The 59,329-nt window shown below is 34.7% G+C and overlaps 4 protein-coding genes and 2 long non-coding RNA genes across 12 annotated transcripts; 2 read left to right on the top strand and 4 right to left on the bottom strand.

Annotated features, from left to right (window-relative positions):
- Positions 1-4,264: 4,264 nt before the first annotated feature.
- Positions 4,265-6,369, top strand: LOC131010626 (uncharacterized). Of its 2 annotated transcripts, none has more exons than XR_009096628.1 (2): positions 4,265-5,048; positions 5,298-6,369. It is a non-coding gene; the product is annotated as an uncharacterized LOC131010626 (long non-coding RNA). The 2 variants fall into 2 exon arrangements; XR_009096627.1 differs by having other exon boundaries at positions 4,272-5,207.
- A 9,396-nt stretch (positions 6,370-15,765) lies between these two features.
- LOC131010625 (phosphoglycerate mutase-like protein 1) lies at positions 15,766-20,699 on the top strand. 4 transcript variants are annotated; one of them, XM_057938239.1, is made up of 10 exons: positions 15,927-16,062; positions 16,363-16,533; positions 17,318-17,379; positions 17,477-17,584; positions 17,861-17,940; positions 18,380-18,542; positions 19,316-19,390; positions 19,512-19,600; positions 19,683-19,802; positions 20,297-20,699. In XM_057938239.1, exons 2-10 carry the CDS (start codon positions 16,518-16,520, stop codon positions 20,433-20,435), a joined length of 852 nt encoding a protein of 283 aa, XP_057794222.1. In that variant the 5' UTR covers positions 15,927-16,062; positions 16,363-16,517; the 3' UTR covers positions 20,436-20,699. The 4 variants fall into 4 exon arrangements, with proteins under 4 accessions (XP_057794221.1, XP_057794222.1, XP_057794225.1 ...); XM_057938242.1 differs by having other exon boundaries at positions 16,363-16,575; XM_057938241.1 differs by having other exon boundaries at positions 15,940-16,062; positions 16,368-16,533.
- A 226-nt stretch (positions 20,700-20,925) lies between these two features.
- Positions 20,926-28,901, bottom strand: LOC131010624 (uncharacterized). The gene is made up of 11 exons (XM_057938237.1): positions 28,637-28,901; positions 28,286-28,510; positions 26,654-26,749; positions 25,822-25,910; positions 25,582-25,710; positions 24,528-24,648; positions 23,902-23,986; positions 23,700-23,809; positions 23,131-23,279; positions 22,585-22,681; positions 20,926-21,455 (listed from the first exon to the last, which is right to left on the bottom strand). Exons 1-11 carry the CDS (start codon positions 28,715-28,717, stop codon positions 21,168-21,170), a joined length of 1,470 nt encoding a protein of 489 aa, XP_057794220.1. The 5' UTR covers positions 28,718-28,901; the 3' UTR covers positions 20,926-21,167.
- A 2,437-nt stretch (positions 28,902-31,338) lies between these two features.
- Positions 31,339-33,914, bottom strand: LOC131010622 (pentatricopeptide repeat-containing protein At3g24000, mitochondrial-like). The gene is made up of 2 exons (XM_057938236.1): positions 33,635-33,914; positions 31,339-33,550 (listed from the first exon to the last, which is right to left on the bottom strand). The coding sequence occupies exons 1-2, from the start codon at positions 33,725-33,727 to the stop codon at positions 31,385-31,387; spliced, it is 2,259 nt and encodes a 752-aa protein (XP_057794219.1). The 5' UTR covers positions 33,728-33,914; the 3' UTR covers positions 31,339-31,384.
- A 1,892-nt stretch (positions 33,915-35,806) lies between these two features.
- Positions 35,807-42,988, bottom strand: LOC131010621 (serine hydroxymethyltransferase 2, mitochondrial). Of its 3 annotated transcripts, none has more exons than XM_057938233.1 (16): positions 42,780-42,988; positions 42,636-42,686; positions 42,424-42,510; positions 42,167-42,288; positions 41,606-41,682; positions 41,080-41,204; positions 40,895-40,987; positions 39,218-39,310; positions 38,910-39,107; positions 38,553-38,657; positions 38,401-38,466; positions 38,202-38,279; positions 37,188-37,299; positions 36,993-37,103; positions 36,696-36,871; positions 35,807-36,219 (listed from the first exon to the last, which is right to left on the bottom strand). In XM_057938233.1, exons 1-15 carry the CDS (start codon positions 42,831-42,833, stop codon positions 36,726-36,728), a joined length of 1,518 nt encoding a protein of 505 aa, XP_057794216.1. In that variant the 5' UTR covers positions 42,834-42,988; the 3' UTR covers positions 35,807-36,219; positions 36,696-36,725. The 3 variants fall into 3 exon arrangements, with proteins under 3 accessions (XP_057794216.1, XP_057794217.1, XP_057794218.1); XM_057938234.1 differs by having other exon boundaries at positions 35,807-35,968; XM_057938235.1 differs by lacking the exon at positions 42,780-42,988 and having other exon boundaries at positions 42,424-42,551; positions 42,636-42,665.
- A 6,426-nt stretch (positions 42,989-49,414) lies between these two features.
- Positions 49,415-50,165, bottom strand: LOC131010620 (uncharacterized). Its single transcript, XR_009096626.1, has 2 exons — positions 49,759-50,165; positions 49,415-49,640 (listed from the first exon to the last, which is right to left on the bottom strand). It is a non-coding gene; the product is annotated as an uncharacterized LOC131010620 (long non-coding RNA).
- Positions 50,166-59,329: the final 9,164 nt, after the last annotated feature.

Raw genomic sequence — 59,329 nt, 5'->3', positions numbered from 1 at the left:
GAACTTGATTTGATTTGAGAAGAACGTCCTTAGAATTTTGTAAGAACGCCTTGAAGCTTTCGAACTTGATTTGATTTGATTTGAAGAACGTCCTTAGAATTTGTAAGAACGCCTTGAAGCTTTGGGACTTGGTTGATTTGATTTGAAGAAGATCGTTCTTGGAATTTGTAAGAACGCCTTGATCACTTGAAGATTTGAAGGTTTGATCACTTGAAGATACTTGAAGAATACTTGAAGACTTGATAGAATTCTTGAAGACACTTGAAGATTTGAACGCTCAAATACTTGAAGATTCAAAGGATACTTGAAGATTTGAATGCTCAAATACTTGAATATTCGAAGGATACTTGAATGTTGCCTTGAAGATCTTGAAGATTTGAAGGATACTTGATGAATACTTGATACTTGATAGAATTCTTGAACTCCTCAATCTTCCACTTCAACTTGTGATACTAGAGAGAATTCCTTATGCTCTTCGATCTTCCGCTCCTTCACGTTGTTGATAATGAGCACCCCAACACCTCTATTTATAGATTTTAGAGATGGGCTTCGTGGGCTTTATGGGCTTTGGGCCTCCATGCATGGGCCTTTGGGCCTCCATGCATGGGCCTTTGGGCCTTAAGTGGCCAATAAGCCCATTAATTCATTATATTAAATATTAATCATATATATCTATTTAATTTAGGAATAAAATCCCATTTAATAAAATAGAAAATATAATTGAATATTTAATTCATGAATTTACACGTGGCATGATTTAATTCGACGACAAATTTAATTGTCTACAAATTGCCCCATCGAGACTTGTTTATGGACGAAATGCCTTTGGTAATAGACGAGTCTCGAAATATATTTTGATAGTTTAAACTCTTATCGCGGAGTTCTTGATTTTGAATTTTGTAAATAGTTTATACTCGTATTTAGGAGTTCTTCATTTTCTTTGATTTTGAAATTTTAAATAGTTTATACTCGTATTTAGGAGTTCTTGATTTTGAATTTTGTAAATAGTTTATACTCGTATTTAGGAGTTCTTCATTTTCTTTGATTTTGAAATTTTAAATAGTTTATACTCGTATTTAGGAGTTCTTGAATTGAACTTTGGAATTTTAAATAGTTTATACTCGTATTTAGGAGTGCTTCATTTTGAACTTGAATTTTAAATAGTTTATACTCGTATTTAGGAGTTCTTCAATTTTCTTTGAATTTATAAATAGTTTATACTCGTATTTAGGAGTTCTTCAATTTTCTTTGAATTTATAAACACCGGGCGTGCCAAAATTTGTAAACACAAATTTTTGTATTTCAATTTGATAAAATACAAAATGCGTTACAAAGATAATTTGATAGATTTGAAGATAGATTTATGCGGGTTGCAATCTCTAGTTAATCCTCTGATTCTTTTCTTCTATTTGATTCTTGAACAAGTTCGAAGGTTCTTGAAATACTTGTTTTGATGACGCCAATCCAAAGGACTCAAGTCATGATTTTGAATTGAACGTTGAACTAGATTTGATTTGAGAACATTCTTAGAATTTGTAAGAATGCCTTGAAGCTTTGGGATTTGGTTGATTTGATTTGAGGAAGATCGTTCTTGGAATTTGTAAGAACGCCTTGATCACTTGAACTTGATTTCTTTGGATACTTGAAGATCACTTCAAAGATTTGCAGGAATACTTGAAGAGTTTGAAGGATACTTGAAGATTTGAACGTTCAAATACTTGAAGATTCGAAGGATACTTGAAGATTTGAATGCTCAAATACTTGAAGATTCGAAGGATACTTGAATATTGCCTTGAAGATCTTGAAGATTTGAAGGATACTTGATGAATACTTGAAGACTTGATAGAATTCTTTGAACTCCTCAATCTTCCACTTCAACTTGTGATACTAGAGAGAATTCTTTATGCTCTTCGATCTTCCGCTCCTTCGAGTTGTTGATAATGAGCACCCCAACACCTCTATTTATAGATTTTAGAGATGGGCTTCGTGGGCTTTATGGGCTTTGGGCCTCCATGCATGGGCCTTTGGGCCTCCATGCATGGGCCTTTGGGCCTTAAGTGGCCAATAAGCCCATTAATTCATTATATTAAATATTAATCATATATATCTATTTAATTTAGGAATAAAATCCCATTTAAAAATAGAAAATATAATTGAATATTTAATTCATGAATTTACACGTGGCATGATTTAATTCGACGATAATTTAATTGTCTACAAATTGCCCCATCGAGACTTGTTTATGGACGAAATGCCTTTGGTAATAGACGAGTCTCGAAATATATTTTGATAGTTTAAACTCTTATCGCGGAGTTCTTGATTTTGAATTTTGTAAATAGTTTATACTCGTATTTAGGAGTTCTTGAATTTCTTTGGATTTATAAATAGTTTATACTCGTATTTAGGAGTTCTTGAATTTCTTTGAATTTTGTAAATAGTTTATACTCGTATTTAGGAGTTCTTGAATTTCTTTGGATTTATAAATAGTTTATACTCGTATTTAGGAGTTCTTGAATTTCTTTGAATTTTGTAAATAGTTTATACTCGTATTTAGGAGTTCTTGAATTTCTTTGGATTTATAAATAGTTTATACTCGTATTTAGGAGTTCTTGAATTTCTTTGAATTTTGTAAATAGTTTATACTCGTATTTAGGAGTTCTTGAATTGATTTTGGAATTTTAAATAGTTTATACTCGTATTTAGGAGTTCTTGAATTGATTTTGGAATTTTAAATAGTTTATACTCGTATTTAGGAGTTCTTTGCTTGAATTTGAATTTGTAAATAGTTTATACTCGTATTTAGGAGTTCTTGAATTTCTTTTTTTTTTTTTTTTAATCTTAACAATTTGGGTCATATAGTATCCTAGCCCATTAATTAAAAGTCTGGTCTTCAAACTCGAATCATGGCTTTCAAGTGCAATTCTTGGTTATATCATATGGAACTTATCAAAGCCAAATAAGACATCTCCAAAGCATGACATATTGGGCTTAATAAATCAACATGGCCCAATTTTGCATGAGTTTTGTTCCAATTTTTTTTAAAAGAAGGGCAGCCCATGCGATTTGCTATCCAGAAACGCAGCTCTACTTCCTAACTTACGTACCTTCTTTCACCATTTAATAAACTTTGAATATATATGCCAAAGGTACTGTCGCCCCTCAACTCAAACTTTCTCAGTTGCTTTGCTCAACTCAAAATATTTTCCTCCATCTTCGTCGTTCATGATGAGCTTCAATCACAAACGTCCACTTCTATGTTCTACTTTTGGCTATTTTAAATATAGTCCCTTTTAAGCTTTAACAGCTTGTTTTGAAGGGCCGTTCATAGCTGGAAGAATAGCTGGAACTCCACTCTTCGTACACTGACAGCTATGTTTAGAGATTTGGTAGCTAGGATTTTTGGTGAGAAGTTTGCCTATAAATAGAGACAATGTTGCCACTCTTCCTCATTCACCAATTCGTTTGTATCTTACTTCTTCCTTCATTGAGTGCAGCGGAGCTCCGGCCAAGATTTTTTTTGCAGAAAATTGGAGCAAATTTTGGCGGCTGTGGCGGCGTCGAAATGCTCCATTCTCCTATGAGCCGAGAGGAATGCCGAAGGGAGTCGAGGGCAGCCGGAAGTGCGGCAAAGAGCTTGGCAGCGTCGGTCTTCTTGGAGTAGTCGGCGGGGTGGCGGTGCAGTTGGTTGCGGTTCTGGTCGTAGAGCGCGGAGGCGGTGTTGTCGAAGGCCGGCGGCATGCTCATGCCCCTTGGGTTGTCCCAGTTCCAGTAGGGCAGGGCGAAGGTGTTGTCGACGACGACGGTGACGCGCTTATCGTGCGCCATCCCTGGAGCATATCCCATCTCAAAATAGTAAGAACTTCTTTCCTTATTGTTCTCGAACCAGTTAGTTTTTATGCATGGCACAATGTGAGCATGATATTGAACGAGACCCTTCGACTCTACCCTCCAGCAGTCGCGCTAAATAGGCAAGCATCGGAAGATGTTAAACTGGGAAGCCTCGACATTCCTGGTGGCACAGAGATGTACATTGCCATGACTGCTGTCCATCATGATACTGAGATATGGGGAGACGATGCGGCGGATGTTCAGCGGCGAGCTGGGCCCCGAGCGCGACTTCTTTATCTACAGCCGCCACTTCAAACCCCACCGTGCTCAACCTGGGGCGCCTCGATTGACATGTTCACGCCGCCGTGCTCGCCGAACTCGTGCCGGGCGGTCGCCAGCGCCGCCGCGGGGTCCTCCGCGTGCGCCGACTGGTGCTTCTTGGCGGCTGAGAAGCATAGATCTTGCTCTAAGAAGGGGGGGGAGGATTCTGAATGGTGATGATGCCTTGCAAGAAACGAGCACGCCACTGGATATCGCGCCTTCCCCTCAGAACTCAGTGAGATCGTCTGCTGTATCTATTTCTCCGGTGATGACTCAACCGTATTGGCATTTTCTTGCGTGAGATCGTCTGCCATATCATGTCGACAGCATCATTTGGTTGAGATGGATACTGGTATTCATAGTGACCACCTATTTCCTTTTTTTTTTTTCAACAACATGCACCACTATGGACTCCAGATCATTTAAGGTTGAAGCTAAGGCTGCGACTTTCTCTTGGCATTTGGTGCATCTCAAATCAGCAGCCAATTCTGACACCTTGTTTACTGAAGTGTTTAAGGTGGTGGTCTGCTGAGGAGGAGGCAGCAGCCGCTTGGAGCTTTGAACTTTAAGTTTTGCCAGCTCCTTCTTTGCCCAGGAAACCAAAGTCATGCTTTATTTGCTCCTCTCTTCTGCGTGTGTGTGTGTGAGGTGGATGGCGTGAAGGAGACGGCGCCGGGCATAGCTCCTTGTTGCTTCCCTATTTTGCCGGAGCTATGTGCGCAGCGGCAGTCTCCGGAAGCGGTGGCGGGTCTATTGAGTTGTCTCGCGAAAGTTCAGATGGCGAGGAGAGGCGACCGGAACGAGGCCGGATGGCAGGCGGTTGCCGGAGAAGAGAGAGTATGAGAAGAGATGCGCCGCCTAGGAGTGTTGGCTGCGGTCTCATCCGAGGAAAAGAGAGAGTATGCAATTTAGCCCTTGGTTGAATTTATGTTGGGCCATCTTTTGGTGGGGCTTTGGGCTTCATTGCTGGGCTTCTTTAATTTGTAGAGAGGCCATCTTAAATTACACCAAGCCCATTTCTATAAATCAAATAAATCGGGCCCAATTTTGGAAACAAAGTATGGGCCCAAGTTTTGAATTGATTTTTTTTTTTTTTTTTTATCAAACCATTTATTGTTATTAAATATATTTTTTTTTTTTGTGTGCAGCTGGCAGCAGCGAAAGCTTGGTGATGATGATTTTGGAGGGTTATGTTCAAGATTGGCGCAGTCTTATCAACCAATTTCATGGCGGATTTTGCCCCAAACGAGATGCTTTGAGTATTTGCAAAGTTTGGAATCTATTGTTATTTTTTTTCGGTCTTGACATTTCCATCAGCCTGACTAAAGATCATCCTCAGAGAGTTCATCAAAATATGTCAGCAGCCCATCTAAGACCTTATTTGAGTGATGTTTACTTTGCACTTCAGGTGGCTCAATTGGCTTTTAATCAGATTTCGGGTGCGCTCGGGTCTGGGCCATTGTGAGTCCAACCTTTGAAGATTGCTGGTTACATTTTCTCTTTGCGCGCATTCGAGCAGGCTAGATGACTCAATGGTGTTCTATTATGTTTGGCGAACATGTGTTTCAACTCCACGAGCGCATTCAACTTTAGCTTGGAAAGAAGTGAATTTGTCGATGCATAGCCGACCTCGATGCCAGATAACTCAATTCTTTGACAGGTCTTGGGTGCGCTCAGGCCTGGGATTGTTTGAATCTGGTTAGAGTGAGGTTGTTGTTATGTTTGGCATCTCACGAAGTTGGGAGAATTCTGCACAACGGCTCGAGAAGATTGAGTATTTTCTTCTTGATGCTTAAGCCAAGGAGAATGAAGCCATTGTCCGAATTGCTTTGATCAAGGAAGTGCTTGCTATGATAGAGAGGTGGAAGACAGAGATGACGTTGTCCTTCAAGCAAGATAGTGCCTCCTTTCATATTGTCCGAGGTGCAATCCCAGAATTCAAAAGAGATTTTGACAAACATAAAGTTGCACATGTTGATGAGGAAATGCTGCGGAATTTTGAAGACTTCAGAGTCATTTTTGATCTCTGCTCAGAGAACTTTGGAGGATCAAGACCCATTTGCTTAGTATTGGTGCAAACCGCAATTTCTATCATTTCTCTCTTGATGATTCTTATTTGGTTTGTGATGGATATTTTGACATCTTCTCCAAATGCTTGTGCTTCTTTTGATGGCTTGATTTTCTTCCCAATTTGAGACATATTCGGCTTCACATAATCAACTTAAATCATAACTTTGATGATATAAATTGAAAAGAGCCAAACACAATTCATGACTGAACCTAGAAATTATCTAAGCTGCCTACGTACCCTTTTTGAAAGGGATCAAGTCAAAACGTAGTTCATAGGATCAACAAGTGTTTGAGATTGAGTGCCGTGCACAGTTTATACTCATGCGGGCCAGGAGTAACATGCAGTTTAGGCTCGTGCGTCAAGGAGCTGTCTTCATATGCTCCATTTTGTTGTTTTTCTTCATTGTTTTGTGGCTTTTCATCTGACTCATCTTTTTGGCTTTTCTGATTTTCTATTTTTTTTTTGGCTTTTTTTTTTTGGCTTTTTTTTTTTTTTTTTTTTTTGCTTTTCTATTTTTTTTTTTGAACTATATACATATGCACATGCTTCAACTTCTACCACCCTTCAAGGATAGTAGTACTTCAAGAACTTTCCGTTGAGAGTGATAACAATTGGCCTCCTTGCAGCGAGGGTCATGTCTCCAATTTGAAAAGAGGGCGCTCGCACTGCTTTGTTGAAGGATCTTGAAGGAAGAGCTTGATAGTATTCCAATTTTTGCTGGACTTCTAGTCTCTCTTCATCCAGAGTTTCCAGTTCTTTGGGGCTCAAGTGCGAATTCTCTTCTCCAACGACCATTTTCTCGCAGGAGGTGATATGGTTTGCTGTGACATCGTCTTCATCTTTTCGGCGAGGATCTTTGCAATCAAAACACGTCATTATGCTTTCATTTCTCTGGCGTATGAAGGCTATATTCTCTGCAACGCTTGTTGTGATAACGCCACTTCTAACGAGACTTGCAATTTCACGACGCACTTGACTTCGAGTAGTATGAGGAAGAGGAACTGGATTACTAGCACTATTAGTAGTGTAGTAAGAGGAAGCCACACTTTCTCTATCTTCTTGATCTATGGCATCTCGTGTGAAGATGGTGGTCTTCATTTGAGCTTTCATTTCTTTCCCACATGACATAAGCAAAGTGGTGTATCTTTTCATTCGAGGAGGGATCAAACTTCTCCATTTCTCTGTTATGTGCAGTTCATCACTCCCTTTTGTCTTGCTTCGTTTCCATGATTTGCCTTTGCCAAGTCTTTTAAAGACAGATACTTGTTGAGCTTCTCTTCTACCCATCCTATTGAAAATAGAAACCCTTTGGGTTCTCCGATTGCTTGAAGATTCCAGGATTTGCTTGGTGCTAGCATAGTTAGCAGTGGCTCTCTTGATGGCAATTCGAATGGGGCTTTGCACTGTATATCCCAAACCTGCTTTGGAGTTTTGGCTTGCGTTATCAGTCTTTTCCAAATGAGACCTTGACATAGAGCTTTCTTGAGGATTGTATCCAGCATTCACGAGGAGTTTATATGCCTTCGGACCAAAGTGCTTTGAGAGTTCTTTGTTTGAGAGATCTTCATGCTCTGTGACGCCACTTTGCTTTGGTCGGACAAACCCTTCAAATGGTTGGAGAATTGGCTTCTTGGCATCAATCTTCGTTAAAGGCATGGTGAATCCTTCCATCTTTAGAAAAGATTCTTCCTTCTTTTTCTCCTGGCAAGATCTCAACTCGTCATGTGATGTATCATCTTTCACCATTGAGACTTTGGTTCTTTCCAAATAGAACTTAGCATCAGCAAAATGTGATTCTGCTTCCGTAAACGGCTTTTGATCACCAACCACTTTTCTTACGGCGCCATTTTGATAGTACTTGAAGCATTGGTGCAATGTAGAAGGAACAACACCATTTTCATGAAGCCATGGTCGACCCAGAAGCATATTGTAGGACGTCTTGGCATCGATAACATGAAGCAACGCCGTCGAATCCATGTCCTGCATCAGCAATCGCAACCTTATAGTTCCAAGAGCTCTTTGCCCTTCATGATTGAAACCTTGGATCATCAATCGACTTTTTGACAGCTCATCTACTTGGATTCCCAATTGCTTCAAAGTCCTTAGTGGCAAAATATTGACCGCTGAGCCTCCATCGATGAGAATTCGATTGACTTTCTGCTCCTGTGTACAACAACTCACGAACAATGGCTTGTTATGAGGTTCAGATCCAAGCTGCAAGTCTTCATTGGAGAATGTGATTGCCAATGCATTATCATCTTCATCCAAATTTAGCTCAGGTTCTTCATCTACTTGATTGGATGTATCATACCGAGCTCCAATACCTTCTATTATGTCATTCAAGTCGGTGGAGACCATATTTACAGCAGTATCATCTTCTTCAAGAGATATTTTCCCTTCTCGAGCTAAACGCATGACCCTGTCTTTAAAGATGAAGCAATCATGTATGGGGTGCCCAACCAGACGATGGTATTTGCAGTAACTTGGATCATCTGTCCTCCCTGCTTCATTTGGTCGCTTCATTTCTGGCAACTCGATAAGTTTTTCTTTGAGCAGGTCATCAAAAATTCCTGAAACATCAGAGTCTAAGAAAGGGTATTGCTTTTGTTGCATTTCTTTCAAGGTAGATCTTCTTTGCCCCATGTCTCGGGAAGAGTTCTGATTGTCTCGTGGAATATTCTGGTTGCCTTCTTGACCAGCTTCTCTCTTTAAGAATTTCACCGAAGTTGCCTTAATCGCCATGGATTCTCTCTTTGGTGTTTCGTCATATGGTTTTCCTCCTTTCTTGAATTCTGGCTTGAATTTGCTAGACTCCTGGATTGGTGGTCCTTCGATCCCGCTTGTCATCATGCTCAACTCCATATCATGAGCTCTAGTGGCTAGTTCCTCGAATGTTCTTGGCTGGATTCCTCGCAAGATGTATTGCAAGCCCCAATGCATCCCTTGAATACACATTTCGATGGCAGATGATTCAGACAATCGGTCCTTGCAGTTGAGACAAAGGTTTCTCCATCGGTTGATGTAGTCAATGACTGGCTCTTCTTTGAATTGACGTGAACTTGTGAGCTCCACCATGCTAACAGTTCTTCTAGTGCTGTAGAAACGGTTGAGAAATTCATGCTCCAATTGCTCCCAGCTGTCAATTGAGTTTGGCTCCAAGTCGGTGTACCAATCAAAAGCATTTCCCTTCAATGAGCGAACGAACTGCTTAGCTAGGTGATCTCCATAAGTACCAGCATTGTTGCACGTCTCAATGAAGTGAGCCACATGTTGTCTTGGATTTCCTTTGCCATCAAACTGTTGAAATTTTGGTGGTTGATAGCCAAGAGGCATCCTCATACTGTCAATTTGCCGAGTATATGGCTTGGAGTAAGTCAACGATGATTTGGAGCTTCCACCGGAGTTATTCTTCATTGTTGTTTCGATGAACTCTTTGAGTTGGTCGATGGGAATGAGGCCACCAGACGAGAAGAGAGTATCATTTCCTGAAGCCCTTTTTCCATCACTCTTTGGCTTGTCTTTGGAGATTTCTTCATCGTTATTGTCTCCATCTTCTTCGCTTTCTTCGCCTTCCTTATCGTTGTTGGCGTGGCTTGAATCTCCTTTTTCTCCTTTGAGCTTTGCAATCTGGGCATCTTGCTCTTGGATGTGCTTGGTTAGAGATTCAACCATCTTTGTCAAGTTCAAGAGTTGTTCCTCCATGGTGGAAGTGTTTGTCATCATGACACTTGCATGGAGTTGATAATTTTCAGTGGGGAATGTGAAGCTTCTTTCAAAGTTGTCATCTTCTTCATGGATAGATGGAAGATGAAAGATCGGCTTGGACACTCCTTGCAATGATTTCGATTTGCTTCGCGTGATCATACCAACGTTTGCCGAAGAAGCTTTGGATGAAGCTGGAGCAGCTGCATTTGATTGAGTAGACATAGTTCAAGATTTTTGGTGAAGAGTAGAGATGAGAGGTAGAGATGTCCCACCGGGCGTGCCAAAATTTGTAAACACAAATTTTTGTATTTCAATTTGATAAAATACAAAACGCGTTACAAAGATAATTTGATAGATTTGAAGATAGATTTATGCGGGTTGTAATCTCTAGTTAATCCTCTGATTCTTTTCTTCCATTTGATTCTTGAACAAACTCGAAGGTTCTTGAAATACTTGTTTTGATGACGCCAATCCAAAGGACTTAAGTCATGATTTTGGATTGAACGTTGAACTTGATTTGATTTGAGAAGAACGTCCTTAGAATTTTGTAAGAACGCCTTGAAGCTTTCGAACTTGATTTGATTTGATTTGAAGAACGTCCTTAGAATTTGTAAGAACGCCTTGAAGCTTTGGGACTTGGTTGATTTGATTTGAAGAAGATCGTTCTTGGAATTTGTAAGAACGCCTTGATCACTTGAAGATTTGAAGGTTTGATCACTTGAAGATACTTGAAGAATACTTGAAGACTTGATAGAATTCTTGAAGACACTTGAAGATTTGAACGCTCAAATACTTGAAGATTCAAAGGATACTTGAAGATTTGAATGCTCAAATACTTGAATATTCGAAGGATACTTGAATGTTGCCTTGAAGATCTTGAAGATTTGAAGGATACTTGATGAATACTTGATACTTGATAGAATTCTTGAACTCCTCAATCTTCCACTTCAACTTGTGATACTAGAGAGAATTCCTTATGCTCTTCGATCTTCCGCTCCTTCACGTTGTTGATAATGAGCACCCCAACACCTCTATTTATAGATTTTAGAGATGGGCTTCGTGGGCTTTATGGGCTTTGGGCCTCCATGCATGGGCCTTTGGGCCTCCATGCATGGGCCTTTGGGCCTTAAGTGGCCAATAAGCCCATTAATTCATTATATTAAATATTAATCATATATATCTATTTAATTTAGGAATAAAATCCCATTTAATAAAATAGAAAATATAATTGAATATTTAATTCATGAATTTACACGTGGCATGATTTAATTCGACGACAAATTTAATTGTCTACATAGACATATTTAAAAAGATGCATTGCTTTTAATTTTGTAAGTAGTCATTTCAAGTATATATAAATAATTATATATGTAGGGACTTTTAAATCTGATTCAAAGAAAATAAAACATAGTATAGTAGCATTTTACTAGTAAACAAATATTACATTACTAATTAATATTTTATATTCTTGATTAAAGCTTTTTATAAATTTAATAGTATATTCTATTTTATATATAAAAAATACATATAATTTGACATATATAAAACATTTGTTTTATTTATTTAGTATTGAATATAACAAGTAGGAAAGATGGCAATGAGTTATGTTAATATTTCATAGGTCTTTAGGATCAACCCCTTTTAGAAGCATTACTTTTTTTTTCATATTTTTTTTATTTCTATTTCCTTGTTTTGTATCTTTAATTTAGTTTATATTCTTATAATACTTATTTATTTTTATTAATTTTATTTTATATATCCGATGTGTGACGCTCTTCATTTATATTATTTATATCTATTCATATTGAAATTTGAGTGTTATAATCGAATTTTTAGTAATATGGTGTTGTTCTACTACATTATAGTTTATGTAATAATTAAATAATGTGGTTAATGATGATTTATTTTTGAAACAAATCAATGCTAAGCTTTCATTTGTATTTAAGTATAAAATTGTAATTTGTAATATAAATTTGTATACTTTCATATTAATTAGTTTTATAAATGTAAATGGTGATCTATTTTTTAAAAGACCGTAGCACGCATTGCATGACGACGTAACTTTTAATATAAACACTAACATTCTACATTCTACACATATAATCAATGTAAATATAGCTTTTAGTCATATTAGCACTCAACACAAATACACTCTATATGTAACTTAAAAAAAACACTATCTATACATAACTTTAAGTATTTAGTGGAACAATAATATTCGTAATATATACTTCATCTATCTCTGAAATAAGTTCATCTTTTTTCTTTTCGGGACGTCCCTCAAATAAGTTCCTCTTTTTTTCTTTCCATTTTTGGACAACTATCCCACTACTAATAATACTTTATTTATTCTTACTTTTCACTTTTTCCACTCCCAATATTAATTATAACATTTTTTTACATTTTCACCACTCTCAATACTAATTATAACACATTTTTCTCTACTATCAATACACATTACCAATTTTTCTTAAAAACCGTGCCGTCCCCAAAGATGAACTTATTTCAGGGACCCCAAAGATGAACTTATTTCAGGGACGGAGGGAGTATATACAATTCGTAATATTGTAAGTCAAAACACATACACTTCAAATTATTTAAACAAATTTAATGTCCTACTAGTAAATATATTAAGTAAACTCAAAATTAATTGAATTGTAATCAAATCAAGAAAACGCCCATTTTAAATAATGAAATTAGCAAAATAGACGTTAACATTTCATATTGCCCTGATTAAAGTCTATTTTAAAAATGGACAAACTCACGGTCACGACAAAGTCGATTAAGAGAAATTGTCATACCCATTATATAATGAAAGGGTTCATATCGATTGAATCATGATTATCGAAGGAAGCTTCTTCTCATGTTCTGGACCAAATATGTTGTATATAACGGTATCTACATGATCTCTCATATTGACATCAGGTTCATGTGAATGATTAGAACCAGAACTCATTTTTGATGAAATATTGAGTGTAGCTCTTTGTTTTTTTTTTAAAAAGAACTAGTATATGTTGTCACGTATGATTCATATATTTTGTATAAATGACTACTTTTCTACAGTGCAATTGAAATCCAAAAATAATAAAGAAAAAAAGGAAATGAGTGGAATATGAATTGGGCAATTGATTTAAGATGGAATTGATCTGCCATTAATTACAATTTGATACCATTTATATGTCTTGCATGTTCCATTTCGTTAAATAAATTTAGAAAAAAAAATAGATTAAATACAAATACTTGCATCCATTATTAAAAAAAATTAAATATTCAATATTTTCGTTTTTAATAAAAAGAATATCATAGATCAATATTAGTAAATTATTTTTTATAAAATAACATTTAAAAATTCATTATTTTTATTTTTATAAATAAATATATAATGAATCATTAACTTTTTATATTTGGAATAAATATGAAAATATATACATACATAATTAAGAATTAATAAAAATGGAATAAATATTTATTCTATAAAAAATTGGATTTTATACCTATTAGGAACAATTGGGAGAGAGATAAACAATTGCAACTTTAATTGAAAATTCATGAGATATTTTGTTTAATTTGAAAACCGAATAATAATTGAAACAAATCTTTAAGTTTGTATTATAGAAGGAAATAATTTTACACACACAATTAATAATGTCAATCTATAATCTATAAGTGAAAATTGAATCATATCCGGTAGGGGTAATTTAGGTTCAGAAAAAACATTGAACTTTCCTATTTAAATTATAAGGGTACATACTATATATGAATAGCACTACCCAATTTTTTAATCAATTATCTCATCAGATCATTTACTAATCAAGTTGGAGGTTAATTAAAATCTTGTAAAATATAAGCACGAATTTAACCCAAGATTTTATCATAAAGTTCAAGCAAGAAAACTGCCAACTATAATACTGCATAAACAAATATGGAAAACTGCCAGCTATAATAATACTGCATAAACAAATATGAAAAACTGCCAGCTATAATACTGCACAAACAAATATGTATAAGAGCAGGCAGAACCGATCACCTACCCACCGTGGGCATGCATAACGTGCCCACCATTGATGTTGCAATTTTAATTAGGAAAGATAACTAATAAATCTTACTCTAATTAAAATTATCTTACTATAATTACAATTGCCACATCATTGTGGGCACGTTATGCATGCCTACGGTGGGTAGGTGATCGGTTCTGTAAGAGCAGGTACTAATATGTCACAACGTGTACAACAAATAAGTTTATATAATAACAAATCATGGTAGATTATAAACTATATTATGACAAGAGGAACGCTTCTAGCCAAAAGCACATAGAAATAGAAAATTATGGCCATATTCATAAAAATATTGAAATACACGATTTATATGAATTTTGTGTGTAGTTAAAATTCGTGTAATATTTATTTTACATTGTTACACATATTTTGGTTACACAAAGTGTCTAAAAATAACTATACACAAATTTTATGAAAGTCGTGTAAATATATAAGGATATAATAGTCCAAAAGAATTACTATTATTTTATATTAGAGCACTCCCAGCAAATCACCTAAATGCATCACTAACTCTAAATTTAGGCTAAAACAATTGAAAATGAGATAAAAAATGTATCCAACAGATTCCCTAAATTGGATGGGGCCCACAAATTTTTTTTCACCTACCTAAATTCAACCTTAAATTTACACCCACCCTAAATTTATTTTAATCTTATAATTAGTAGGGCTCACATAATTATTGTTTTTATGTAGAAAATAGGAGATCTGGTGTATGCATTTATAAAATCAAGATCCTAAAATTAAATAGAGAAACTTTAGAGAGAAATATAGGAGCATAATTTTGGGATTTTGCTAGGAGTGCTCTTATAGTTTTCTTTTGCTATATGAAATTGAAAAGGCTAACATAGAATATTATCTCTTCAAACAATATATACACATATTTGAGGCACTATTTTCTTAGACGGTATGACGGTTAGATGGTCTCCATACTAAGGAATTATAAATATATCACCATTTTTTAAGTTCATATTTATAATTTACAATGTAAAATAATTTTACATCATATCGAAACTCAATAATCATAAAAAAAAATTAAAAAATTACTCCATATATTTGATTGAAGATTCATTTCCTAAAGAATGTTATTTATAGGGCTGCGTCCTTTGCAATGGTTGGATAGATGAAGCAGTTAATTTTTTATTCTTTTTTATTTTTATTTTATTTTTATCTGCTTTGAGTATCTTGTGCTCTGATCTGACGACTATTTTGTTATTATTCCGAGTCCGACGATTTACCTCCTAGAATAAACACTAGTCAATGCTATTAGGTCTTCTGACTTAAGCTTGTCGTCGCATCGATTTGTTAATTATGTATATAATTCCTAAATAAAATCATATACTCCCTCCGTCCACCAATTAAAGGCCTATATGAAAAAACACGGATTTTAAGAAAAAAAGTGTATTTTTATTAGTTGAGTGGAGAAATGGTCCCACTTTTTTAAAAAAAGTGTATTTTTATTAGTTAAGTGGAGAAAGGGTCTCACTTTTTTGTAAAGAATATTTGACTTTTTTGATTAAATAATGAATAAAAATTTACCAAAAATAGGTAGACCTTGTTTTTATGGACGGACCAAAAAAATAAGTAGGCCTTGAATTGGTGGACGGAGGGAGTATTTACTATAGTAAAAATAAATCATTCGCAATATTTGACACCAGAAAATATCTACTTAATTAGAAGAAAAAAAAGATGAGAAAATATCTAGACAGCAGGAGGAGAGCCCCAAAGAAGCACACACGTGGTGTGTACGTTGGCAAAAGCAAAAGACTACTTTATTAGGCTCGTGACAGAGAAGAGAAGAGAGAGAAAGCAAGTAACCGACGTCGAAGTAACTAACGTCTGATTTAATAAAAAAACAAACAAGTCGAAACTCGGAGCAGACATTAATGACTACCTCCGCCTCCGCAGCTACAATTGGATACCCTTTTCCTTCTTATTCTCCCACAAATATAAATACTACCCTCAATTTCACCATTTCTCCCTTTCCTTCCCACTACACAAACACAATACCAAACAAACATCGCTACCGACGTTGCTCCTCATCATCCTTCGTCTTTACACTTCTCGCTTCATCCTCTCTCTCCGGTACCCCTCTCTCTCTCTCACGCACACATTCTGTGCGTCCATGCTTGCCAACTTCGATGACGTTATTGCGTTATTTATTTATTTTTTTAAATAAAATTGGTGATCCCATTATAATTTCTGAGTGCATGCCAGTTTTTCGCGGGATTCAGTTTTATTTTGTTAAAGGAATTTTTTTGTGGTTCGTTGACAGATTTGAAGCATCTTAGAAACTTAGAACTTGTTTATGGATCGAGATGGCTAATCTGATATATACGTGTTTTTTTTTTTATCGGAAATGTTCCGCATCTGTTTTGAGGCTAGAGCAGGAAGAAGCATGGTCGTGATTAGCATTATTTGAGTTGACGATGAAATTATGAGATTCGTATATTATTCTTCTATCGCCAAAAGTATCGAGAGATTCGTAGATAAGAACATTAGGAAAAATATGTCCCAAGGAGAGTAGATGGCATGGCATCATGTGGGAATATGTTGGTATGCAGGGGATAAACCTTGAATTATTAAGGGAATAAGACGGTATTCTCGATCAATTTTTCGTATTGCAAATCTCCATTTCGCTTGGTGCTTATTTTATTTGATGTTTGTAAATTAACTTACCTAGTACCAAAATCAGGATCTAGTGTTGCTTGGAGCCTTAATTGTACTCCCTCCGTCCATGAAAGAACTTCCTAGGAGGGAGTGGCACGTGTTTTAAGAAAAAATATTGTTGAGTATATTGAGAGTGGATAAAAGGTAGTAGAGTGTATTGAGAGTGGTGAAAAAGTGTTATAATTAATATTGGGAATTGTGAAAAGTGAAAAGTAAGAGGATTATAAGTGGTGGGGTATAGTCCAAAAATAGGTAGGAAGTTCTTTTGTGGACATCCCAAAAAGGAAAGATAGGAAGTTCTTTCGTGGACGGAGGGAGTATTATCTACTCTTCAGTTTGACACATCACTACTATCAAATAACGTCTCTGGAAGGATCTCTTGATTCTCAATGCAAATAGATTCTGAAAAAGATACTCCCTCCTCCCACCATTAGTGGCTCACTAATTTTGGGCACGAGAATTAAAAAGGTGTAAATTGGTTAAAAATGATAAGGCTCATACCTTTTTAAGGGTTAATTTTTTCCATTTATGGAATGAGCCACTTATAATGGGGCGGCCCAAAGTGGAAAGTGAGCCACTAATAATGGGACAGAGGGAGTACTAAATTTTGTCTTTTTTTTAGGTCTACTTTATTTGGTCTTTTATTTATACAATTTCTTAATCATTGTAGATATGGATGCTGTAAAAGGCCAAGGCTTGTACCCTTTGCACCGTTGCAAGACTATTCACTTGGTTGGTGATTCCTTCCTCTTGTTGTTCTCATTAAGATAAATTTTCAACTTTAGAGAAAGACATCTAATTTGGATGTATTTCATATTCTTACATGTAGGTGAGACATGCCCAGGGATTCCACAATGTTGCTGGAGAAAAGGACCACAGTGCATACATGTCACCAGAGCTTTTTGATGCAGCACTAACCCCTCTTGGCTGGCAACAGGTCATACTTGATGGCATATTATGTTATTGCGTGTTATCTGGGTTTGGATTCTATTTTCTTCGATGCAACTTCCATACTTGTTTAGTAGGAAAACTGGAAAGGATGTTTTTGAAATGAGAAACTATGTATGTGTGGGTTTGAGCTTATGAACCATCTGGGGAGATTTTCATACTTATATACGTGGATAGGTCTTGGCAATGTTTGTTGATGTGATGTGTTTTCTTTTCTTACCAAAAGAAAAGCAACCAAAATGACTTTTTCATGCACACTGTACAGGTAGACAATCTGCGGAAGCATGTTCATTCCTTAGGTCTTTCAAAGAGGATTGAATTAGTAGTTGTATCTCCGTTATTAAGGTGAGTGTGCTGAGTTACTGTTTTTTCTTCAATCTCTTCTACTTTATGGTTATGTGAAATTCTCATCATAGAACTGTATTAACTCAAGCGAGTTGGCATTTCTGACTAGTTTCTTTTGTCAATGATCTTCAAGAATATTTGAACAGATGAAAATTTGAAAGTAAAAAAATGTATCTGTGGATAAAGTGGTTTGTTCCAGAAGTAACTAATTACTTGTCCTTTATCTTGATCATACATTTTCTCAGTGTAACACCATAAAAGACATTTTTCTTCTAAAAATAAATAAAAAAAACCTTTCTTTGGGTGATTAAGAATCATTGGTGCAGGAAGTATTGATCTTTATTGACATATGGACAGGTGACAAACAAATTCTGATAATTCTGTTGGCAATTTTATTTAAAACATCTGGATTATTATTGATACTTCAAGTTGATTGCAGGACTATGCAGACTGCTGTTGGGGTTTTTGGTGGAGGAGGTTTTGATGATGGCATCAATGTAGCTCCTCTAATGACAGAACATGCTGGGAAGAGTGGTCGTCCAGCAATTTCAAGTCTAAATGCCCCACCATTTATGGCAATGGAACTTTGTCGTGAGCATTTGGTATGCATAACTAACTACAGTATTTGAAGTCTCGGAGATATTTAATGATATTCTGGCCTTATATTTTTCTTTTTCTTGCAATAGTGTGATATTTGGTTACTGCAGCTCCTGTCAGTACTAGTATTGTTTTGTCATTTAAGAGTGTGTTCACTTTGATGTATGGGAAAAGGAGGGATAACAAAAATTTATGCCTTTAATTGGTGGGATAATATTATCCCTCCTTGAAGTGAAAATAAGGAAGGAAAAATGGTGAACTTCTCTTTTGTGTAAAATGTGGAAAAAGAAAGGAGACATTTAAAGGCATAAATTTTTGTTATCCCTCCTTTTCCCATCCATCCAAGTGAACGCACCCTAAATATATTTAGTATCTCATTGCATACTGTCACATAATTTAAGTGCAGAATACTTAAAATTGAGAAAGAAAAAAAAACAACAACAATCTTTGACACTGTCTTCCACTTGTATTCATACTTTTTCTGACTGGCAACTCTGATCATTTGAAGAAGTAATTTTCTTTTAGTAACCCAAGATTCTGGAAGTAAAACTATGTAGAACTGGACTTTAATGGCTGGGTTCTGGTTAAAAATTATTGATAATGATATTTAATTATGTAGTCTTTATGCACAAATTTTATCATTTGTAAACTGGTGGTGATGAAGTCTGGTTGCTTGGTCAGGCACGTGTTTTGGAATGCAAATGATAGAAATCTAGCTATTCTCTGGTTTAGAAAGAATACATCACAATTAATCTTTCTAATTTTGTAAATGATGCAGGGAGTTCATTGGTGTGATAAGAGAAGGAGTGTAACGGAGTACAAACCTCTTTTTCCCGCTATTGATTTTTCACTGGCAAGTACATGGTCCTTGTTTTGTTTCTTCTTCATGAAAAGAGCCGGAAAAAATTGATTATCCCATGTTTTCTTATAATATATCATGTCACTCATCATTTAGATCTTCTGCTTATCCTCAGATAGAAACTGATGAGGACACTCTCTGGACTCTAGATGTTAGAGAAGCTAATGAAGCACTGGCTGAGAGGGGCCAGAAATTCTTGAATTGGTGAACTTTTTGATTCTCAATCTAGTTGTCAGGACTAATTTGTTAAGTTTGACTATAATCTTAATTCTCAAATGTGGTGCAGGTTGTGGACGAGGGAGGAATCTGAGATAGCTATTGTTACTCACAGTGGATTCTTAATTCATACCCTTTCTGCATTTGGAGATGATTGCCAACCTCTTGTGAAGGAAGAGATCTGCAAACCGTAAGTCTTTCTTCATTATTTTAAGCCACACCAGTAATTACACAATTGATTGGTAATTGCACAAAGGTGTTCCAGCAATAGTTCAAGTGTTCCGATTCCTCGTCCCGTGTTAAAGGGAGATCTATTGCTTGGGTGTCTGCAAAGTGATAAAAGTAATTCTATTGTACTCCATATAAGTTCCCTTGATGAAAATAAATATCCATATATATCCCAATTATATGGTCCAGTATTCAATTTTGGGGTGTCCACATAGGAAGTTCGGTTGGATTATGTTTTCTAGAACGATTCTTACTCTACGTGAGAAATGTACATGGTTTCAATGCTTGATATGGAATTTTTTCCCTTTAAGCAGTGATTAGAGATTACAACGTCATTTTAAGTAAACCGTACATCTTAGTCTGTGGTTTGACCGCTTTTGTTTGTTGATTGAATTATGCATATGCATTATGATTTGAAGTTTGATATGAAATTGAGCAACGGATTTACATGTGCAGATTCAACAATTGCGAACTTCGATCGATGGTCTTTGTGGACAGAAGTATGGTCGCTTCAAGTTCCTCAAAGACTAATTTCCCTGGAAAAATTCCAGATGGGACCGACGCTCCTAGCGAAGATGCCATTGAGAAGAAGTGATTTTTCCTCAAGACAAGACAAGATGGTTAAAGTGATTGATTCATCCCCTTTTCCTATCAGGGGAAGTATAATTGTGGTTCATTTTGAAGACATTTAAACTCATACCATAACATAGTTTTATGGTTAGTACCAACTTTAGCACAAAATCATTATGTTGCACGGAAAGTGCTCATCACATGTATTCTTGGACTGGTTGCTCATAAAACCAGAAGATCAGCTTCGACTGTTTGACCTTATCAAATTCCAAAACTTCTGTTATCATCATTTAACAAAATTAATGTCGAGGAGTATGGAGCAATGCCGCGTGGAGGTAGAAGGCCCACGGGTCATGAACTTCTTTTCCCGGATAAGAAGCAATGACGGTATCTGGGGAATAGGCATCGGCTAACTCTGTGCCAGCAGCCGCGGTAAGACAGAGGAAGTATACAGCCAGAAGTTGGCAAACAAATGGAAATACAGCAAGCTCCCGAGAAAATTGTTGAGCTATGAAAAAAAAAACATTTTCACTTAAATTCCCCAAAACATTTCATCTGAGAAAAGTATATAAGCAAATGACAGAACATATGATACTAGTCTCCTTCAACAGAGAAAATTGTTGAGCTATGAAGAAACATTTTCTCCGAAATACCCTCCAAAAAATTCACCTGACTAAAGGATAAAAACAGATTCCAAAACGTATGATATTAGTCTCCTTTCACAATTCACTGTCCAAAGTTTGATCTGGTGACTAAACTACATCTTCCCCATGAAATTAAATACTACCATAGCGATTAGCAGAACAAAAATAGCAAACAATACAACGAAGTCAGCTGTCTTGGCAGGTCTACCATTTCCAGTTTTCTTCGCCTTTGAGACTGAAGTATCCAGGTTGGCTGCTGATGAATGGTTAGTCGCGACGTTCCAAAAGGTTTTGGCAGTGGAAGCTATTACAACGGGGGCTTCCGATTCAGGCTCCAGAATTTCAGAAGAGTCAGTTGGAAATTCTACTGACATCAACTCGACACAATGGTCTTTGAGAACCTGAAAGTTAAAAGATATTGAAACTAAAATATGTTGCTTCAAATCTACAACATTATTCTCCCAGGAATTGAGGTGAGAAACGAACAACAAAAATGCATCCCAGTCAGGGGTTCTTACTTCACAAGCTCAAACTGTCATGCACCTTCCCTAGAAATTTCTTGAGAGCAGAAATTACTGCAGACTGGAACATGCACATGGTTTTCATATTAATTGATTTGATTTTGCTTTATCTTTCTTCTCTCTTCTCTTTCTTTTTCCATTCTTTCATCACTCACATTTCTCCTTTTCTTTTTCTCTTTGCTTTCCACTTAACTCACTCAACTATTTTCCTCCATCATTAGGAGTCATCGACTTCATAGCAAACATCTTATGAAGATTCTTTGCACCATCTTTATGACAGTTTCTGTTACTACAGGGATGGTTTAATGACCTAAGTTAAGGAGGCACTCTGAAGGACAAGGACAAAGGGGGTAGCTAATAGTTGGATGAAAAAAAAAATAGTGTTGCTAGTTGGTTTGAGAAGAGTAAAATGAGGTCGATTAGAGTTGAAAGGGATGCTGGCAGGACGGGGACAACGGACACACAGCGCGAATATGAGCAAGAGGTAAGAAAGAAGGAAACAATATCAACCACTTCCACCGTCATCCTTTCTTCCTTCCACTGGCAGCATGCTCCTTTTTAGCTTCCCTCCTTTTCATTCCATGACCACCTCCTACCTCCTATATGCTCTTCTTTCTCCCACGCCTGTCCCCCTCTTCTCCCAGAGACTTTTCTAGACATACAAAGCAAGGGAAAATGGTACCTATTCCACTATTGTGAACCATGAGTTTTACAAAGCATGCACTAGAGACACATTGCCGTCTCTTTTCCTACTCAGCCCTGTTACCCAAGCATAAACTTAATAATGAAGATCGACAACCAAACAGAATCAAGTAATCATGCAAAATGATAAAAAATAAAAACTAATAGTATGAAAAATAACTAAGAGTTTGAAGTATATCACTATCTTTATACAGTGTAATTTACTCCAAGTCCAAGCCTGTATGCCAAACGAATATGCTCACTGTCATCTGTTCATGTAAGGCAAGCAACAAGATCATATTATATATGCATGAGATAAGTAGCATACCTCCAATGTCTCCTTTGACTGAATATAATCACATATGTATGCGCCCTCCAGCCATGGAACAAATACTCTTCGAGGAAACGATAGGTTGCACTGTTTTCTGAAAGACAGATAATCCAAAAGTTCCAGTCAGTTGAAAGAATTCAGATGTTGCTTGCCAACACCAGATACAAGGCGAATATCATTCCATATCTAGCGCTGGTGGGAGTCTATACTATACCCTGAATTGTCAAAAAGCTGAAACTGCTAAGGTATTTAGCTCAAAAATATGGAATTAAGTAATGCACCAAAGTTTCACAAGTACACAGAAACCGTAAATATTTTTGCATATTCAATTATTTAGTATAAAACCAACCACCCAAAATAAAATAACATGGTAGTTTCTTTTCAAGTTTAATTTCTTTGCAGTATTGATCTAGGAAAGTGCGAATCATAAAAAGAAGTTTCTAGTTAGAAACATATCATGGAAACTTGTGTAGGGTAAAAGGCTTCATCCATGGGAGCAAAAAAACAAGAGAAAACCTCTTTAACGAGGTTGAATTCATATACCTTTGAGCTTGAAGGTCAAAGTTTGCGATGGGTTCCTCATATGACAGGCTGTTTGTTCCTTGATCACCACCAGTCACTGATTCAATGTCTCTTTCAGCCTCATCACACATTATATCAAGTCTACTTTGCAAGCTCCTTATGATGTCTTCCTAATCATAAGAAGATAGAAGATAATAAAGACTGAAGAGACATGAAAAGAATTGGTTAATAAAAAAGCAGCTAGACATAAAATGATCTACATAAATTTGTAAAATTAAGTAGTGTTCTACAAATTTAACAGAAGAAATTACCCTAAATTTCACTTTTTTGTTCAAAATACACTTTTAAATCATTGGCATCATCACTTGAAAAAAGAAAAACCATCAGTTTAATAGCAGTGATGGCTGGGAATGAAACTTAAGGAGATAGATAAGTGTGATGGAAAGTTTATGGAAACTTCAAGAAAATGACATGCATAATCCATTATTAATGTTGGTGGGGGTGCACATAAATAATACGTGAATAAAAAAAATAATGTGGCCGAACCAGAACATATCTTTCCTGAAGTACAAAGAGATGAATGAACTCACCTTTATATCAACCAAAGCTTGTGAAACAGGCTCCTTTGAATTCAAGTAGGCTAGAGAACACACAGAGCCTCTAAGTAGAAGAACACCAAGAACCTCTTTTTGGCTACAAGCTTCACAGGGAAAGAAGATTTATTGACAAGAAAGAAAATCATTATGAAGACAGATGCAAAATTCGACACATAGGTAGAGAGCTAAATCACACCTTCTAAGTATTTATCTTGCATGAAAGGGAGAAGAAATTCAACTTCATGAAAATCATCTGTTAAACTTAGATCATCACCGGCCACCTAGGTAATAACACAGGCAGGAAGAAAGAATTTTGACATCTATTTTCTGGATAGAGCCTTATTTCCAAACAGTAAAAAAAACATCATAAGCAGAACCATTTTAGTGGCAAATAAAAAATATTAAAAAACCCAAAGGATAATAAGGCTGTATATAAAAGTATGAATGCGCATCCCATCAAAAACTAGTTGTTCAAGCAAACCCTAAAGAGAGAGAGAGAGAGAGAGAGAGAGAGAGAGAGAGAGAGAGCAAAGGATAGTAACCTAATCTCATTCTCAAGGAAACTGCTAAGAGATGGCACTTGATAAAATACTATATCAACAATGAATGTACTATTCATGATTTAACAGATTCTATATCTTACCTAAAATCTTCAGATTAAGAATTGGCTAAAACAACCAAGACTTAGATATGATACTACCAAGTTCAATTTCCTAAGACTTTATATCAAACCTGTGACATAATAGCTGATTTTGCATCACAATCACAACATAGCTATCTGTAATCATCACTATGTAAATTGACAAGTTTCAATGGTCTTACCAATTTTCCATCAATCAAAGCCTTCACACCTTTAAGTTCCTTAGCGCAAACCATTACTTCATTACGAAGGGCGTCAGAAAATATTTTAATATCTGATCCATCGTCATGAGGTATAGGCAACCTATGAGGAACAAGCGGAATACAGGTAAATAAATAGTACATAAACCAAAAATATTAAGCATGTTAACAGTTAACCACATCAGCCAATAGGTAAACTTACTTCAATATTTCAGAGAACATGTTATATGGCAAGGAAGCAGAACAATGGACCAACTTTTTTTCAAGTAGGAGAAACAGCAGAGACAGAACCAGTTTCCAAATGTAACATTAAACATGATCTTGGAAGATTGTTGATATACTGCAACTAGAGTTCAAATTACAGCAACAGTCATATTTTAATGCTTTTCTATTTTTCTTTTTCACTATATCACTTTCCTTTTCTATTAATTCCTGTATAGTTCCCCAAAAAGTTTGTTTAAGTCTGATGACAACTTTTCAGAACTAGATTATTCAAAGTTGAAAATATACCAACAGGATTACAGAATAAATGCTCCAAAGTCAGGATTAAAGAATAAATGCTCTCAAGCTCAGTGGCATGATAATGGCCGATACATTAGGGAACCTTATGGTCAGATCACTGTTTGCATGTCATTGTACAAGTGTCAGAGAAATACTCACGGAGGCTATAGCCTCATGTAACTAAGGCTCGTAGAAGTAATAGTGCATGTGCAGTCAAATCAGTAAGAGTCTATATATGAGTGTGTTTTAAATATTGAATCTCTTCCGTATTTCGAATACAATCAGCATTGGGTGGAAAAGCTGAATAAAAGATATGAAGCGGTGGCGGGGTGTTGGCAATTTCCTTCTGTCCCACAAAACCACACTATTAGCCAGATAAGATAAGACTTAAAAAAGTCCCTGGCTTCAGTATCCATTATGGTATAATAGGAGAAAGAGGCTCGGTGACTCTAAAAGGAGAGAATGATAATAGGAAAGTAATTCAGAAGTCAAATACGAAAGGTTTAGAAAAAGGTGAAAACAAACAAGTGATCACCTTAAATCAAAATTGTACATGCATCTGAATGTTTGGAGGGAACCTAATATTTTTCCTGTTTTGAAATCACAAGGCCAAAGACTGCTTGAGGAAATATTTGCTGCCAGTGAGCAATTTCGGCATGTCCACCTGAAATTTTAAGTGTCACATATTTAATATGTATTGAGAGTCTAGAGCTTTACATGTGTGTGTGTGTGTGTGAGAGAGAGAGAGAGAGAGAGAGATTGCTCATGGGAGTACCTCAGAGGGCTGTAACTAATATGAAGTAGCAGTCTCTCATTTAAATCATCCATCATTGTAGAGGCTGCTTGTGCAACTCCTATTACACTCTGTAGAAAACATTAATGAATTGGAGATGTACACAGTTTTGTATTGCTAGAAGATGAATATTGACACCAAGTTGTCTGAAGCGAACTGTACATTCCTCGAAGTGACTCTAGATTAGTACTCCCTCCGTCCCATTACAAATGTCCCACTTTCTATAATGAAATGTCCCATTACAAATGTCTCATTCTTTTTTTGTCAATATATTCTCTCTCTATATCTAATATTTCAATAATTTCCACCAACCCACTTTATCTACTTTCTACACATTTCTTAATCTCCGTGCCCAAAAGTAATGGGACATTTGTAATGGGACGGAAGGAGTATTTAATACCTCAAAAAAACATTAATGAATTGGAGATGTACACAGTTTTTTATTGCTAGAAACCTAGAAGATGAATATTGACACCAAGTTGTCTAAAGCAAACTGTACATTCCTTGAAGTGCCTCTAGATTAGTATTTAATACCTCAACCATGCCCTGCTAGACAACATGCTCAATAGTTTTTGCATATATTATGGTGGGTGCTCCCTCCTTGCCACCCCATCAAAATAAAAGGAAAGGCTACTAGTTAAAATTTTGAAAATTGTTTGCACTATGAAACATAGTTATATCCCAAATCAGAAAATGAAAAGTGATGAACTCATGATCATTATTAGTCACATTTAATACAAAAACCCACTGAGAACAGTTAACAGAATTGGAGACTCACTATGCTAATAAATATCAAATAAGAAGATGAGGAAACCTGGCATAGTGTGATTGTTGAGTTCTTGAATAGGCTTTCACTGACCCATATGTAAACGCCTACCACCCTCATGCCACCCAATAGCATTCTTGAGACCTAAAAGGGAAACAAAACTGCATGAGGAAGCAAGTGGAAGTAAAGTAAAGCAATACTGAAGCATGAAAGAATCCATACGACACATGCAAAAAGTATAAACTGTGAGATAGTTACTATAGCATTGCCATTTGCCAACATAGTTCAGTTGTTCAAAGAAAGAGACACGCAGCAATTTGCAGCTAAAGAAGAAACAAAGAATGTGAGAGAAGCAATAATTTTTCTAGTGGGGAAATGAGGCACATTAAAGAATCAGAACAACATGTACTTTACAAAATTCTAGTATACTTCATAGATTTTCACACAGAGAAGTCTTATTGACCTGTCAGTATGTCTATCTCTCTCTCACACACATGCAAACACACACACATCCTTTTTTTTCTGATAAAAACACACACACATCCTTGCTTACCAAGTTATCATGAACTATGCAGTTTGATTGATGACACACAAACTGTTGTTATAGAACCCTAGTGATACATAACTTAAATTCATAAATTTATAGCTAGCAGTGACTGATAAGTATCATGGCCCATAGGACCTACATCAGGAAATTGTCAAACTGCTGTAATAAACAGGTATCTTTGAGGAGGCTGTGAAACATTATTGTTAGGTATGTTATCTTTCTTTCTTCTACAGCTACAAGTACTTAAGGACAGTCTGGAAAAGAAGAATCATTGCAAACAAAGCTTGCCCCTTTCTAGGAAAGTAGCAATGAGCAGAAGACAAACAAGACCAGATCAGATCAGAGTCTTAAATCATGATAATACTGTTAGTCATAACTTCTACAAGGTCATGTCTCCATGTCGTGATTATCTGTATACGCTATTAAACATAGAAGCAGAACTAAGCAAAGCTTCTTATAGCACAGATTCAGGGAAAAAAAAAACAGTCAGGAGGTGCTTTTTCCACAGAAACAAGTATTCCAGGGATATCCGTGTGATAAGGCATGCTTCAATTGGTGTAAAGGATATCACATATATCGCCCATACAGTAATACTCCTCTCACTGAATAAGATCCATCTGAAATGATACTCATGGATTTGATTTCAATTGGTGTAAAGGATATCACATATATGATATATCTTGTAGTCTTACTACAAGATAATATTAACTCTTTGCCTTACAACTTACAAGTAAACCTTAATTGTATCTAGACTCCAAGCAGAGAGTATCAGCCAATTAGTTATCAGGCTCATTTCTTCAGCATTTAAGAAAATGTTGAAGTGAGTGTGCGAATGAAGAAAAGGTAGGAAATGCCTATCGGGTAAGGGAATTATGGGTTTCAAATTGTCAACACAACAGAATGTTTTTAACTCCCTTAATTCCTGTCCCTCTGAGCAGTTTGAGATAAACCATTACTGAGTTCGGTAGCAGGACTAGTCCAAAGTCAATTAATCATATACCAACAGAGATGTCAATTATGATGCACAATCAAATTCTAACTTAAAATTCACCAATTTCATGAACACTGAGACAGACAAACTTGAGCAGCAGAAGAATAACTCAATTAAATGATTTCAAATCACAAATTGGAACCTGGCGCGCGTGCTCGAAAATCCAGTCGTGATCAATAAAGAGAGCTGAAGACTCAGACTGAGACTTGGCTTTGGACGAACCCTTCTTTTTACTTTTGCTTCTATCTCCCGCGCCGTCAATAACCCAACATGGCTGCTCTCCGGCATCATTAGGTGGCGTGGGCACCAAATCGTACACGAATCCTCTGTCCAGCTTCGAATTTAGTTTCCCAATCACAAGCCCAATCTGGAGAATTAAATGGAAACGCGAATGTATTATGGAAATCATAAAGGGCTGAAAGCAAGCTTCAATTCAGTAATAAGTTAGAGGTATATTCATGATCTGGTTGACATAAAATGAAGAGATGGGGACCTGAGACGGGACGGCGGAGCGAGCGAGGCGATCTTCGATCAATTTGAGTTGATTTTCATCTCCGATGACGGATTTCACCATGATTTGTGAACTAAAACGCTGAGCGTGATCTGTGAAGGGAAGGTTTGTCAGATTTGAGTTGAAACGCTCCCTCTAACTATTATTCACTGTCTGAGCCGTACTAACTAATTCTTCTTCTTCCTCCTCTTTTTTCATTCTTTTTTCACTTTATTATTGGAGCATTTTTCATTTTTTTTTCTTTATTGTATTTCATTTTTTTTTTTGTATTTTTTCTTTATTGTAATTTTTTTTGGGCGTAATTTGGAGTCCTACCACTCACTCATCCTTTCAAGGAGAGGAATATTAATAAGCTACAATATTTGAATTACTTTTCTTTTTCATTCAAAAAACATTAAGTACTTTTTTCTTTGTAATATTTTAATGTTAGTCTAGACAACTTACATATTATTTCGTGATGTTTACTTGGTTCGATGGGTTAAGTTTGATAAGATTGCTAGAATTTTTTTAGAGTTAATTGTTAATTAATTTATAAATTTTAAATTGTTTTGTAATTTTGGCATATTTTTTAAAATTATAAAATAGTGTAATCATTTCTTAAATTTGTTGTAAAATGAATACTTCAGGTTTTTCTTCCATCGTATATAATTGATGTTGCATATGTTACCCAAGATGGTTACGCTAAAGATCAATTGTACATTCTTTTTTTTTTTTTGAGAGAGAGAAGATCAATTGTACATTTAATTTATATAATATTATGTTTATTCAAAAAATATTAAATAATATTATGCTCGACATTTCAATTATCTAATGATCGAAAAGAGTTGGAATATAAATTTTATAGCAATTAAAAAATGATGGATTATCAGTGTTTCAAATATGATGATTAAATTAGAAAATAGATGAAACTTTGTGCATCAAGCCAACCCAACTAACCCGTCAGTCTGAATTGGCTGGCCCCATTTTGCATTCGAATTATGATTTTATAGCTCTAACCTTCTAATTTTATCGAATTATTCGGACAAGTCCGAATGGGTTGGCCTGATTTTGTTTCAAGTTTATAATTTTACAATCCTAATCCTCTAATTTTATCGTATTATTTTGATAAGCCCACGAGATTGTGGCTAAATTGACATCTCTGTCCTTCTCATTCTATTGACTACTGATGATGCATCTTTTAATGAAAATATGCATGTATGGTTCTTGGTCTTGATAATATTCAAGATAGATGGTCCACTTCTAAGTGATTTCAATACATATAGTTTTTTTAGAGAGAACAATACATATAGTATTAGAGCATGAGTAACGCATTACTCGATGCCTTACTCGAACTCGAGTATTGCACTCGAGTAGGCGTTGCAAGTGAGTGTTACTCGAGTGCTACTCGAGTTATCGAGTATGCACGAATAATTTTTTTTTTTTTAATTCTCTTTTCCTTTTTAAAAATTTCTCTCTCCTCTTTAAAAACTAAAAAAATCAAGTAGGCTATCAAGTAACCCCAATGCAGCACTACCTACTCAATAATACAACCACTATCAAGTAGGCTATCAAGGAACCCCATTGCAGATGCTCTTATGCTCGATATGTCTAACTTTTGTATGATATTTAAAAGTTGGAATGTTAATTTTATAACAAATTGAAAGGTGATGACGTTAGGGATGGTAAAACAAGTCCGGTTATTCGGTTATAACCGTAGTCGAACCGAACACCGGTTAATCGGTTAATCGATAACCGAAATTAGTCGGTTTGGTTCAGTTATCGTTTAGTAAATTTTAGGTATACCGGTTATTCGAATTAACCGGTAATCGATCGGTCAAACCGAATTAACCGGTTTAACAATAATTAAATAATATATTTTATTAATTATATTTGTATAATTTCAATTTTCATACTTTCAGTTTAGGGATGCGCTTCCACTCTTGCTTTCATTATATACAAATTGGCTACTTACACTCAGAATCTATGGCGGATGTTTGGTTTTATTCATAGTTTTAATATTTTCAATGCTATCGTTTCCTCAGAAACAAATGATTTTTGGTGTTGCTGAATGATTTGATATTTTGGAGTTGTAAGTTTGTAAAATGAAAATATGTTGGTTCAAGTTTAATTTTTGGTTAATATCAAAAGATAGAATATTATCGTGGTTACGATGAAGAGTATATATAAGTGGCGAGTCCTAATGTAATAATTTATAATGAATGAGATGTAATTGTAAAAAGTGCAAGTCGAAAATGCAAATGTGATTTCGAGTTTCGATGTTTTGCATATTAGAGAATTGGAAAGACTAAAGAGGAGTTAGAAATGATACTATCAGACATACTCATAGTAATGTTAAATGTAAACCGATTAACCGAATCGAAAATCATCGGTTAATCATTTCATGCAATCGGGTCCAATTATAATCGAATCGAACCGATTACCACCTCTAGATGGCGTTATCAACGTTTCAAATGTTATGGTTAAATTAGAAAATGGATGAGACTTTGTGCATTAGTTGACAATTAACCCCTATTTTAAATGTTCTGGTTAAATTATAAAATGAGTGAAAATTTGTGTATTAGTTGACAATTAACCTCATTGTGTGTATGAAGTTGATGGATTTTTAAAAAAAAGCTTATCAAAGGTCTGTATTACTACAGAGCAAAAAATTAATTATATGTGCATGGATGGATGAGGATTGAAAATTGCATAAAAAAGTCATCAACTGAGAATCAATATGTGGAGGAGTCTTCAAACAAGACCCCCAAAATCCTTACAAGAACACTCTCCATTGTGAAATTTGTGCAGCCTCTTACTATCTCGAATAATTATAGTTCTGGAAGTCAATAAAGAGACGAGTTTAATAAAACAATGGCAGTCCCTACACATACCCATATTCTTGGTGACTCTGATCTGTACCTCACCTGATGTGTTGAGCAATCCAAAGGCAACTGCCATCTTTTCACTGTGATGAGCAGCTGAGGTTGTAGCCTCCTCCTTCCCTAGCTCGTCGTCTATCTCCAAACCCGCCTCAGCCTTATATCCAAGAGGCTTCGCTCTATCAATCAAGTCGTCCAAGAGCTCAGTAACCCCGTCTTGATGATGTCTCTTGCTGCTGAACTTGAACGAATAGACCTTGTCTCGGATGGTAATCCAACTCCAGTCCACTATTCTATCGACCTTTGCATCTCTCATCATCTTTCTCACCCTCGAGACATCCTTCCATCTCCCTGCAGACACATACATATTCAGCAGTAAGAGATACGTCTCAGAGTCTTTGAGCTCGAGTTCAAGCAGTTGCTCTGCAGCATGAAAGGCTAGCTCTAGTTTCCCTTGACTTCGACAGCCAGCAATCAAGATCGACCATATGAATTCATTTGGAGCCAAATTTGCCTTCTCGATGAAGTCAAAGGCTTCATCTATCCGATCCAATCTCACAAACATATCTATCAGGCACGAGTAGTGGTCCATCACAGGGCTGATTCTGTACTCATTTTTCATCATATCGTAGTATGCAAATGCTTGGTCCACCATTCCTGCTTGACTGCAGGCTGAGAGCACGCCAACGAAGGTTATCTTGTTTGGTTTAACCCCTACACGTCTCATATCCTCGAACACCTGCAAGGCCTGCTCTGAGCGCCCATGCTGTGCAAACGCGGTTATCATGGAAGTCCACGAGATTAGGGTTCTTGTGGACATCTCTAGAAAAGCTTTGCTGGCTCGATTGATGCTTCCACATTTGTTGTACATGTTCACTAGAGCAGTAGCCACAATCACATCGGATAAAAACCCAGTTTTTATCGTTTGAGCATGAACTTGCTCCCCCTGCTCCAAAGCCACTAAACTACTGCACACACTGAACAAACTCGAGAAGGTATACAGATCGGGTCTCAGCCCCGACCTGTTCATCTGCTGGAATATTTGAAGCGCCTCGATTCCACATAAGTAAGCCGAGAGGGCATCCTCTGCAAGGCTTATCATCTCTGCATAGCCTGCAATCATAGCATTCCATGTAACTAAGCTGACAGAGCTCATACCAACAAACAACTTCTTCGCCTCAGCGATGCAACCACTTTTCAAGTACAAATACATGATTGAATTCGTCAAGCGCAAATCCGAGCCATATCCAAGTTTTATAATCAACGAGTGAACCTGAGATCCTGCATCGAGAGCCTGCATCGTGCAACACAAGCTCAACACACTAGTCAGAGTGATCTCATTCGGCTCAGCACCCACAACGAGCATCTTCACAAACATATCCAATCCCTTGGCAGAATTCCCATTATCCCCACATGCGGATACCACAGCAGTCCATGATATCACATCCTTCTCCGCGATCCTCTCAAACGCCCTGATCGCCATAGCCAGATTGCGGCATTTGGAATACAAGCTACAGAGCGCATTCCCAATGCTCGAATCGTGCTCGAGATCATACTTCACAATGTATCCATGAATCTGTCTCGCAAGATTGATATCACACAATGAAGTGCAAGCATTCAAGACAACTCCCAAGGTGTAATTCGTGGGGTACGCCCCTGCTTCCAACATCTCCTTGAAAATGCTGATAGCTAATTCAGGCCGCGAGTTATAAATGTAACCGGACATCAACGAAGTCCACGCGACAGCATTTCTCTTTGGCAAATTGTCGAACACCTTCCGCGCGCTCCCCATATCCCAACATTTCGCGTAAACATTGACTAGAAAAGTCATGAGGAAGAGGTCCTCAACAAACCCGCTTTTGATGATTTGGGAATGAATCGACTCAACTCCAGAAACTGAATTCTGCAGTATACATTCTTGCAAAATGGGGAAGTAATTAGACGATTCGAGTTTTCTGTTGTTACCTTGGCCCGCCGTTGAAACTGCTTCTTTCAATTCCGAACTCAGGGAGTTGGGCTCTTTCGTGCTGTAATTTTTCTGCAACCCGGAGAAGTGAGAATTATATAGAATATATGTGCGGTTTTGATGGAATTGGAGTTGAGTAAATGTGAAATTAGATACCTTATCGAAAGGAAGAGGAGGAGCGGAGAGTTTCCTGAATTCTGGGTCGAGCTTGACTGTGTTGGCGGCCAAAAGTGGAGGCAGAGATGCCATGGGAAAGTGAATTGTAAGCAGGAATTCTACTTCTACATAGTGTGATCAAATGTTATCTAGTGTGTTTGGATGAAATTTAGGTGTAGATTGTTTTTCGGAAGCAGGCTCAGGCAGAAGTAGAGGCAGAGGCAGAGGCAGGTAATAAACGATAGTCGTTTGGATGTGGCGGGCCTAGTCTACACCATTTATTTTACATTATTTATCTCTGTGTAAATGCATGTAAATACTATGTAAATGAAAAGTAGTGTCCTTGTCATTTTAACAAAAATCATATATTGGTGATGAGAAGAAGACCCGTTCTTAATTAGAGAGGTTAATCCGGTTCCAAATTTGTGGGTTATTCGATAATTCGAGAAAATTAGGATTACATTTTTTTAGTTCGATAAAATTCTAGCTCGTAAGCAAATAATTCAACAATCTAATGACAATTCTATTTGGTTGTCGATCCGAAATAGCTCGAGCCTTATAGGATTGATCCGAGAACAATGTGTTCGTCTGATTATATGAAATTTTATGTGTCATTTGATTTTCCAACTTCTGCTTCTGAAAGTTTGTATAATAAGATATTTTTTTCGAAGGTTTATGAAACGTATTTTGATTCAATATTCTAATGTTATACTCATCATTTCACTTTTCAGTGTTTTTAATCTACTACTTAATATGTCCCCAAGGGGACACCAAGCGGTGCGAACTCCTGTCTACGAACAGTGAGGTCTAGGGTTCAAACCCCACCGCGCTCCCTTTCCCCCAAGTAAAAATAAAATAAAAAAATCTACTACTTAATATAAAACGTTTAGATGTAAAAATTAAAAAATGATGATAAGAAACATGTGTGCATCCTTATCTCTCTAAGAGTTGCATATTAGTTATTATGTAAGTCGATGTTGAAATATCACTTATTTATAAATGCATTTTGTTTGTTACAAATATAAAATCGTCAAGAGATCTTAAAGTTTAGGATTAAGATCGAGAAATTTTTTTTCAACCCATATAACTTGCAATCTGATAGGAGCCCGAAACTTGATAAGTTGGCCCGATTAACATCCATATTTTTAATGTTGGTTCTAGGTGGCTGAACTCTAACTTCATTATTTTAATTCCATTTCATGCATGATGACTAAACCCCAATTAAGTATAAATTATTTTTAAAATTTCTATTTATAAATTATTCTTTCCGTCCCATTTATCTTAAGACAAAATTTGTTAGCACGAAATTTAAGAAACTATTCTCTGTCCCATTACAAATGTTCCATTAATTTTAGGCACGAAGATTAAGAAATGTGTAATTAGTAGAATAAATGGGTTGATGAAAATTATTTAAATATTGAGTATAGAGAGAGAATATATTGCCAAAAAAAGAATGATACATTTGTAATGAGACATTCCATAATGAAAAGTGGGACATATGTAATGAGGCGAATGAAGTAATATTTACTGTATTAAGTGTGGTAAGTGAAAAAGTGAAAAAAATAAATAAAAGGTAAATTTTTTGTCAAATAAGAAAATGCCTCAAGATAAGTGGGATGACACAAAAAGAAAAACGTCAAGTAGGTGAAAGGGAGGGAGTATAATATAAAATAATTTTTCAAAACTCAATTAAATACAACTATCCAAACGCATGGCTCTAATATAAAAGTCATTTGCTTTATTATGAGTCTATGATAAACAAGAGACAAGACAAGCCTCTTTCAAACGTATGACTATATTTACCAAAATCGATGTTAAACCATAATCAATTGTACGTTGCAATCTCACAAGCTACTTGTAAAAAAGATGACTCAAAAATGTAATCTTTGGTGAGGATAGTCAAATATATAATAAAACAACTAACATGGTGTACTATGAAATTAGATTGATTGTGAGGTAATTGTAAAGTTAATTTTTGGTATTTTAGAAAAAAAAAATAATTTAAATTAGAGTCACTTCTACATTTATAGAAATATTTTATATTAGCTTTTTAGTCATATTTCATTTAGTTTATAGATATTTCTTGAAGATAATTAGATAAAGATTGTGTCACTTGATATGTCCGCTAGAGGAGGGCGGGTCAGTCCTCTTTGATATAAGTAGATTTGAGGAGAGTTGAAACAATATACTGTATTAATATCATGAATGAATATCGTAGCAATAATAGAAATGAATCAAAGCGGAAAATGGTAAATCATTGTTCAAAGTGTAAGAAATGGCCAGGGTGAAAACTGAAGGGATTATCGAGAAGCTGCTCATGGTAGAATTGTATGTCTGCATCAGCAAAATAATACACCATAGAAAAGTTCAGGTATGAACACTGCCACGTTAAAAAAGCATCTATAGTAGTTATGAAACTTGATTAAATAGAGCATGCTACAGTAACGAACAAACATTCGCCGCATCCACGTATGAAAATATGGCGTGCCCAACTTATTTGCTGGTCTTCAATCTATACAATCTGGCCTCTAAATTAGACACACTGGGACTGGGGTATGTGACCAGATTTCTGACGCGAAATTAACCTACACAGAATAGATTATCAAATTCCTCTATGAATCTAATCTAATACAGTATAGCTCTGAGAACAATATCCAGAATTACGAGTCATTATGAGAGAATATCAGAAAGGAGTGGGAACTATAATGCAGTACCATTGATTACATCACCAGAATAATCGGTACACAACTTTTGACAATAGAGCAGCAGGTTCTTAAGACTTTCAGTTTGACGTATCCTGATACTTCGTGTTTCTTCCAGTTATTTCCAATTCCAAAGAATAATATGATTGATCAATGGGAACTCACAAATCCTCATATGTGCTTGTTATACAATAAGAGTAAAATATAATTCATAAATATGCTTGGGTGCCGAAATTTAGGTGACTCGACCTTAATGAAAAATGAGGCACTTAATTTTGATCCAAAAAAAAAAAAAAAATACTGATCTCCACAATAACATTTAGAATCTACGATGTTTTCCAAAGAAGACCCATGTTTACCTTTTAGGAGTTCGAGCTTGGCTTCAGTTCTTACTTCTTATATTTCATCGTCTCTTTCTGAAAACCAATTGTAGGAAATTGTTTTGCATAATCCTCAACCTCAAGACATAGCTTTGATAGTGCAGATTGATGAGTGTCTGACATCATAGATGACACAAAGTCCTTCAACTTGGTTCCTAATGATTGCAGAAAATGACTTTGTTATTAAGATAAAAATATGGTTAGCAAAATTGGGAGAGATGGGCATGTCAAGCAAGAGAGTAAAGGTAAAATGCAAGAAATGATAGAATTAAGAACCATTTGCGTCAGCCTTTATCTTTAGGGCCAATTTTACAGCTGCATCAAAGAACTCAGCTACTTTAACAAAATCTTCTTCAATGAATCCCCTTGATGTGAGAGCCGGAGTACCTAATAGATATTAAGGATCTCATCATCATGAATTAAGTGGTGGAAAATCAAAAGTAGTCATATAATTCCAAGAGAAAAGCTTACCCATACGAATGCCTCCAGGTACCATGGCAGACACATCCCCAGGAACCGTATTTTTGTTCGCTGCAATATGCACAGCCTCCAAAACCTTTTCAACTCTAGATCCATCAATACCCTGCAGATCATGAACATGTAGTTTGCATTTATGAATTTATTCGTGCTCTAGGGTTCAAGATATTGTGGAGTTCTTAAATTAAAAAGTGGAGTTGGAAAGTACTTCTATTGCAACATTTTGTTTTCTAATTTATAAAGTGAATGATGTAGTTTAGTTGAATTGTGAAAATAATGGAAAGCCATAAAACTCAGATTTTGCCTCCAGTTAAATTCGTGTAGAGGCATTTCACTTGTGCTCTCCTTAAACATGAAGATCAAGACTTTAGGACTAACAATACAAGATGACGACACTAGGGACAGAACAAGATTTAGAATTTATAAGTTGTAAAAAGTAATGATGGTGCATTATGGATTCCATATTTTCCGCTAATTTGATTTCATTTCCTCTTATTTTGCCCTCGTTTAACATAGTATCTGAAAAGTAAATTTACTGATCAGTCTTCGCAGACAAATCTATATAGGAATTACTTGCATGAACTTCAGATGGAACTTACAGAGACCAAAACTGACAGGTTGAAGCAAAGTACCAAATGTATCAAAAGATCAAAGTATCCTGTTATAAACTAATAACAGGCTTACATAGAAGATATGACACAGCCTATGCATTTGCAAAAGCATCCACAGAAACAATGACTTCATATGGTGTCCAGTAGGAAATGTATCAGTCAAATATTAACCTTGATAATACTTATTTTTCTGAAGATGCATGCTAAGAAAACTACAGAAGGCTATTTACATGTGAAACAATTGATTAGAAAATGTGTGATAGGATTAGAAAGAAATCCAGTAATGATTCTTATAAAGGATGAATAACTCAAGAAATTAGAAAGTGCCCTTACTTAACATTTATATCGATGTTTAAAGCAAGAAGATAATGAAGTGCTAATGCAAATGTGAGTATACCTTGTCTCGTAAGTTCACCAAGACGAGATGGTTCTCAGTTCCACCTGATACAAGATTGTAGCCTTTCTCTAACAAAGCCTGCATAGAGGATATTGTTAATATGATAAGATACCATACAGCTAGCTCAGAACTCAGAAAAATATGTTGACAGGTTCGGTTCTGTTGCATCCAACAAACTTTTCTTGATCAGAGGTATTACCTCAGCAAACTTTGAGCAGTTACTTAGAACTTGCTCTTGATATGCTTTATATTCTGGTGTCATGGCCTGCAACTCAGAATGATAAGATCAGGAAGGAAAAATAATTAAAAAAAAAAAAAGAGCAAACAATCACACGAATGACGAATACTTACCTGTTTTAGGGCAACTGCTAAGCCAGATATAGTATGATTGTGTGGTCCACCTTGAAGCCCAGGAAATACAGCTTGATTAATTTTGTCCTCATAATCGTACTTCACCTGTTAGATGGAACTCAATTTTAGAAAACTGGATTGTCTACAATATGGCACTTCCAATAATAAACTAGTGCAGAATCTGCTTTATTCATTATGCACATTTTGGCACTTGCATGGCCAGCAGCCCACTCACATGGACAAAGAATTGGGGAGAGAGTAGAGTTTAATGGCGTTAAAAAGATACTAATGAGTAATGTCAAGAACACAGCAGAAGAAGCAAGAACAGTAAAATGACTCTTATATATAAAAACTCACTTCTTGCCCTTGTTTATTAATCTCTTTGACACCCTTCCTAAAGAAGATCATTGCTCCACGTGGCCCACGTAATGATTTGTGTGTTGTAGTTGTAACTACATCTGCATATTCAAATGGGGACGGAATGACACCAGCTGCAACCAACCCACTAATATGTGCCATATCAGCCAACATAATGGCCTTTTGCTTGTCACAGACCTGTAATAAGACCCAAAAAAAAAAAATGCAACATCAAGATAATATGCAACTTGAAAAGAATATATGAAATTCTACTATGAAACTCAAGAAAAAACAGTAGTCAAATTTACCTTGCGAATCCGTGCATAATCATATAAACGAGCATAAGCACTTGCACCAGCAACAATCAGTTTCGGCCTGAAAAGTACAGCACTCTTTTCCAGCTGAAACAACAAGATTTCAAACTTCACAGATGCTGGATGGATCCAAGAAAACCGGCTTGTAGAAGGAAATATAACTTTCTTTTTTCCCAACAGCTCACAACATGAAATACTTAATGGAACTAGAAGAGTGTGCGTGCGTTGGCCTAACGGTAGAGTGGTTAATGCCCAAGGCTAAAGGTCTTGGGTTCGAGTCCATCGTGGCGTGGTCTTTAAATTTCTTTGTTTAATTGTTAATTTATCAAAAAAAAAAAAGGAACTAGAAGAACCACAAAGGTGAAAACCAAAAGTGTTGACATCAAGGACATACTATATAGATAATGACAGACTAAACTTTTAAAACTTCGGCGTAGTTTTTAATATGGCTTAGCGGTAACACATGAAGGATTCTGTAGAACTTCCATATTTGGTTTATAATGCACGGACAGGAGGATGTAACAACGCTTTATGCTTATTGTGCTGACTAATACTTCTGAGAAACTTAAAAGAAGCTAAAGATTTTGCACCAAATATAAGTTTCAGCCATGAGCAAGGGAACTTGAGAAAATGATTGGTACCAGACTGCCAGCACAAGTGCAATATAAAGAAATCAAGGATATCACTATTCACTGGGTTCTGGGCGTTAGATAATTGCATGTCTACTGACTCACCTTTCATGGAAAGTCAATGCTTATTGACTATTGTACCTAAAATGATAGCATAGCGGCGGGTGGGCCTTCTTGGAAGGTCTATACCCGTCACAATCATGGAGTTGGAGCTGAAGTTGGGCTTTTGGAATTAGTTAATTAGTTATGCTTTTATTATTTAGTTAGTTCCGGGCCTTGTGCATGGGCCTCGGGTATGAGTTTATATATTAATATTCCTTCCAGTACGTAGAATTAGGTTATGTTTTCTGAACCTCAGTTTTGAGGTGTTCTTCTTGCGTTATTTCATATTTCCTCTTATACTCTGTCTTCACTCTATCATAAAAATATCTAAGGTGTATCTTCTTGACGTCTACTAGTTTGGGATAATATTCTGCCATATGAATTGGGCTAAGCCACATTGCTTTCCTACATCAAGTTAAACATAAATTGGTGTTGTAATATATTGAAATGGTAACTGGAAGGATTCACACAAATCAAAGCATTACATATTGGATGAGAAAGCTGTCGAGCATTCTGTTTCATATATACCAATTACAATCTGAAATAATACATTGATTGATCTAAGGAAAGCATTCTCCAGAAACATAGGATGCTAAATCCTTACTTTCCTTTTCTTTTTTATTTTATGTAAGGACATAACTTATCCGCTTTTTACTCAAGTCGGGCAAAACATTTTCTTTCCTAATAGAAATTTGTATTTGTGGTCTATTAAGCTCTATCATTTAAGGGCCTTTTTAGAAAGAAAAAAAATGGCACATGATTGCCTGACTCTAGCCTCTAGGTGCCATTCAAATTAGACAATCCTAGCTTCAGGGGTTCATACATTTTTAGGCTTTATAAAGCAATATAGCATAAGCACAAGTTGTGATTGAATGATGGTAACATTGGCAAGGTATTTCACAAAACTTAGACGAGAGTTATAGAAGTTGACATGAAGTACCTGGTCATAGTCAACATAGCCAGTGCTTTCATCCAGTCTGTAGGGCATTGTCTCAAAAAATATGGACACAGCACTAATCTTCTTAGTGTCAGTCTGTAATCCAACAAGCAAAGGAACATTAATAGCCAGCTAAAAGATGTGCAACTAAAGAGAAAGTATGATAGAATCCACAAACTTGGAAATACCTGATAACCATGTGACAAATGACCACCGTGAGGAAGATCAAGTGCCATTATCCTCTCATGAGGTTTCAATAAAGCAGTATAAACTTGAAAATTAGCAGGGGAACCGGAAAGGGACTGTACATTCACTGCAAGCACAAAGTATAGTACTCTTGATATCAAGTTTATAATGTTAAAAACTGAAAGGTAGGAAATATTTTTTGGCTTCATACAACATCCAAAACACAAAGGACAATTGTGAAGGTCACTAAACGTTGACATCACAATAGTAATATATAATTGAAATTATAATCATCATAGTCACGAAAATAATGAAATCCAGGAGCTAAGATAGAACATTATTTTCCCTCCCATTACGGAAAGACCTTTCATACATATGCTATTCATTGAAAGTAGTTTTCAGACTAATCACATGCTTGTGCATTGGGCATTTATCATGTTAACAATCTTTTCCTTGATGGTAGGAGAATTCTTATGTGACCAGATGTAAACTATCCAGATAGTACAATAAAAATGGAAAACTGCTTACCTCCCCATTTTTCGGGATCCAATTGAAAGGTTTCTAAGGCACGCTTCTGACACAGTCTCTCTGCCATGTCAATGTACCTTAACACATGAACATTAAGACCATAAATGTTTAAAAGGTAAAGGAGAATGAGATTCCCACCATCCAAAAATTAAGGATCCTATTTCAAACACATTACAAAGAATTGAAAATCGTTTAAAGAATCTTAGCGATGTTGCACTCAAATGCGGCTGAAATCAAGTATCACACCTCTATTTTGAGCTCGAAGTTATTTCTAAGAGAAACTTCGGATTATTTTTGGGGCATGAAATGGTTATCTTGTTATACATGAAAACCAATGGTTAATGTGGTTAATATAGATCAATTTCCAAACTGCGATAATTTTGCTCTCTCTATTATCAGTATCCTATCAACAAATTTTCAAATAAAACAGTTCTGAATCATTATGAGACCAATCAACAAAATCAGAACTTAATGGTTAGTTTGAACTGGAAAGATCTTCACACGATGAATGACAAACCACAAAATTAATGAGTATGAAACAGAGGAAAACCGTCAACATACTCATTGCCTCCGTAATATCTCGCACCAGGGTACCCCTCACTGTATTTGTTGGTCATAACTGATCCAACAGCTTGCATTACTGAAAGCGAAGTGAAGTTCTCCGATGGTATAAGCTCCAACCCCTAAATTCATAATTAGCTCAACAATCAAAACTCAACATATCCAACAAAAATGTCGCCAAATCAGAGCTCATTAAACGAATCCAATAAGAAACATGAACATATTTGACATAGATAGGTATTGCAAAAATGAAAAACCTTCCATTGTCTGGCCTTCTCAAGCTCAATGATGTCCGCAACCTCCGGATCCACCTCCTCCAGCGGCGCATTCAATTGCTTTATCCACTGACCACAACGAAATTCGAGTTAAAAACAAGATGCGCTCCCTAGAGAGAGAGAGAGAGAGAGATTAACAATCACAATAATCGGAACACATGATAAGAAATAGAGAAATGAGGACAGATGGTTACGGTGACTCGAGAGCTGTCGTTGCGGGTAGCAGCTTGATTGGCGAAGGAAGACTGTCATCAAAATACATGAATGCCAATAAAATTTAGAAAGCGCAGTCGACGAGATCGGAGATGATGATAATGAAGATAAAATGAATAATTCACCATGTAACGAGGGGAATAGAGAGAACGAATGGAGGAAAGGCGCCGGAAAGCCATGGCCGCTGCAAACTGTATTTTCTCTCACTCAGCAGAGTGTGTGTGTGTGTGTGTGAATGGGATCTGTGTTAAGGGAGGAGAGAGCGGGAGTTGGTGGTGTGGGTTGGTGACGACGGGGAACGCATACGCATTATTATTTTCTTTTTCTTTGAGAAAATATAAATTTTGCTGACGTCGATGTTCGCCAAGAAAACGATGGTTGTGGGTTGACGGTGGGCCCAAAAATCCAGCATTTCAAAGTAACATCAAAGTTGGTGCCGCTGATTTTTTTTAATTAATAATCGAAACTATTTCAATAATATTTATCAATTCTATAACTATCTTTTACTTTTAAATTTATAAATTCTATTTTTTATTTTTAGCCGTTGCATTATTTACATTTTAATCTTTCCAACTTACTCCATTAATTATATCTCATTTTTTCATTCTTGTACTAATTTTATCAACACAAAAATTTAGGTACAATCGATTGTATCGTACAACCAAGTTGCATCTTGACCCGCATCCTAACTCAAATTGTGTAAATGACACTATCTGATTATATAAATGACATTGCTTATAATTGATATTATTCTGTTATACAAATGACATTGTCTATAATTGACAATATTTGATTATACAAATGACACTATAACATTGTAAATAACACTATTCGATTATACAAATGACACTATGACATTTTAAACATGCATTTTTGTCTTCTGGTGTGTCATATTTGATGCTTAGCTGTGAGAATTTTGTGTGTTTAATGGTTTATTTGAGTGAAGATTGATTTATTGTCAAAAACTTGTCACTTCCTTATTATTTGAGCAAATTTTCAGAAAGATTGAAGCAGAATTTGAAAGAATAGTCTGAAATAAAAATTGTAAATCATCTCGATACGAGTTTGTGAGCGCAAATGGATTGCAAATCGGAGTTCATATGAGAAAGATATGGCCGAAATACGAAAGTCGCTCGGAGTAGTGAAAAACAACAACCGAAACGGCAATCGCCGATTTCTGAGTCCGGTCGCTAATTCTTCTGTTTTGTCTGCGTTTTTGCTGAATTTTGAACTTTTATTAGTATTTTCAAGCTTTGTACTGTATTTGACACCCTGACCTGTAAATACCCCTTGAAAACTTTAAGAAAGTACTTCTCATTTGCTTATATTTACACTTGGAGAACTTGAAGAGACGACGTACTTGAAGATTGGAAGCAAGAATTGAAAATTCATCGTAGCTTTTCGGGTTTTATTATTAGATGATTTATTTTATTCTTGATTGTTCATTGCTAGTTCATATGTCTATGTGTGGCTAGTAATCTTATGCTTATTGTTTGCTTTATTGATTTTGGCCACAATTTTATATGATTATTGGCATTAATTTGATATTGGAAGATGATTATTTTTGCTTAAACTAAGAACACATAACATGCTTGTCAATATTAGTCAAAAGAACTTGAGACTTGTGTGAGGATTTTAATCCTATGAACTTTTAGAAGTTATATGTTTAAGAATGATTTGGGGACGGTAGCCTTACATGTAATTCACGGTTTGTATGCCACGTGAGTAAGTATAAACTAATTTTGAGATTGTCTTAGGAAGAACTTGTCATTGAATTTGACTGATTTCCTGAATCTGTTGAAACCATAGCCCTGTGATATTTATTCTTCATAGTTTTTCCTTCTACTTGTGTGAATTTATTTCTATTTTTATTTTAATTGTTTAGAACAACCCGTATTTTATGTCATCCAGATAGAGGATAATTATCTAGAGTATTAATCATTAGAAATCAATTTATGTGGAATATGACCTTACTTGTTGTTATACACAATAGCACTTGTGCATTTGTGACGTGTTAAAAAAATAAGCGAACAGAATTAGAGCGAGGCGAGAACAAAACTCAACTATGAAATGCATAGAGTGCACGGATGTAACAACTTTTGGATCGAAGAAATTGATGGTCCAAAATACCAAGTTTGTTGGGGTCTAAGGTTTGGCCCAAAGACTACCCAAAGACCAAGATTCAAGTCCATAGCCACGATTGGAAGCCGGGACTGGGGACGGGCGGACGACAGCAGCGCACGTATGAGCTTTGCAATCATCACTTGTGCACACAGTTTTATTACCTATATAAATGTTATAACTTATATACTAATTATATTAATTAGTGTTAACTAATCAATGTGGGATAAACAATATTAATATCTCTTTAATGTTTATCACTTTCCACAACTTTATATTTCAAGTAACCAACTTTAAATAATTATTTTTCGTTTATCGAAAATCAATTTTGAGTAAAATAAATATACTACGATCATTTATTTGAAAGGTAGATCGATCATGTATCATTTAATTATGCTCAATTAAATATTTTCATTACTCGGAAAATATCAAATATTGATCAACTTATAACAAATTTCCTACATTGTGTTTTGTGTATGTCTAAAAATGATAAAAGGAGACTAGTTTTTAATGGACGAAAAGAGTATATATATAATATTTTTCTTATAGAATCACAAAAAATGATTATATATTTTTATTATTAGATGATTGCGCACTTCCAAGAGCGAAGGCATGAATGTTTTGCTGGGGGCTTCATCACAGTATATATATGACAAAACCATTTCATCACACGTGTACGCTAAACTTTATTTTGGCTCTTCTTATTGAACCCACGTCTCGTTTTCATTTAAATTAAAATTATTTCATATTCCGCAAAGTGAAAATTTCGTTCTAACTAGCATTTGCACCCCGTGCGATGCACGGAAAATATTTTTATATTTTTATATTTATATAAAATTGATACCAACTCAATTATCATATTTATAAATATAATAAAAATTAAATTTAATTAAATATATATTTTAGCTTAATATTAAAAAATAAAGAACAATACACAAGAATAAAAATTGATACGATCAAAAAGCAAAAAAAAAACTAAAGGCTAAAATGAAAATAATTTTAAAAAAAAATTATTCGAAAAAAGATGAGAGCTGAGACATAATTTGTTAACTTTAATCTTTCAATAAATATAACTTTTACAGTTTAAGTTAATTGATATATTTACATAAAATATATCAAATTAAAGCTCTTATTTTGATCTTTAATTTGATATGCATATTAAATATTTTATAATTAGATTAACTGACAACTAAAAATTATTTTTGTTAACTATATTATTTTAATCGAAGTAGTATATAATAACAATATTATCAACTCAATGAGTATAATATTAAATTTAATAAGTACCATGAAATAATAATTACATTATAAAGAAAAAAAATAGAATTACGATAAGGTAACTCAATTTTTTTAAAAAAAATTATGTACAAACTAATTGTTGCATATTACAATAGTCAGTATATTTTGTATGTAACTAAAAGTAAAATAGTTATACCATATAATTATTTCAATTTTATATTAAAATTTAATATATAGTGAAGAATTTGAAAATCTTAAAATAAATAAATGTAAACCATTTTTAAAAAAGATTCATTTTTAATCTATATAAATATCAAATATGTTTATATAAATAAATAAAGTATTATTAGTACGAAAACACTACCACAAATTAAATAAATTTAAATCATATAAGAAATTATATATATATATATATATATAACTAATTTTATTCATCTAAAAAACTCAGAAATACTTTTAGATATAATTGCATGAGAAATGCAATTATGCACATAATATGCTGTTCTTATTTTGTAAAAAAAATACTACCATGATTTGCAGATTAAAAAGACACACGTTATTTGAACTAAAATTTAAAAGAAGTGGTCAAAACCACGTTCTTAGAATTATACATAAATTTTCAATTAGCCATTTATTTTTTCAATATTCGATCACAAAATTGCCATTCAAATCAATTTGAAATTGATTTTCAATTGAAAACTCCCCTTTTAATATAGTATACATAGATTTCACAATAATAAAAATTGATATTTAAAGTGCAAAAAAAAATTAAAATAATTAAAAAATAAATTTATTCAAAAAAAAAGATGAGAGAGGAAAGAGATTTTTTTATTTTTACATAAATATATTTTTTTGCATTTTAAATCAAACTACATTTACCCTCAGTGAATACATGGAAATATTTGATATTTTTAAAATTTAAAATTATATATAAAATTATATAGATGATGTAGGTAAAGAATCTAGAATTATATAAATAGTGTAATTGTGTAAAGAACCTGAATTTATAAACTTTTGAATTTTGATAGTAATTATAGATTTTTTTTTAGTCTGAAATCACCCTTTAAATCTATTGATAATTTACATATTTTTAATTTAATAATTTTTGTCTTATTGTACTATATTTAAATGGAAGCACGTAAATAGAATATTAAAGAACTGATAGAAGTTAATGAACAATTTTGTGGCATAACTCTGACATTAACGGTTAATTTTATAATTGCATTAATTCGAGTTTTATAATTTATTAATTAAAAGATATGTTGAATTAGTTCATGCGGTGAATATGAGGGTGAATTAGTGGGGTGTGAATGTGTAATTTATTTATAACCATTATATTTCATATATCTTCAAAATTGCCACTCAAATCAATTTCAAATTGATTTGAAATCAATTTGAAATTGAAAACTGCTCTTTTAATATAGTATAGATTTCTGTTACTATTATCTATTTCATACCTCGATCTTCAATATCACAGGAATCAAATTAGCAAACATCCATCATTAATTACATATATTATATGTATATACAGACACATATTAGAAACTTACTATCAAAGAAGGCGAACAACTCATAACAGTATTTATTGAATTTCTTGATTATTTACGAGTCTAATGATCTGAACAAATTTGATTTTATTATAATATCATGTAAGAGATATAGTTTGACTTTCATCAGAAGAGATAGATATAGTTTGAGTGCACAAAATTGGACAACAAAATGAGAAGAAATTGGAGAGGATCCAGTGCTGTTTTTCTCTTTGTCTTTTTGTCTCTTTTATTCTATCTTCTTCTCCCATACTCTCCAATTGTACACAGTACTTTCTTTCTTTTTATCATCATTAATTTTTTCTATTTTGTAGAGTGGTAAGACTAGAGAATATGAGTACCCATTTTAATTTAATTTAATTTTCTTTCAAACAAATCGTGCGCGCAATGGTGACGATGGATATTTCTGCATTCCAAATTTAGTCTTCATATTTTTTGAAGCCAAATTATATATAGAAATCGAAAAAACGGAGATATTATTTAAATGTTAAAAAGTGGAGTGCATATTTTAGCTGTTTATTAGAACTCATATAAACATTGCAGCGCAGTTGTACACAAGCCCTCCTTTGTTTTCACCATGCAACCTAAAAAGTTGGTGCTTTTTTTGCTTCTGCTAATGTGGTTAGTCTCTTCCGAAAACAAGGAAATTCAAGAAAAGCAATTGGATGATGAAGAGTTGCAGGTTGAAGGGAAAATTAGTAGTGGTTTGGATGCATTTTCCACCAGCAAAAGACGAGTTCGCGATGAATCGGATCCCCTTCACAACCGCTGAAGTTCATTACTACCAAGTAGCAACTCATTAATGTATGTTGCTTACAAAAATTGCTTCTCAAATATATCTATTCCTTCTTAATTATTCATGATATAACTCTTTTTTTTTTTTACTTTTAATTATTTATATTGTAAATCATGTTTTGAAATTGAATACCAAAATTGTCCTCATTTACTCCTCTCATTTATGTATTTTTTTCTTGTTTTTCATCAAAATATATAATTGTCTAGAAAATTATGATTGTTTTTCATGAACGAATTAAAGTTAATTTGAATATAAAATTATTTTTATTGCCGTGCCTGCGAACATATAGAAAAATGTTTTATCCTTCCCATATATGTCATAACGATATAAATTTTCTTAACCATGCTTTTAAAATCTAGACCTTATTCCAATTTTGAATCTTTTCAAACTCGTTGTCAATTCTCCTCAATCGAATGATTTGTGGATTTGAAAATCATATTTAGTTATAGACGGCAACATTAGTACTAATGATAGAGAATAATGACACTTACAAAATATTCCTCAAAAAAAAAAAATGACACTTATGCTTCGACTTACTGATCATATCAAATAATTTTAATATTTTAAATTAAAATTCTCTGATATTCCACAAAGTCCTAATTTCTACTATTATATATATTCACTAAACAATGAAGCATCTTCATTGTCAAGATTGAAAGAACATCTCAACCTTAAAGACTGAATATGCATCTATATCTATATATCTATCTATCTATCTATACATATATTAAAGCATAGATTTGTGGGGGAATGTGATTCCCGCCAAGAGCAACTTCGTTGAAACCAATGGATATTGAACTTTGTATCTGCTGGGTAAAAGTTCATGACTTCTTGCCCAAATTTGAGAGTGCATTAAAAAAAGCCAAAATTTAATTTTTTTTTCCTCAACAGCTGGCACAGTTAATTCCTTAAATTTTGGCTCCAAAAATGGCGCCCAAACCACAATTTGTAATTTAAAAACAACTAATCTTGGAGCCAATTTGCCAAACACTTTGCCTATAAATATGAAGTAATTTCAGACCAAACTTCACTCTGCAAACTCACTCTCTATTTTATGTTTTTTTTTCTCTCCCTCCTATTTTATTATTTTTATGTTTCTATGTGTTACTCTCATTTTGTTTTTTTTTTGCTATTCACTATTAGGATCAATTACAACTCAAATACTAAACAATTATTACATGTTTTCTACTTTATACATAATGTCAAACTGTGATACTAATAGTATTTCTGAATTCCGCAGATGAAGACTTGGATCTGAAGCATGGAAGTATTGCCTATCAAATCTGCAAAAGCCACAGAAATAACGAATTTTCTTTCACATTTGAATCATTCCTCAGAAATACATTTGTATTTTTCTCAATATGTATGTATTGAAAAATGAAGCTGAAGGCCTGAAGCTACCTGATTCCACTTTTTGGCTTCAGTTCGACTCTAACTGGCAAGAGAAATGAAGCTGGATTTTCAGCTACGGCCTTGTGATTAGCAGTCAAGGAAAAGTATGAGGAACAATAATACACTTAGCTTGGTTATTTGCTGAAAATTAATTTCAAATTTTCAAGTATCATTGAGAAAAAAGAAAATACCAAGAATCAATTGAAATCCTTGATATCTAACATGCAAATGCAGAAAAACAGGAAAAAAAAAACTGTGCAAATGGAAATTGAAAAACACATAAATCTGTAAAAAAGATTACCAAAGTATATTTTTTCAAAAAATCTAGAACTATATATTAAAAATATGTTAAAAAAGAGACCAAAGCATATTTCAAAATCACAAAAATCCAAAATCAATCGGAGTATTTCAAAATCTCAAAAATTAAGAATTCAAAATCTCAAAAGCCAGATTCACCAAATATCGATCAGGTGAACAAGTCTACAAAAGATTATATGATTACAAATTTTTTTATCGAAGATGATGAAAGAAGAGTTTATAGCAGATTCATAGTAATCTGCAAATAAAGCAACTACTTTTAAGAACCCATTTGTATAGGTATTCATAAATCTAACACCGTAAATACAAAAAATAAATAAATAACTCAAAAACGAAAAAATTAATATGGAAAAAGATAAAGATCTTACTCAGTATTTTAAAAACAAGCTGATTTGCAAAAAAAAAAAAAAAAACTTTTCTTTTAAGATGATATTCATAGATCTACAAAAATGATAGTACTATAAAAAAAATTAAAAATTTAAAACGAAAAACTAAGAAACGAAAAAAATGAAATCTTAAATCAGTATATAAAAACAAACTAATCTGCTGGGCGACGCCGTCGTTTGAAACCCGGATGGCGGCGGCTGGATACGGGATGTCTAGAGGGAGGTGGCGGCGACTTAATCGTCGTCAAGGAGGGAGATGACGCCGACAGGAACTTCACTCCGGCTCCACCACCATACAAAGATGTGGTGGCGTTAGCGGCTGCTTCGTCTTTTCCGCTGACATTTTCGTTCGATTTTGAAATGTAGGTGTCCAGAGAGAAAAGGGGAGAGGGGGCGAAAGCTAGGGCTTTATTTTTGGGAGCGGCCAGAGAAAGCCATGCTCGATTATATGGGCAAACGAGGGAGAAGGTGAATATGGAGAAGACTGTGGGCAAACGAGGGAGAAGGTGAATATGGAGAAGGTGAATATGGAGAAGACTGGAATTGAAGGGAAGAAGGATGCAGACAACGGAGATGAGGAAAAAGGGAAGATCTGGATATAGCGGCGCCGCTCATGTGTATCAAACCCTAAAATGAGAGAAGTATTTATAGTATTGTTACTATGTAATTAATTAATAATTGGGCTTTATCTATGGGTTTATTGTGGGCCTCATCCCTTCTTTGAATTTTCTACTATGAATATGGATATGGACCCATTTTTTTGCTGAGTCGAAACAAAGTCTTGTCATTTTAGATATAATTTAGCTTTATTTATTTTCTCCAGCATTTATGTATTTTTGGTATCGTCACACGTATAATATTGGACTACTCCGTCTGAATATAAAATGCCGTTTATTCAAATGGCTGAAAATTGTGTATCGTATAATCCAGCTACTAAAGAACTTCATATTAAAAAAGTTCTTTGGAATCCGGCTACTTAAGGTTAAGACTATAGTGTTTGAAATATTTCATAATTACAGTTTCTAAAATAATTTGCAAGATGTTATATAGTCTCATTTAAGAAAATAAATATAATTGAAGTTAATAATCGCATAATCAACATTTACAATAAAATTAAATTGTTTTAAAGTCCATAAAAAAAATAACGGTTGCCAATATATATATATATATATGGTAGGTATATATATAACATAAGTATGTGTAAGTAAATTCAATTAGAAAGGGCATAACTGAAAACTATGGAAAATTTTTAATTAAAAATTTACTATTTTGTGAATTTAGTTTGTATAAGAGCATCAACAGTGGGGGGTGACTTGATAATGAGGGGGACCACATTGGGTCAAAGAGCCTGCAGTGTGGGATGACATGATAGCTGACCTGATCTTTTTAGTTTTGATTTTGGTTTTTTTCATTTAATTTTAATTGCACACATTTAAATTCCACAATTTACTTCAAATTTAAATTGCATTAATTTTAAAATCCTAAAAATTACATTAATCTTAAAAATTTAAAAACATATCCTAAAAATAAAATGAAAGAGAGAATTATTTGTGTATGTGAATGAAGAAATGAGTGGGGGTATTTATAGAAGGGAAAAAAAAAAGGGAGGGAGAAAAACAAAAGGGGAGAAACGACTATATTAGCCTTAAATTCGAATTTTTTTTTCTTTAATGGCGCGTGTAACACATGCGGTGCCAAAAAGGGAGATCAGGCCAGACTCGAGTGTGTTGGGGCTGCAGTGGGTGACCCGATCTCGGGGGTTACTCGAGTCCCCCTTATCAGGTCTCCACTGTGGGTGCTCTAACTATAGCAATTCACGTTGCTCACTTCTAAAAATTATAGGAAAAATAATACTACTTATTGCATGGATTGTATTATGATGAGATATCTCAATGAGCTAAATAACATATTCATTTAGACCATCTCAAACAGTGCATCCTAATTTTAAGGTTTTTGGTGGCATCATCATAGACACATCATCATATTCCCCGTTCTTATTTTCACCTTCAACAATACCTTTTTTAAACTCAATTTTTTGCTGATCTCAATTATGAATTAGGCTTCATACTCTATATGAAATGGTTGTGGAATTAACTAAATAAAGTTTGAAATCGTTAGTTCATTGCATTTGAATATACAGAAATACAACTTTCAGAAAAACTTATTGAAAATTTAGTGGTAAGAATTACCAAGTACTGTGTTGTGTACTTTGAGCTATGGCCATTTCGCAAAGTAATTGTGAATTGTGGTGCATCCATTCTACATTGTGTAAGACATCTATACTAATATTAAAGCAAAGATTTGTGGGGGAATGTGTTTTCCGCCAATCGCAACATTGTTTTATCCAGTGAGTATTTGGCTGCAAATCCAGTGGGTATAATTGTTCCCTTTTACTTCTTATATCAGATTTAGCTCCAAAATTGGCGTCCAAACCACCATTTGAAATTTAGAAACAATCAAGTTTGGAGCCAATTTGTTGAATAATCAGCCTATAAATAGTGAATCATTTCACACCATACTTCACTATGCAAACTTTCTATCTCTATTCTTGGTTTTGATTTTTTTTATGTTATTTTGTATTTTATGGAGTAGTTTTTATGTGGTCTTTCTATTTTTATTTTGTTTAATTTTCTGTTATTTACTAGCCAATTATTATTACAATAAAATCTAAACATATGACATTCCTAACTGATATTTTTGAATCTTCTATGCAGATATTTGAATCTCTCCAATCTCCAACAACCACAAAAAAAGTGATGTTAATTATAATATTTATTTTATAGTTGATTTGTGATAGTATACTTTAATTAGTGTCTATAAATAATTTATAAAGAAATAAAATTATTTTAAAAATCATCAATATTGTACAAATAGTTTCAATAAAAAAAATATTTGCATTCAAAAAATTATCATCATTTTTTTTTTGGTATTAGTTATTACTTAATACTAATTAATTGTATTTGCTATTACTAATATATTAGCGTGTTTTAATATATTAGTTAGTTAAGTTTAACAATTTACAGTGATTTGTTCTATTATTACGTTAAAAGTTTAACAATTTACAGTGATTTGTTCCATTAGTTTGAAATTTATGTTATTTTCGTCTCATTTTTGTTTCTAATTAGATAAGCTTTAATATTGAATTTGAGTCAATCCTCGCGTAAAAGTAAATTACGAACTATTAATAATGAAATTAGTTTATTTGTTTAGAAGATAAAACAATTTATAAAATAATATGCATAGAAGTATGTCTTTATATGCTTTTAATATACTTGCTATTGAATTAATGAAATTGCAAACAATTAAGTGATTAATTCTAATTCTAAACCCATTAAGGTTCTACTTACATATAAATATGAACGGGCAGAATGCTCAAAAAAATTGGCTCGGGTCATCTAGATATTTGCATACGTCGTACTTCAATAAATTTTGTAACTCCTATTAACAAATGCTGGATTCGCGACTATTTATGTTGTACTATCTTATAATCTAACTATAATCTAACTAAATGCTGGAGTATTATGTAATGTAAATTTTCATTTTCATTTACTTACTTTGTATTTTGTTTTATATCACTTAAATATATATTAAAAATTATATATTGCTACTATTATATATGATAAATACGTATTAATAATCGGCCCGTGCAGAGCACGGGTATAATACTAGTATATAAAAGCTCATCCACCTTCACAAATTTTTTCCCGCCTAAAACTAGAGTGTAATCTATATCTATATATATATAAAAGCTCATCCACCTTCACAAATTTTTTCCCGCCTAAAACTAGAGTGTAATTTCTATACCAATCACTATTTAATCCTATCTTAAATTTGGTAATTAATAATTAATTAAAGCATTTTTTTGAACTTGATTAATAAAGCATTAAATATGATACTCCATTCACATATTAATAGTCGGTTATATATATACACATGCATATAATGTAATACATAACATATGTATGTACATATCAATGTACTTATTTTTTGTGATTTATTACATATAATATATTAATATAGATAATATAGATAGTTTATATTATATATGTACATACATATCTTGTGAATGGATACATATAATATGTAAATTTATATGAAATTTATATGTAAAAATTTGTAGATCACTAATTTCAATTAAATCTTTTGTGAGAAATATTCATCCAATAAATAAAATTCAAAATATAAATACATATAAATTGCATGGGATCTTGTAGTCATTTGCAAAAGTGAATATTCTTTTTGATTTACATGCAATTTTAGACTATAGATTGTTTTTGAATTCAAGAGAATAAAAAATTATTTACGAACTCGTAGCAATATCTCATATAAATTATTTTTGATTTACACGCTATCTCATAGATTGATTTCTAATTATTTTCAATTAAATCTTGTTGTACTTTATTCAAGAAAGCCATCGGAGGGGTGTCCAGAACGGCGCTCTGCATCACCGCACCAGCAACACTGCTAGTTGCTTTATTAATCAAGTTCAAAAAAAATGCTTTAATTAATTATTAATTACCAAATTTAAGATAGGATTAAATAGTGATTGGTATAGAAATTACACTCTAGTTTTAGGCGGGAAAAAATTTGTGAAGGTGGATGAGCTTTTATATATAGATATATAGATGTAAGAATAATGAATTACATTATAATATATATAGATATGATAATTTCTCACATAATTTCAATTATTCCATTATTTAAGATTCTAAACTTTTTTTTTGAAATATTTATACCAATTATATTTGATCTATAGATGCTAAAAGAATAGTTTTCTTTCTCAAGCAATAATAACTTTTCTACTAATCTCTTTATCTTTATGTCAAAGCTAATCGTCTTATTTTTTTTGTCAATTTTTCTACTAATATTCTTATTGTACGTAAAAGAAAACTATTCTCATAAATAATAATTTATATTTTTTCTACTAAAATTAACTTACTAATTTTAGAAATAATTTTTATTTTTTATTTTTTAGTTTGTCTTCATTTCGTCTACTCCAAATCATATTGGTATTTTTTTTGTTATAAATTTTCTATTATTTTAATTAAAATATTAGTTAATTTTGTATCTCTAAAATAGTATTATACTATATGATAGTTATATAGATATAAACTATGAACCAAAGATTAACTAAAATAAATTAAAAGTCACTTTAAGATATAAACTATGAACCATTTTTTGTATTTAGATGGTAAAGATCTATAGATAATTCATCATTCTATTGGATGGTCATGGGTTCCAAACCCCCTCCCTCCAATCACTTCTACTACAAATGAACTATCATTGCACCCTGTGCAATACACATGAAATATTTTCGTATTTTCCTATATATGTATATATAGGGCTGTCGATCGGTTCGGGTTCGGTTACCCGTACCTGAATTTTCGGTTACCCAAACCCGAAATTGCCAAATTTCAATAACCGTTCCCGAACCGTTTTAGAAGTTCGGTTACCCAATACCCGCTTCGGTTAACCAATTGAGTTATTTGGGTATCCGAAATACCCATTTAAAAAATAAAATTCAAATAATTTTTGCTCTATCTTTTATTAAATTGAGGTTTTTTATAAAAAGAAAAAGAAAAAAGCCTTTGAAAGCACAGTAATGCAGACTAGAGGCACGAGACTCGGAAATGAGTTCGTCAAACAGGAAACAAAGCAAAAAGCGATTTAAAAACCATTCAAAAAATCGTCCACCTCCATTTCGTCCGACCAACGGCCTGTGGCGATATTATTCATAACACGCAAACTAGCACTTCCGCTATGATCAATGACGAAGTCCCTCGGCTTCTGACCCATTTCCTCCGCATTTCTGAGGCGGCTTTTTATGCTATCTTCCTGATTCTGTGGAACGCGCGGACGTTCCATACCTTTTGGAGGACGTCCCCGTCGCTTAGGCGGTGCTTGCTCAACAAGCATTTGCATTCCTTGGCTAACCTGCGCCTCTAACCGACTGATACGACTATCAATATCTTCTGGAGCAGTAGTGTGCGAGTCTTTGCTTTGCCCACCCAAATCACCATCCAGTTTTTTAGCCTGCTGACTAACCAACTCTCCAGCTTGCTTAGAATGGCGAGCTTCATCCAAATCAGCAGAAGCCATAACAATCTCAGTCGGATCCCCAGCCGGCGTCTCCATCTCAATTTCCTCGTCCACCTCGTCCTCATTACCAGTCGTCTTATGAAGCTCCTGATCAACCGAAACCAACACCGCTGCCTCCGGCTCGTATAACGCTATCTCCTCAGAGCCATGATCGTCAACCCTCTTGGAATCCAGAACTGGGTTACTGCCAGCCATCTCATGGCCTTCATTCTGGAAATCATGCTGCTGCACCCCCGTCGCCAAATGGCCAAAACCAGAAGTGTTCTGCTGTTCCCCCGTTGTTTGCACGATTGGGACAACAACCTTCTTGCCCTGCTCCACAATGTGCCATTGTTTATGAGTCACCACACCAGACTGATTGTTAGGAGCAGCCGTCAGATTTTCCTGAATAGCTACCGGCTCCACACGTCGCTTTTTTCGACATGTTTCTTGAGAATGCCCAGTTATTTTGCAACGACGACAGTAAAGAGGCAAATTTTCAAAGACAAATTCAACATGGAATGATGTATCCTCACCATCAATTAAAAGAGTAGAAGGTAGATTTTGCGACATATCGATTTCCACAAGGATTCTAGCGAATTGTCCGAAGTCACGTCGTGCCGACGCTCCATCGATCTTTAAGGGGTGACCCAAATATCTGCCAATTCCAGAAATAACATGTGGGTTCCAGTATTCTATCGGCAGATAGTGTATGCGAACCCAAACGTCCGCCAAAGGGGAATTCTCTTTGAAAGGATCAAAATTTCGAGTCCATTCACGGAGTCGGAGGAGCCCTTTTGAGAGCTCCCAAACTGCCTTTCCCTTTGCTGTAGCCTTATCTTCAGCCGTAGTAAATCGGAGAGTGAAAAAACCTTTTCCCAAAGGAATTAGTTGCCAATCAGAGGCTAAACTCCATAATCTCTGAAGTTCCCACTTTAGTTCCAAAGTTGATCTCGGTTTGTCTCCTTTTTGAAGAAACAAACGTCCTGTCAAAGCAAATTCAAAGGCCTTAATCTCCTTAAGATATAGATCCTTCGGTATTTTGAGTGAGAACTGATCGCCCTCCTTAGTAGGCCGCAGATCATGAAAAATGTGAGCAGCCAAATCCTGTATTTTCACCGGCTTCTTGCCAGTAGCCTCGGCATAAGAAACTCTATCGTCATTCTTAGGGGAGATGCTAACGATGTCGGAATAAGTGAGAATCTGGGTGGGTTGGTTATCTGTCAGATTTGATGAATTACCAGTAGATCGCATTCCGACGGCAACCGCGTCGGAATCAGTACCCGACCCCCTGGGAGGCAGACGCATACCATGGGAGAGATCTGGTTTAGTTCGAACATCAAAGTTGGAAGAAACCGGGGGAAGGTTAAGACCCCCCTTGTCTCGACCGATGATCGGCGAACTGGTGGCCATCCGCCGGAAGGGTGAGCCGGCAGGGTGGGGCGGCGCGGTGCAGATGCAGGCTCTGGAGCAGGCGACCAATAAGCACAGCAGCAGCGAACGGGACGTCCGGAGACGACGAGCAATGCCGGGCTTGAGGCAAGTGATGCGGCGGCCCCTCCTTGGCCGACTGCTGCCGGAGTCGCGTGAGGAGAGCAGCAGCAGAAGCGGGCCGGCTAGGTTGCTCCGAGCGCTGCGATGGCTGGCTGACGGTCTGACTGGAGTGTCAGCGGGAGTGCAGCAGCGAACGGAGTGCAGCATCGAACAGCAGCGAACGGGATCTGAGAACAATAGCAGCAACAGCAGCAAAAGTCACGCACGCACGCTCAGCGGGCTCACCGGAACAGCAGCAACGAGCAGCGAACCAGCAGCGGAGGGGCCCGGCGAACAGCAGCAGCGGCCCGGCGTGAACTTTGAAACTTTCGGTTTCAACGAAGCGTGCCTTTCGGTAGGTCAAAAGTTTCGCTTTCGGTCATAATTTTTGCTCTATCTACTCTAAAAGAAATTACAAATATATAATATATATTTACAAATATATATTATATATATATTAAATAATTTACAAATATATAATATATTTGTAAATATATTATAATATATATGTAAATTATTTGTAAATTTACAAAATATATTAAATATTATGTAAATTTAAAAATAATTATATATTAATTTTACAAATATATTTTTTTTATTATTATATATGATATATTGATAATATATATTTAAATAATTAATAAAATAATTTTGGTTATTCGGTTAACCCGACGGTTTTTCGGGTTAACATTAACCGAAAATTTCCAAAAAAACAAAACCGAAACCGATCCTTACCCGAAATTTCGGTTTATTGGTACCCAAACCCGGGAATTCGGTTCGGTTAATTGGATACCCAAACCCGATAACATTTAGAAGCCAATGTATATAGGATAAGGACTACGGTATAAACCACTCTTAACATATAAATTATAATTATTTAAAAAGCATGAATTCTATGTAGAACACGTATGAATTCCATGTGTAATTGTATGAATTGTGAAAATTAATTATTTTGCTACCTATTGGATTCAAACCCAGGACCATAAAATCATCCAACAAGGCGATGAATCAACCGTAGATCTTGATGATCTAAGGGTTGAAAATGGTTCCTATTTTATATGCTAAAAGGTATTTTTATTCTAGCCCTCTTAATATAGAAGCACAACCACTTTGAAAAATAGTAAATTATATTTTCCTGCCAAAAATCACTTTACTATTTTTTAAAATAATTATATTTTTAAATTTTAAATGGCATATCATATTTATGTATTGATAATTTTGGATCAACAATTAATAATTAATGTTACAATGGCATAACTCATGAC

This window comes from Salvia miltiorrhiza, chromosome 2 (assembly GCF_028751815.1).
Source record: "Salvia miltiorrhiza cultivar Shanhuang (shh) chromosome 2, IMPLAD_Smil_shh, whole genome shotgun sequence".
NCBI lineage: Eukaryota > Viridiplantae > Streptophyta > Magnoliopsida > Lamiales > Lamiaceae > Salvia > Salvia miltiorrhiza.
Note: the sequence above shows the minus strand (reverse complement) of the source record. Positions and strands in the feature narration are given on the sequence as shown.

Coding starts and splice junctions, on each gene's coding strand:
- LOC131010625 (XM_057938238.1), top strand. CDS start 15,864: ATGACTACCTCCGCCTCCGCAGCTACAATTGGATACCCTTTTCCTTCT. Junction 17,585..17,860: donor CCCCTCTTGGCTGGCAACAG/GTCATACTTGAT, acceptor CACACTGTACAG/GTAGACAATCTGCGGAAGCA. Junction 17,941..18,379: donor GTTGTATCTCCGTTATTAAG/GTGAGTGTGCTG, acceptor AGTTGATTGCAG/GACTATGCAGACTGCTGTTG.
- LOC131010624 (XM_057938237.1), bottom strand. CDS start 28,717: ATGGTGAAATCCGTCATCGGAGATGAAAATCAACTCAAATTGATCGAA. Junction 23,280..23,699: donor AAGCTTTGGTTGATATAAAG/GTGAGTTCATTC, acceptor TCTTATGATTAG/GAAGACATCATAAGGAGCTT. Junction 21,456..22,584: donor AGTCAAAGGAGACATTGGAG/GTATGCTACTTA, acceptor TTTAACTTTCAG/GTTCTCAAAGACCATTGTGT.
- LOC131010622 (XM_057938236.1), bottom strand. CDS start 33,727: ATGGCATCTCTGCCTCCACTTTTGGCCGCCAACACAGTCAAGCTCGAC. Junction 33,551..33,634: donor CTCCTCTTCCTTTCGATAAG/GTATCTAATTTC, acceptor TCCGGGTTGCAG/AAAAATTACAGCACGAAAGA.
- LOC131010621 (XM_057938233.1), bottom strand. CDS start 42,833: ATGGCTTTCCGGCGCCTTTCCTCCATTCGTTCTCTCTATTCCCCTCGT. Junction 41,205..41,605: donor GGATCCCGAAAAATGGGGAG/GTAAGCAGTTTT, acceptor TTGTGCTTGCAG/TGAATGTACAGTCCCTTTCC. Junction 38,658..38,909: donor TTAATAAACAAGGGCAAGAA/GTGAGTTTTTAT, acceptor TCCATCTAACAG/GTGAAGTACGATTATGAGGA.